Source organism: Anomaloglossus baeobatrachus, chromosome 4 (genome assembly GCF_048569485.1).
Source record: "Anomaloglossus baeobatrachus isolate aAnoBae1 chromosome 4, aAnoBae1.hap1, whole genome shotgun sequence".
Taxonomy (NCBI): Eukaryota; Metazoa; Chordata; class Amphibia; order Anura; family Aromobatidae; genus Anomaloglossus; species Anomaloglossus baeobatrachus.
The window spans coordinates 434,868,736-434,940,824 of NC_134356.1; the positions used below are offsets into that span (position 1 = coordinate 434,868,736).

General features: G+C 47.9%; 1 long non-coding RNA gene across 1 annotated transcript; it reads right to left on the reverse strand.

The window, feature by feature from the left end:
* Nucleotides 1-35,780: 35,780 nt before the first annotated feature.
* Nucleotides 35,781-41,341, reverse strand: LOC142301624 (uncharacterized). Its single transcript, XR_012752851.1, has 3 exons — nt 41,194-41,341; nt 38,940-39,053; nt 35,781-35,870 (listed from the first exon to the last, which is right to left on the reverse strand). It is a non-coding gene; the product is annotated as an uncharacterized LOC142301624 (long non-coding RNA).
* Between the last annotated feature and the right edge of the window lie 30,748 nt (nt 41,342-72,089).

Sequence of the window (72,089 nt, forward strand, 5' to 3'; positions counted from 1 at the left end):
ACAGATACACACACAAACACACACAGAGACACACAGACAGACACGCACAAACATACAGAGACAGACAAACACACACACACACAGAGAAAGACAGACACACACAGACACACACACATACAGAGACAGAGAGACACACACAGTCACACACAGACACACAAACACACACAGACAGACACAGAGACAGATACACACACAGAGACAGACACACACAGACAAATACAGAGACAGACATACAGAGAGACAGACACAGACACACAAACACACAGACACACACACACACGCACACACACACACACACTGAAAGACACACACAGTAAAACACACATATATACACACATAGACAGAAACCCAGACACACACACACACACACACACACACACAGACACACAGACACACACACACAGACACACACACAGACACACACACACAGACAAATACACACACAAAGACAGACACACACAAAGACAGACACACACAGACAGACACACAGACAAACACACACAAACACAAAAACATACAGAGAAAAACACACACTCACACAGAGAAAGACAGACAGACATACACACAGAGACACACACACACACACACACACACATATGCAGAGACAGAGAGATACACAGTCACACACACACACACAGACACACACAGACACACACAGAGACACACACACACACACACACAGAGACAGATACACACACACACAGACAGACACTCACAGAGACACACACACAGAGACACACAGAGAGACAGAGAGAAATAGAGAGACACACACACAAAGAGACAGGAAGACCGGAGCTTGAAAGTTCAGACGGAGCCGGAGCTGGAGCATTCAGGTGGACATTCACTGACCGTATGAAGCACAGAGAGTATCCAGGCTTACCTTTTACTGGGAAGGGCTTGAGTAAGCGTCCAACATGAGGCAGATGCCAGGTGCCACTCACAAAGCAGTGACTGGGACTGTGGCACCTGACCCGCAGGGCAAAGGCGGACACATGTGAGGACAAGCAGAGCCTAACAGCCGGACGGACGGTGTGCATATTTTAAAGCTGTTTGTGTATCTAGGAGAGCTGTGTTTTTGTCAGTAGGAGAGCTGTATGTGTATGTATGGCATAAAGTGTACATCAACGCCAGGTTTCTTTGCAGCGATCCCAGTCTGCAACCCAGGGAGTGAGTCCAATTCTTAAAAAAAGACAGGTCGTGGGGTTACTATTTACTTTCCATAAATTATCAGCAAATTGATAAAATTACACCTATCAAAAAAAAATTAACAGCCTCCTCCGTAACCCCTCTAGCTGTCCAATCCATCGCCAAGATAAGTGTATCTTCTACCATTCCAGGTAGAGGTAGTCTTCAATCAACTTGCTCCTAATTTAGACAAAGTAGCTGGAAGGTTTATCAAGCAAACTGTACATGTGAGAGGTCTACCTATTTTATATGAGGTGTAACATGTACCGTATTTTTCGGACCATAAGACACACTTTTTTTCCCCCAAATGTTGGGGGAAAGTTGGGGGTGCATCTTATGGTCTGACTATAGGGCTGCGGCCGGGAATGAGGGTGCTGCGGGTCATCGGGGGCACGAGCAGGCTGTAGCAGCGCCTGCTCGTGACCACGTGGGCCCGCTCATTACATATGCACGCCCATCCTCCCGCCCATCTCTCAGCGCAGAAGCCGGCGCTGACAGGTGGGCGGGAGGACGAGCGGGGACGAGCGGGGACGCGCGCATAGCAAAGAGCCGGCCGCATGATCACCCCTGGCAATTACAGCCTGGAGTGATCATGTGCGGCTGTATTCACTGCCCCCAGCGCGTCATCATCAGCGCGGGGTGCAGTGAATCAGTGTACTCACCCGTCCCAGTGTGTGGAGCCGTCTCCCTGCAGCACGCGATGTCTTCCTGTCTGTGCCGGTCAGCTGATCTGTGCTGGTCAGCTGATCGGCACAGACAGGAAGACATCGCGTGCTGCAGGGGAACGGCTCCACACACACAGGTCAGCGTGCCAGAGAGGAAGATATGATCGGTGCTGCAGGGAGTGAGGAAAAGGTGAGTATAAACGTTTGTTTTTTTCTCTGTGCTATAGGATACAGGCCATATACCAGGATGGTATATGAGCACGATGGGGGCATATAGCAGGATGGGAGTATATGAGCAGGATGGATGGGGGGTATATGAACAGGATGGGGGTATATGAACAGGATGGATGGGGGGTATATGAACAGGATGGATGGGGGGTATATGAACAGGATGGGGGCATATAGCAGGATGGGAGTATATGAGCAGGATGGATGGGGGAATATGAGCAGGATGGATGGGGGGTATACCAATAGGATGGGGGTATATGAACAGGATGGGGTATATGAACAGGATGGGGGTATATGAGCAGGATGGGGGTTTATAGCAGGATCATATACAAGGCAGGAGGATCATTACCAGGATGGGGTACCTTAGTAGAGAATTTGGGGACATTACCCCATAGCAGTGTCAGCAGCAGATCCTCGCCCCATATCAGTGTGTCATGACCACATTTTTTTGCTTAAAGTTTTATTTTCCCATTTTCCTCCTCTAAAACCAGGGTGCGTCTTATAGTCCGGTGCGTCTTATAGTCCGAAAAATACGGTGTTTATTAAACGTCAATTTTGTTTATCTGTCTGAACTATACTACTTCTTTATTTTAGTAGGTAATAGTACATAATGAGGTGGTCTTCACCTATAAGATCCATCCATCTCCTGTACTGGGTACCATTAATGGTATTTATTGGGCCCAAGATACTTAAATACAACTCAATATTCCTTCTAAAAAGGCAGTCAGGCACATAACGTTTACTGGAAGAATGTTAAAAAGCAAAAGTGTGACAACTACAACTACTTATCAGTGCTAAAGGCACCACAAAAGAACCCAGCATGGTTAACCTCTTGGAATTTACCCATAACATACATGGCAAAAAGGCATTATAAACAAATGTACTTTTTAGCTCCAGTATCTTTAACCCCTTTAGGACGAAGCCAGTTTTGTACTTAATGCCCAGGCCATTTTTTGCAATTCTGACCAGTGTCACTTTATGAGGTCATAACTCTGGAACGCTTCAACGGATCCCAATGATTCTGACATTGTTTTTTCGTGACATATTGTACTTCATGATAGTTATAAATTTAGAACGATATTTTTTGCTTTTATTTGTGAAAAAATCGGAAATTTGATGAAAATTTTGCAATTTTCAAACTTTTAATTTTTATGCCCTTAACCCAGAGAGTTATGTCACACAAAACAGTTAATAAATAACATTTCCCACATGTCTACTTTACATTAGCGCAATTTCTGAAACAAAATGTTTTGGGGTTAGGAAGTTAGAAGGGGTCAAAGTTCATCTGCAATTTCCCATTTTTTCAACAAAATTCACAAAACCATTTTTTTAGGGACCACATCACATTTGAAGTGACTTTGAGAGGCCTGGGTGACAGAAAATACCTAAAAGTGACACCATTATAAAAACTGCACCCCCCAAAGTACTCAAAACCACATCCAAGAAGTTTATTAACCCTTCAGGTGCTTCACAGGAACTAAAGCAAAGTGGAATGAAAAAAAGCAAAAAATAAAATTTTACCTAAAATGTTGCTCTACCCCAAATTTATTCACTTTTAGAAGAAATAACACAACAAAATGAACCCCAAAACTTGTTACCCACTTTCTTATGAACGCGCCAATACCCCACATGTGGTCAGAAACCTTTGTTTGGACAAATGGGAGGGCTCGGAACAGAAGGAGCAATATTTGAATTTTGGAAAGCAAATTTGGCTGAAATAGATTGCGGGCACCATGTTGCAATTACATGTCCGCTAAGGTACCTAAACAGCAGAAACCCCTTACAAGTGACACCATTTTGGAAACTAGACCCCTTAAGGCTTCTATCTAGGGGTATAGTGAGCATTTTGGATCCACAGGTACTTCACAGATTTTGATAACGTTACGTTGTCACATTGAAAATTTTCATTTTTTTCTCAAAAATGTTGCTTTAGCATCAATTTTTTCACTTTTTCAAGAGGTAATTCCAAAAATTTGACCCCAATGTTTGTTACCCACTTTTTTATGAGCGCGGTGATACCTCACTTGTGGTCTGAAACCTTTGTTTGGAGAAATGGGAGGGCTTGGAACGGAAGGAGCAATATTTGAATTTTGGAAAGGAAATTTGGCTGAAAAAGATTGCGGGCACCATGTCGCATTTGGAGGACCCCTAAGGTACGTAAACAGCAAAAAAACACCACAAGTGACCCCATATTGGAAACTAGGCCCCTCAAGGAATTTATCTTGATGTTTGGTGAGTACCCTGAACCCCCAGGTGCTTTACAGAAGTTTATAACGTTGAGCCATGAAAATAAAAAAATAAAATTTTACCACAAAATTGTTACTTCAACCAGGTAGCTTTTTTTTTCACAAGGGTAACAGGAAAAAAATCACCATGAAATTTATTGCGCAATTTCTCCTGAGTTTGTTGATATCTTGTATGTGGTGGAAATCAACTGTTTGGGCACACTACAGGGCTCAGAAGAGAAGGAGTGTAATTTGACTGCAAAATTGGCTGGAATCAATAGCGGACGCCATGTTGCATTAGGAGAACCCCTGAGGTGCCTAAGCAGTGGAGGTCCCCCACAAGTGACCCCATTCTGGAAATAAGACCCCTCAAGGCTTTAATCTAGGTGCATATTGAGCATTTTGAATCCACGAATACTTCACAGAATTTGATAAGCTTAGGTTGCCATATTGAAATTTTCATTTTTTTCACAAAAATGTTGATTTAGCGACACATTTTTCACTTTTTCAAGAGGCAACAACAAAACGTGTACCCCACAGGTTGTTATCTAATTTCTTGTGAGCGCAGGGATACCCCACATGTGGCCAAAAACCTTTGTTTGGATAAATGGGAGGGCTTGGAATGGAAGGAGCACCATTTGAATTTTGGAAAAGTTGAAGTAAATTGCGCGCACCATGTCACATTAGCAGGGCCCCTTGGGCACCTATACATCAGAAACCCCCCACAAGTGACCTCATTTTGGAAACTGGACCCCTCAAGGATTTTATTCAGGAGTATAGTAAACATTTTGAATCCACAGGTACTTCACAAAACTGTTGCTGTAGCAACAAATTTCTCACTGTTAAGGGGGCTTTACACGCTGCGACATCGCTAATGCGGAGTCGTTAGGGTCACGGAATTGGTGACGCACATCCGGCCGCATTAGCGATGTTGCTGCGTGTGACACCGATGAGCGATTTTGCATCGTTGCAAAAACGTGCAAAATCGCTCATCGGTGACATGGGGGTCCATTCTCGATTATCGTTACAGCAGCAGTAACGATGTAGTTCATCGCTCCTGCGGCAGCACACATCGCTATGTGTGACGCCGCAGGAACGAGGAACCTCTCCTTACCTGCCTCCCGGCCGCTATGAGGAAGGAAGGAGGTGGGCGGGATGTTCCGGCCACTCATCTCCGCCTCTCCGCTTCTATTGGGCGGCCGCTCAGTGACGTCACTGTGACGGGAGAACGCAGCTGCCCATGCCCACGATTTGGGTTCAGGCTGCTGTGGACTTTAGTTCTATTCTACCTGCAGAAAGCACTCATCTCCGCAGCATAAATTGACATGCTGAGGCTCGGGAAGCTGCGCCACAGGTCGATTTATGCTGCGGAGAAAAGAAACACAGTGGGCATGAGATTTCTAAAAATCCTGCCACTGTGCTTCTACTGCACAACGCAGCGTTATGGACGCAGGGAAAACACTCTGCGTCCAAAACGTTGCAAACCCTGATTGTGGGCACACAGCGTAAAATGCTACAATGGATGAATGGATAGATGTCAAACATATATAACGTGCCACCCCCCTGCATATTCTAAGCTGGCGCCCTTTAGTGCCTTTCATGTGACACTAAAGGATGCCTAGCCTTGTATTTAGCCCAAAAAAAAAAAAAAGAATTAAAATAAATGACGTGGGGTCCCCCCTATTTTTGATAGCCAGCTAGGGTAAAGCAGACAGCTGTAGCCTGCAAACCACAGCTGACAGCTTCATCTTGTCTGGTGATCAATTTGGAGGGCTCCCCAAGCTGTTTTTTTTTTTTAATTATTTATAAATAAATAATTAAAAAAAAAAAAACAAACGTGGGGTCCCCCCAAATTAGATCACCAGCCAAGGTGAAGCTGACAGCTGGGGTCTGGTATTTTCAGGATGGGAAGAGCCACGGTTATTGGACTCTTCCCAGCCTAAAAATAGCAGGCCGCAGCCGCCCCAGAAGTGGCGCATCCATTAGATGCGCCAATTCTGGCGCTTCGCCCCAGCTCATCCCGCACCCTGGTGCGTTGGCTAACGGGGTAATGAATGGGGTTGATACCAGGTGTGTAATGTCACCTGGCATCAAGCCCAGCAATTAGTTATGTCACGGCGTCTATCAGATACCCGACATAACTAATTGACAGTAATAAAAAAAAATTGACAACAAAAAAAAATTTATTTGAAAAAACACTCCCCCAAACATTCCCTGATTGACCAATTTATTGAAAAGAAAAAAAAAAAATCCACAATAATCCATTTGGACGTCCCACGTCGCCTCTGGACCTTCTAGAATATGGGGGGCACGTTCAGGGAACGTATCCCCCATTTTCTAGGAGGGCAGACCCTCCATTTGAGGAGAGTGGGTGCAAAGAATCTGCACCCACCCTCCCTGGGTCACAGCTGCAGAGTGCGAGCAGCCAGCACAGCTCTCTGAACACAGGAAGCTGTCAGCCGCACTCGGCACATGTGACCGGCAACTGCTGTGAAGGAGCCGGAGGAAGGGGCCACGGGGGATCAGAGCTGCGACAGGTATGTATGACACCGGGGGACACCGGGGAACACCAGGGGGGGTGTAGGGGGGGACCCGGCAGGGCCTAGGGAGCAGGTTTCTGTTGTATGTGTTATGGCACATACGACAGAAACCATAGGAACACTGTAAATGCGGCCGGCGCGCTGCTGTGATCGCCGGTGCGCGCGGCCATCTTGGATTTTCGGGAGGGGGTTGGGGGTCGGGGGGGGCACTTTGGGGACACCGGGGGACCGGAGGGAACCGGGAAAAAGATTTATCTCCCATCTGGCATGTTTGATCATGCCAGATGGGAGATAAATCATTTTTTACCGGCGCGGTCATTTACTATAACTTGATGATCGGTATACGGTGTATACCGGTCATCACGTGACTTGGGACCGGAAAAACCGGCCCGAATCATGATCTCCAGGGTCTCAGCTACCCCCGGCAGCTGAGACCCCGGAAATTTTCTGACTCTGGGGGGCGCTAGACCCTTTTTTCCGACCGCCGTTAAAAAGCGGCGGATCGGAAAAAGTACCCTAATATGCCGCCGTTAAAAGGCGTATCGGCGGTCGTAAAGGGGTTAAGATAACAATAAATGTTGGTAAAAGAAGGGAATTTTGTTTACTTACCGTAAATTCCTTTTCTTCTAGCTCCTATTGGGAGACCCAGACAATTGGGTGTATAGCTTCTGCCTCCGGAGGCCACACAAAGTATTACACTTTAAAAAGTGTAACCCCTCCCCTCTGCTATACACCCTCCCGTGCATCACGGGCTCATCAGTTTTGGTGCCAAAGCAGGAAGAAGGAAACTTATAAATTGGTCTAAGGTAAATTCAATCCGAAGGATGTTCGGAGAACTGAAACCATGAACCAAAAGAACAATTCAACATGAACAACATGTGTACACAAAAGAACAACAGCCCGAAGGGAACAGGGGCGGGTGCTGGGTCTCCCAATAGGAGCTAGAAGAAAAGGAATTTACGGTAAGTAAACAAAATTCCCTTCTTCTTTGTCGCTCCATTGGGAGACCCAGACAATTGGGATGTCCAAAAGCAATCCCTGGGTGGGTAAAAGAATACCTCGATAAAAAGAGCCGAAAAACGGCCCCCTCTTACAGGTGGAGTCGCCTACCTAGGCTGGCATCTGCCGAATCATCGGCATGCACCTGATAGTGTTTCGTGAAAGTGTGCAGACTCGACCAGGTAGCCGCCTGACACACCTGCCGAGCCGTAGCCTGGTGTCGCAATGCCCAGGACACCGACGGCTCTGGTAGAATGGGCCTTCAGCCCTGCAGGAATCGGAAGCCTAAAAGAACGGTAGGCTTCAAGAATCGGTTCCTTGATCCACCGAGCCAAGGTTGACTTGAAAACCTGAAATCCCTTACTCTGGCCCGCGATAAGGACAAAGAGCGCATCAGACCGGCGCAGGGGCGCCGTGCGAGAAATGTAGAGCCGGAGTGCTCTCACCAGATCTAATAAATGCAAATCCTTTTCACATTGGTGAACTGGATGCGGACCCAAAGAGGGTAAGACGATATCCTGATTGAAATGAAACGGGGATACCTTAGGGAGAAAGTCCGGGACCGGACGTAGAACCACCCTATCCTGGTGAAACACCAGGAAGGGCGCTTTGCATGACAGCGCTGCTAGCTGAGACACTCTTCTGAGTGATGTGACTGCCACTAGGAAGGCCACCCTTTGCGAAAGGCGAGATAGAGAGATCCCGCATCGGCTCGAAAAGTGGCTTCTGAAGAGTCGTCAGCACCCTGTTAAGATCCGAGGGTGTTAACGGACGCTTGTAAGGTGGGACCGGAAAGCGCCGATACTTGTCCCTTGAGAGAGCCGAGAGACAAGCCCTTGTCCATTCCGGATTGAAGGAAAGAAAGAAAAGTGGGCAAGGCAAACGGCCAGGGAGTAAAACCCTGATCAGAGCACCAGGATAAGAAGATCCTCCAAGTCCTGTGATAGATCTTGGCGGACGTTGGTTTCCTGGCCTGTCTCATGGTGGCAATGACATCTGGAGATATCCCTGATGACGCTAGGAGCCAGGACTCAATGGCCACACAGTCAGGTTTAGAGCCGTAAAATTCAGAAGGAAATATGGCCCTTAAGGCAGCAAGTCTGGTCGGTCTGGGAGAGTCCACGGTTGACCCACCGTGAGGTGCCACAGATCCGGGTACCACGATCACCTCGGCCAGTCTGGAGCAACGAGGATGGCGCGGCGACAGTCTGACCTGATCTTGCGTAACACTCTGGGCAGTAGTGCCAGAGGAGGAAATACATAAGGCAGTCGAAACTGCGACCAGTCGTGAACTAGCGCGTCTGCCGCCAGAGCTCTGTGATCCTTGGACCGAGCCATGAATGCCGGGACTTTGTTGTAGTGCCGAGACGCCATTAGATCGACGTCCGGCGTTCCCCAGCGGCAACAGATCTCTAGAAACACGTGCGGGTGAAGAGACCATTCCCCTGCGTCCATGCCCTGGCGACTGAGAAAATCTGCTTCCCAGTTTTCTACGCCCGGGATGTGAACTGCGGAGATGTTGGAGGCTGTGGCTTCCGCCCACAGCCGAATCCGCCGAACTGCTCGGAAGGCTTGACGACTGCGTGTGCCGCCCTGGTGGTTGATGTACGCAACCGCCTTGGCGTTGTCCGACTGAATTCGGATCTGCCTGCCCTCCAGCCACCGCTGGAACACCTTTAGGGCTAGATCCACTGCCCTTATCTCCAGAACATTGATCTGAAGGGAGGACTCTGTCGGAGTCCAGGTTCCCTGAGCCGAGTGGTGGAGGAAGACCGCTCCCCACCCTGACAGACTCGCGTCCGTCGTGACCACAGCCCCGGCTGGGGGCCGGAAGGATTTTTCCTTCGCCCAGGAAGTGGAAAGAAGACACCACTGAAGAGAGGTTTTGCTGCAAGGGAAAGAGAGACGTTCTTGTCTAGGGACGTCGACCTCCTGTCCCATTTGCGGTGTCCGATAGAATCGGACGCAGACGAAACTGCGCAAGGGAACTGCCTCCCTTGCTGCCACCATCTTCCTGAGAAAGTGCATGAGGCGCCTCAAGGGGTGACTGGGCCCGAAGGAGAGGTTGCACCCCTGTCTGTAGTGAACGCTGACTATGCAGCGGAAGCTTCACTATCGCTGAGAGAGTATGAAACTACATCCCGAGGTAAGTCAGTGATTGGGTCGGTGTCAGTTTTGACCTTGGAATTTTGATGATCCACCGGAACCCCTGGAGAGTCTGCAGAGCAATGGTCAGGTTGTGTTGACATGCCACCCAGGAGGGTGTCTTGACTAGAAGATCGTCTAGGTAAGTGATCACCGAGTGGCCCTGAGAGTGTAGGACCGCCACCACTGCTGCCATGACCTTGGTGAAGACCCTTGGGGCTGTCGCCAGGCCGAATGTCAGTGCCACGAACTGAAGGTGTTCGTCCCTGATGGCGAAACGCAGAAAGCGTTGAAGCTCGGGTGCGATCGGCACATGGAGATAAGCATCCTTGATGTCAATTGATGCTAGGAAGTCTCCTTGTGACATCGAGGCTTCAGAGTGTTCACCGCCTGAAAAAGTGCATCGGCTCGCTCGGGGGGCGGAGATGTTTTGAAGAAACGAGTCGGAGGACGAGAGCAGAGCTCTATCCTGTAACCGTGAGACAGAATGTCTCTCACCCATCGGTCTTGGACATGTGGCCACCAGGCGTCGCAAAAGCGGGAGAGCCTGCCACCGACCGAGGACGCGGTTTTGGTGAGGCCGAAGTCATGAGGAAGCCACCTTGTGACTTAGACCGCCATGCAGAAGAGTTCCTCTAGCCCTCCTCTGACCTGTTGGACGTGGAGGAACGGAACTTTGCTGAGGACCGAAATGACCGAAACCTTTGGACTGGGGCAAGGACGAGACCTTTCCCTTGGACTGTCTAGTAACTTCATCCAATTGCTCGCCAAACAAACGGTCGCCAGAAAATGGCAAACCGGTTAAGAACTTCTTGGAAGCAGAGCCTGCCTTCCATTCACGTAGCCACATGGCCCTGCAGACTGCCACCGAATTGGTGGATGCTACCGCTGTACGGCTCGCAGAGTCCAGGAACGGCGTTCATGGCGTAGAACGAAAAAACCTACGCCTGAGAAGTGAAGGACACAACCTGCGTGGCAGAGGTATGTGCAACCGCAATAATCTCAGCCAGAGAAGCTGAGATAGCTTGGAGTGCCCTCACGGCTGCGAAGGCTGGAGCAAAAGATGCGACTATGGCTTCATAGATGGATTTCATCATAAGCTTTATTTGCCTGTCAGTGGCATTCGTGAGAAATGGACATCTGCCACTAATACTACGGATCTAGCCGCCAGCCTAGAGACTGGAGGATCCACCCTGTGACACTGAGCCCAACCCTTAACCACGTCAGGGGGGAAAAGGGTAACGCGTGTCAATAAGGCGCTTAGTAAGCGCTTGTCCGTCAAGTTCTGTGCTACTGGACGGCCCCTCTGGAGTAAGGCGGGCTTTGCACACTGCGACATCGCAGGTGCGATGTCGGTGGGGTCAAATTGAAAATGACGCACTTCCGGCATCGCATGCGACATCGCTGTGTGTAAAGTCTCGATGATACGATTAACGAGCGCAAAATCGTCGTAATCGTATCATCGGTGCAGCGTCGGCGTAATTCATAATTACGCTGACGCGACAGTCCGATGTTGTTCCTCGCTCCTGCAGCAGCACACATCGCTGTGTGTGAAGCCGCAGGAGCGAGGAACATCTCCTACCGGCGTCACTGCGGCTTCCGTAGGATATGCGGAAGGAAGGAGATGGGCAGGATGTTTACATCCTGCTCATCTCCGCCCCTCCGCTCCGATTGGCCGCCTGCCGTGTGACGTCGCAGTGACGCCGCACGACCCGCCCCCTTAACAAGGAGGCGGGTCGCCGGCCACAGGGACGTCGCACGGCAGGTGAGTGTGTGTGTGAAGCTGGCGTAGCGATAATTTTCGCTACGCCAGCTATCACCACATATCGCTGCTGCGACGGGGGCGGGCACTATCGCACTCGGCATCGCAGCATCGGCCTGCGATGTCGTAGTGTGCAAAGCCCGCCTTAGAGTGATCGAAACACGCACTCCTGATGAAGTCGGGGAAGGTTCCCAGCGGGCCCGCTTAGCCTATCATAGGCCGCGGTCCGTGACGGAGTTCTCACCGTGGGATCTGGGTGTTACCCCAGGAGCCCCTTGTTGTACCGACCCAGAGGGACCCGGGAGCGATGAACTCACAGCTCCCTGGCCCTGTGTTATCGGTCTGGACTGCAAGGCTTCCAGTATCTTAGCAGACCCTCTGTCCATAGACTGAGTCCTGGAATGTGAAAGCTACTCAGAGATTTGCTGATTCCAACATGCAAACTCTGTCCCTGTCATCTGTGCAGTGCCTGAAAAACTGGTGCCCCACAGTGCTCAGTGAGGGGGAAGGAGGATACCAACGTATGCTCCAGCCCTCCCTGCCGACGTCCAGTCGGCCGTCCCGTCGTTACCCCTGACTGGCAGACCCGAGAACGGGAGTATATGGTACTAGGCCGTAAGAGCCGGGGACTAAATTTAAAAACGCGGCCGGCAAACATGGCGCGGTCGGCGCGGTAGTCCCAGTCTCACAAACCACTCAGCAACCGCTGCGGCGTTTGTAACACAGATGCTGCATGCACCGTCCCTCAGGGGACACAGAGTACCTTATGATGCAGGGCTCTGTCCCTGATGATGTCCAGTCTCCTGTCCGTCAGAATCCCCCAGGGGCTGCGGATGGAGCCCGGTCCCAGTGCATGGCGACCGGTTAGGATCCCCCTCTCCCAGAGCAGTGGAGCAGATTCTGAGATCCACCACCGGCAGAATTATAACAATGGCTGCCGGCGTTCCGAGGGGAGGAGAGAGCCGTGGGCGGAACCGCAAAAGTGCGGGAACCTGGTGGCCCATAGTGATCAGTGAGGGGGGCGGAGGACAGCGAAGTGTGCTCCAGCCCTCACTGTCGGCATCATACCGACCGTCCCGCCTTTCTCCCTGACTGGCAGGCTCAGGGGCGGGAGTTTAACACACTAGGCCGCAAAAGCCGGGGACTAAAGTAAAAACCGCGGCCGGCAAACAGGCACGGTCGGCGCGGTAGTCCCAGACAAAAAATCCACACCGCAGTCGCAGCTGCGTCTGAGGCCAAGGTGCTTCATGCACCGTCCCAACGGGGACACAGAGTACCTGTAGATGCAGGGCCATGTCCCTGACGATACTCCGTCTCCTGTCCGGCAGATTCCCCCAGGGGCTGCGAAGGGAGCCCGGTCCCAGTGGCTGGATGACCGGTTAGGATCCCACTTCCCCAGAGCCCCTAAGGGATGGGGAAGGAAAACGGCATGTGGCTCCTGCCTGTGTACCCGCAATGGGTACCTCAACCTTAACAGCACCGCCGACTCAGTGGGGTGAGAAGGGAGCATGCCGGGGGCCCTGTTAGGGGCCCTCTTTTCTTCCATCCGATATAATCAGCAGCTGCTGCTGACTAAAATGTGGAGCATTGTGTGCATGTGTGCCTCCTTCAACACAAAGCATAAAACTGATGAGCCCGTGATGCACGGGAGGGTGTATAGCAGAGGGGAGGGGTTACACTTTTTAAAGTGTAATACTTTGTGTGGCCTCCGGAGGCAGAAGCTATACACCCAATTGTCTGGGTCTCCCAATGGAGCGACAAAGAAAAAAGTGTGTCTTATAGTTAAAAAAAAATAGTTTAAAAGAACTGAAGTCCTCAGTGGTTGATACCTTTTAATGGCTAACTGAAAAGATGGTAATAATTGCAAGCTTTCGAGACTACTCAGGTCTCTTCATCAGGCATGGTATAACACAAAATCTGAAGAGTCACATATTTATACACAACAGGACATAGAATGGGGCAGTAAAAAAAAAAAAAAAAAACAACAACCAAGTTATATAAAACAGAACTATCACTATGACAGGGGGGCAAACTGTTGTAGCCATAAATTTTGCTGCAGTTCAGTGTGAAAGTTTTATTGTCCTTTGATAAGGATCTGGTCTGCACAGCCCAGACCAGATCCTTATCAAGGGACAATAAAACTTTCACACTGAACTGCAGCAAAATTTATGGCCACAACAGTTTGCCCCCCTGTCATAGTGATAGTTCTGTTTTATATAACTTGGTTGTTGTTGTTTTTTGTTTTGTTTTTTTTCCTGCCCCATTATAAGTCCTGTTGTGTATAAATATGTGACTCTTCAGATTTTGTGTTATACCATGCCTGATGAAGAGACCTGAGTATTCTCGAAAGCTTGCAATTATTACCATCTTTTCAGTTAGCCATTAAAAGGTATCAACCACTGAGGACTTCAGTTCTTTTAAACTATTTTTTTTTATCTCTACTGGCTAACACGGTACAAATATATATTTTACTTGTGTCTTATAGTGTCAGAGAAGCTTATTTTCATGGTGGAGAATGCTGATAGCAAGCTTTCTGGTGACTGAAACAACTATTCTCTTCCTCCTGCCCTACATGTAGTCAGTAATTGTTGGTGCACAGTGTACCTGTGCCTCTTACCACTATCTTGTGGTTTCATTATTGCTACATACTATGGTAGGAATTTTATCTTGTATATTTATTGTTTACAAATGATAGTACTACCTCCTTGCACGTGACAATTTATTTTGTTGTTGGCAATCTTAACAAATATTTAGAGTACCTGGTTGTTGTATGCCCCCCCCCCCCCCATTGAGACGCCTTGCTTATTTTAACTCACATATTAATATTTCTTCAGCGCTCTATTGGGAGACCCAGACGATTGACGATTGGGGTATAGCTACTGCCCTCCGGAGGCCACACAAAGCACTACACTAAAAAGTGCAAGGCCCCTCCCCTTCTGGCTATACCCCCCCGTGGTATCACGGGTTCTCCAGTTTTCAAGCTTTGTGCGAAGGAGGTCAGACATCCACGCATAGCTCCACAGATTTTAGTCAGCAGTAGCTGCTGACTATTTCGGATGGAAGAAAAGAGGGCCCATATAGGGCCCCCAGCATGCTCCCTTCTCACCCGTGGATGGTGTTGTAAGGTTGAGGTACCTATTGCTGGTACGGCGGCTGGAGCCCACATGCTGCTTTCCTTCCACATCCCCCTGAGGGGCTCTGAGGAAGTGGGATCCTGCCGGCCTCAAAGCTCTGACGCCGGGCTCCATCCACAGACCCATTTGAACCTGCTGGATACGGAGCTGGAGTACCGTTCAGGGACATGGCCCTGCACCATTACAGGTACTCTGTGTCCCCGTACACACAGGCACAGCACACTCCAGACTTGCTGGGTGTGCTAGTGCGCCGGGGACAGTAAAGGGTTACAGTCACTGCAGCTTTGCTGAGTGACTTTGTGTTTTGGGAACTACCGCGCCGGACGCTCCGGGAGCGGCGGCGCGGCTGGGACTTGTAGTTCGCCGGGGACTGGGCGCCGACCGCGCTTTTACGGCGGCGGCGCTTATAAATCCAGTCCCCGGCTTCTGCGGCCTAGTGCCGCTTCGTTCCCGCCCCCTCCCTGTCACTCAGGGAAGGGGACAGGCGCTGAGCAATCAGCAGCGCCGAGGGCTGGAGCCTTTTTACATGCTCCAGCCCTCTCACTGCACACTGTCGGACGCCGGATTCCCGCTCTGCCTTGGGGGCACGCCCACGGCCCGCCCCTCCTCACACGAGCTGGGGAAGAAGCCGGCAGCCATTACTGCAGTCCGAGCTCGGACTTTCGGCACCAAGGCAGGACGGTGGCGATCATACACCCGCTTATAGGCGGGCGGTAAGAGGCACACATAGTGCTGACCACGATATAACTGCAGTGTGTACATGTGTTGTTTTTTACTGCATAGGTCGCTATATGCCCGCTGGGGGAGCGACACATCAGCAGCAGGAAAGCAGGTGTGCTAAGGCACAGGCTTTCTGGGCTGCTTGTATTGCACGACTGAGGTGTTCATTTGTGTTTATGCTTATATGCTATACATTGCACTGTACAGTCGCTAGTCTTAGCTATATTCTCCTGGAATGGCTAGACTACAGCAGCAGAAAACCAAGGGTGCTGGGGCACAGGTTTTTTTCTATGCTGCTTGTATTGCATGGGCTGCAGTGTGCATTTGTACTTGTGCTTGTATGCTATACATAGCACTGTATGGTCACTCTTCTGGGCCATATTCCCCGAGATGACTAGTCTACAGCAGCAGAAGAGCTGGGGTGCCAGGGCACAGGCTTCTATGCTGCTTGTATTGCATGTGCTGCAGTGTTCATTTGTACTTGTGCTTGTATGCTATACATTGCACTGTAGGGTCACTCTTCTGGGCTATATTCCCCTAAATGACTAGTATACAGCAGCAGAAGAGCAGGGGTGCCAGGGCACAGGCTTCTATGCTGCTTGTATTGCTTGTGCTGCAGTGGTCTTTTGTACTTTATGCCTGTATGCTATACATTGCAATGTACGGTCACCAATCTTGGCTATATACTTCTAGATAGCTAGTCGGCAGCGGCAAAAAAGCAACACAGATTTCAGTGCTGTTTTTACTACATGGGATGCTGTTCATGACACCGTCCCATTGTGTGCATGCTCCCCTGTAGCACGTCGTCTGCCGGGGTCTCTAGCACTTCGTCTGCCGGGGCTCTACTAGTTGTGGCCAAAGAAACCTCCTGTCAACCCTGTCCATGGACAGGGACGGAGTAGTCATAATATAGAGACTTGCACCCATGGGCAATCTACTTGACCAAAAGGCAGCTCTTCAGGGCTTTGTTACTGACATCGCTCTCAATCCGGATACACCGGGTGGTAACGCCATACGGAATGATCCTATACCGTCCATCAATGGAAGGTTGGATCTTTCTCCCTCAGCTCCCCCAGTGGAGATAGGAGACGAACAGGAGAAGTTCCTTTTCAGTATCTCACGCAGATATTGAGTATTTTTCTGGCCACGCTGACTTCAGAGAAGCAGTCCAGGAACACCACGCTTACCAGATAAGCGTCTTCTCCAAACGTTTTTAGGATACACGTTATCCCTTTTTCCCTGACGTGGTCAGCGCTGGACCCAGGGTCCAAAGGTGCATTCTCCAATCTCCAGGCTTGCATATAGAGCCATAGTTGCACTGGAGATGGGGCTTCACTTAAAGATGCCGTTCACAGACAGATGGACTCTGGTTGAAATCTGTCTAGGAGGCTATCGGCGTGTCGGTTGCTCCGGCATCCACAGCCGTATTGGCAACCTAACCTTTTCAGCTGTTCTTGCGCAGCTGACCTTGAGCAGGGACATCTGTACCGCAGAGGCGTCCGTAACCCCGCAATGTCTGCACTGCGACTTACCCTGTTAATACTGTCCTAAAAGTACAGTCGAGGTTTCGGTCCTTCCCAAGCTCCGGCAGGTCCCAATTGTCCTCGTGCAAAAGGGCTACAAAACCTCAGACGGGCTCAGATTCCGGCCGGGCTCAATCTCGCCCAAGGAAGGCAGTCGGAGGAACCGCTACCAAGGCGGTCTCCTCAGGACTCTCAGCTCTCTCTCTCTATCTCTCCGCATCCGCGGTTGATGGCAGACTCCCCCGCCTTTGGCGACATTTAGCTGCCACAGGTCACAGACCGGTGGGTGACGGACATTGTGCTCACGTGCACAGGACAGTGTTCTGTTCTCGTCCTCCGACTCCATTCTTCAGAACGGCCCCACCTCTCCACCGAGCAGATGCCCTGCTGCAGGCGGTGGACGCTCTAAGAGCAGAAGGAGTGGTGATCCCTGTCCCCCCTCAGGAACGAGGGCGAGGGTTTGTACTCCAATCTCTTTGTGGCTCCAAAAATGGACGGTTCCTTCCGTCCTGTTCTGGTCCTGAAACTGCTCAACGAGCATGCGAACGCCAGGCGGTTCCGGATGGGATCCCTCCGATCCGTCATTGCCTCAATGTCTCGAGGAGACTTCCTTGCCTCAACAGACATCAAAGATGCCTATCTCCACGTGCCAATTGCTACGGAGCACCAACGTTTTCTACGTTTTGTGATAGGAGACGAACATCTTCAGTTCGTAGCTCTGCCATTCAGTCTGGCGACAGCCCCACGGGTGTTCACCAAGGTCATGGCAGCAGTGGTAGCAGTCTTGCACTCTCAGGGACACCCGGTGATCCCGTACTTGGACGATCTACTCGTCAAAGCACCCTCCCTCGAGGCATGCCAACGCAGCCTGAATGTTACGCTGGAGACTCTCCAGACTTTCGGGTGGATCATCAATTTGGCAAGGTCAAATCTGTCTCCGACTCAATCACTAACGTATCTCGGCATGGAGTTTCATACTCTATCAGCCATAGTGAAGCTTCCGCTGAACCAGCAGCGTTCACTGCAGACAGAGGTGCAGTCTCTCCTTCAAGGCCAGTCGCACCCCTTAAGGCGCGTCATGCACTTCCTAAGGAAGATGGTGGCAGCCATCGAGGCAGTTCTCTTTGCGCAGTTTCATCTGCGCCAACGGCAATGGGACATTCTCCGCCAATGGGATGGGCAGTCAACCTCCCTGGACGGGAAGTCTCCCTTTCCCTGACGGCCGAGGACTCTCTGCAATAGTGGCTTATTCCCACCTCATTGTCATAGCCCCCATCCTGGGCAGTGGTCACGACAGATACGAGTCTGTCAGGGTGGGGAGCAGTTTGTCTCCGCCACATGGCTCAGGGGACGTGGACTCAGCAGGAGTCCACCCTTCAGATCGATGTTCTGGAAATCGGGGCAGGGTATCTTACCCTATTAGCTTTCCAGAAGTGGCTAGAAAGAGAGCAGATCCGAATCCAGTCGGACATCTCCACAGCGGTGGCATACATCAACCACCAAGGAGGGACACGCAGTCAGCAGCCTTCCAGGAAGTCCGGCGAATCCTCATGTGGGTGGAGGACACAGCATCCACCATATCCGCAGTTCACATCCCGGGCGTAGAAGACTGGGAAGCAGACTTCCTCAGTCGCCAGGGCATGGACGCGGGGGAATGGTCCCTTCACCCGGACGTGTTTCAGGAAATCTGTTGCCGCTGGGGGGTGCCGGACGTCGACCTAATGGCGTCTCGGCACACCAACAAGGTCCCGGCATTTATGGCACGATCGCGCGATCACACTGGCGGCAGACGCCTTAGTGCAAGATTGGTCGCAGTTCCGGCTCACATATGTGTTTCCACCTCTGGCACTCTTGCCCAGAGTACTGCGCAAAAATCAGATCCGATTGCAGCCGCGTCATACTCGTCGCACCAGACTGGCCGAGGAGATCGTGGTACCCGGATCTGTGGCATCTCACGGTCGGCCGACCGGGGTCACTACCAGACCGACCAGACTTACTGTCTCAAGGGCCGTTTTCTCCATCGGAATTCTGCGGCCCTGAACCTGACTGTGTGGCCTTTGTGTCCTGGATCCTAGCGTCTTCAGGATTATCCCAAGGGGTCGTTGCCACCATGAGACAGGCTAGGAAGCCCACGTCTGCTAAGATCTACCACAGAACGTGGAAGATTTTCTTAATCTGGTGCTCTACTCAGGGAGTGTCTCCCTGGCCATTTGCATTGCCTACTTTTCTTTCCTTCCTACAATAGGAGTTAGAAAAGGGCTTGTCGCTAGACTCCCTCAAAGGGCAAGTCTCAGCACTATCCGTGTTTTTTTCAGAAGCGTCTAGCACGTCTTTCTAAGGTGCGCACGTTTCCGCAGGGGGTTTGTCATATCGTACCCCCGTACAAGCGGCCGTTAGATCCATGGGATCTGAACAGGGTTCTAGTTGCTCTCCAGAAGCCGCCTTTCGAGCCTCTGAAGGAAGTTTCCTTTTCTCGCCTGTCACAGAAGGTGGCGTTTCTCGTTGCGATCACTTCGCTTCGGCGAGTGTCTGAGCTGGCAGCTCTGTCATCCAAGGCTCCCTTCCTGGTGTTTTCACCAGGACAAGGTAGTGCTGCGCATCATTCCGGAGTTTCTCCCTAAGGTCGTATCCTCGTTTCATCTTAATCAGGATATCTCCTTACCGTCCTTTTGCACTCATCCGGTTCACCGGTATGAGAATGTTTACGTTTGCTAGATCTGGTGAGAGCACTCAGAATCTACATTTCCCGCACGGCGCCCATACGCCGTTCCGATGCCCTTGTCGCTGGTACGCGCAAGAGGTTGCAGGCTTCTAAAGCCACCCTGGCTCGATGGATCAAAGAACCAATTCTGGAAGCCTACCGTTCTGCAGGGCTTCCGGTTCTTTCAGGGCTGAAAGCCCATTCAACCAGAGCCGTGGGTGCGTCCTGGGCGCTACGACACCAGGCTTCGGCTCAACAGGTGTGCCAGGCAGCTACCTGGTCGAGTCTGCACACTTTCACCAAACATTATCAGGTGCATACCTATGCTTCGGCGGATGCCAGCTTAGGTAGAAGAGTCCTGCAGGCGGCAGTGACATCCCCGTAGGGGAGGGCTGTTTTGCAGCTCTAACATGAGGTATCTCTTTACCCACCCAGGGACAGCTTTTGGACGTCCCAATCGTCTGGGTCTCCCAATAGAGCGCTGAAGAAGAAGGGAATTTTGTTACTTACCGTAAATTCCTTTTCTTCTAGCTCTTATTGGGAGACCCAGCACCCGCCCTGTTGTCCTTCGGGATTTCTTGGTTGTTTGCGGGTACACATGTTGTTCATGTTGAACGGTTTTTCGGTTCTCCGACGTTATTCGGAGTTAATTTGTTTAAACCAGTTATTGGCTTCCTCCTTCTTGCTTTGGCACTAAAACTGGAGAACCCGTGATACCACGGGGGGGTATAGCCAGAAGGGGAGGGGCCTTGCACTTTTTAGTGTAGTGCTTTGTGTGGCCTCCGGAGGGCAGTAGCTATACCCCAATCGTCTGGGTCTCCCAATAAGAGCTAGAAGAAAAGGAATTTACGGTAAGTAACAAAATTCCCTTCTTTACATATCTTAATAAAATATTATTTTTAACCATTTTTGGGTAATTGGTAAATTCTATTTATCCCTAGTGCATACTTGAGTCTAACATGTAAAAACATTTTTGGTGCTGTGCTTCCCAAGTATGTAACACCAATTGGTTATTATATAGAGAATAATTGTATATTACATGCACTGTGTATACTCTATATATACACTATACAGGTGATACACTATACTGACACGCAAACAAATCTACCTTATATACACTACAGTTGCACACACACATACATATTATATATTTTATATATATGTATATATATATATATATATATATATATATATATATATATATATACACCGTATTTTTCAGACCATAAGACGCACTTTTTTCCCCCCAAATGATGGGGGAAAGTGGGGGGTGCGTCTAATGGTCTGAATGTAGGGCTGTGGGGAATGAGGGTGCTGCGGTGGAGCGGGTCATCGGGGACACGAGCAGGCTGCAGCAGCGCCTGCCGTGACCCCGTGGGCCCGCTCATTACATATGCACGCCCATCCTCCCACCCATCTCTCAGCGCTGAAGCTGGCACTGACAGGTGGGCGGGGTGATGGGCGGGACGTGCGCATAAGTAACAGCCGGCCGTGATCACCCCTGGCAACTGCAGCCTGGAGTGATCATGTGCGGCTGTATTCACTGCCCCGCTCGCATCATCATCAGCGCGGGGTGCAGTGAATCAATGTACTCACTGTTCCCCTGAAGCATCGCGATGTCCTCCAGTCTGCCGGCCGCTCTGTGTGGACTGTAGACTAGCAGTGCTCACAGCGATGACGTCATCGCTGTGCGCACGTGTGTCCACACAGCCACGCCGGCAGACTGGAGGACATCGCAGTGCTGCAGGGAACGTGGCCGGCTCAACACAGCGCTGCCGGCACAGACAGGAGGAGGAGCGACGCTGCGTGGAACGAGGAAAGGTGAGTGGAAACGTTTATTTATTTTTTGTGTGTGCCGCAGGATGGGGGTATATGAGCAGGATGATGGGGGTATATGAGCAGGATAATGGGGGTATATGAGCAGGATGATGGGGTATATGAGCAGGATGGGGGTATATGAGCAGGATGATGGGGGTATATGAGCAGGATGATGGGGGTATATGAGCAGGATGTTGGGGTTTATATGAGCAGGATGATGGGGGTACATGAGCAGGATGACGGGGGTACATGAGCAGGATGACGGGGGTATATGAGCAGGATGAAGGGGGTATATGAGCAGGATGATGGCGTATATGAGCAGGATGATGGCGTATATGAGCAGGATGATGGCGTACAGTTAGGTCCAGAAATATTTGGACAGTGACACAATTTTCGCGAGTTGGGCTCTGCATGCCACCACATTGGATTTGAAATGAAATCTCTACAACAGAATTCAAGTGCAGATTGTAACGTTTAATTTGAAGGTTTGAACAAAAATATCTGATAGAAATTGTAGGAATTGTACACATTTCTTTACAAACACTCCACATTTTAGGAGGTCAAGAGTAATTGGACAAATAAACCAAACCCAAACAAAATATTTTTATTTTCAATATTTTGTTGCGAATCCTTTGGAGGCAATCACTGCCTTAAGTCTGGAACCCATGGACATCACCAAACTCTGGGTTTCCTCCTTCTTAATGCTTTGCCAGGCCTTTACAGCCGCAGCTTTCAGGTCTTGCTTGTTTGTGGGTCTTTCTGTCTTAAGTCTGGATTTGAGCAAGTGAAATGCATGCTCAATTGGGTTAAGATCTGGTGATTGACTTGGCCATTGCAGAATGTTCCACTTTTTTGCACTCATGAACTCCTGGGTAGCTTTGGCTGTATGCTTGGGGTCATTGTCCATCTGTACTATGAAGCGCCGTCCGATCAACTTTGCGGCATTTGGCTGAATCTGGGCTGAAAGTATATCCCGGTACACTTCAGAATTCATCCGGCTACTCTTGTCTGCTGTTATGTCATCAATAAAAACAAGTGACCCAGTGCCATTGAGAGCCATGCATGCCCATGCCATCACGTTGCCTCCACCATGTTTTACAGAGGATGTGGTGTGCCTTGGATCATGTGCCGTTCCCTTTCTTCTCCAAACTTTTTTCTTCCCATCATTCTGGTACAGGTTGATCTTTGTCTCATCTGTCCATAGAATACTTTTCCAGAACTGAGCTGGCTTCATGAGGTGTTTTTCAGCAAATTTAACTCTGGCCTGTCTATTTTTGGAATTGATGAATGGTTTGCATCTAGATGTGAACCCTTTGTATTTACTTTCATGGAGTCTTCTCTTTACTGTTGACTTAGAGACAGATACACCTACTTCACTGAGACGTGTTCTGGACTTCAGTTGATGTTGTGAACGGGTTCTTCTTCACCAAAGAAAGTATGCGGCGATCATCCACCACTGTTGTCATCCGTGGACGCCCAGGCCTTTTTGAGTTCCCAAGCTCACCAGTCAATTCCTTTTTTCTCAGAATGTACCCGACTGTTGATTTTGCTACTCCAAGCATGTCTGCTATCTCTCTGATGGATTTTTTCTTTTTATCCAGCCTCAGGATGTTCTGCTTCACCTCAATTGAGAGTTCCTTAGACCGCATGTTGTCTGGTCACAGCAACAACTTCCAAATGCAAAACCACACACCTGTAATCAACCCCAGACCTTTTAACTACTTCATTGATTACAGGTTAACGAGGGAGACGCCTTCAGAGTTAATTGCAGCCCTTAGAGTCCCTTGTCCAATTACTTTTGGTCCCTTGAAAAAGAGGTGGCTATGCATTACAGAGCTATGATTCCTAAACCCTTTCTCCGATTTGGATGTGAAAACTCTCATATTGCAGCTGGGAGTGTGCACTTTCAGCCCATATTATATATATAATTGTATTTCTGAACATGTTTTTGTAAACAGCTAAAATAACAAAACTTGTGTCATTGTCCAAATATTTCTGGACCTAACTGTATATAGCAGGATGGGAGCACATACCAGGATAGCAGTATATAGCAAGATGGGGCTATACCAGGATGAGGGACATAAATATATACACAAGGCAGGAGGATCTTTACCAGGATGGAGTACCTTAGTAGAGAATTTGGGGACATTACCCCCATAATAGTGTCAGCAGCAGATCCTCGCCCCATAACAGTGAGTCATGACCACATTTTTTGCTTAATATTTTATTTTCCTATATTCCTTCTCTAAAACCAGGGTGAGTCTTATAGTCCGAAAAACAGTAGTAACTGTCTCTCTCCTAGTCTCTGTCTGTGTGTCGCTGTGTGGCTGTCTGTCTGTCTCTCTGTCTGTGTCTTTGCCTGTCTGTTTCTATATCTCTGTCTATATTTGTATCAGTCTATCTGTCTCCATCTCTGTGTCTGTCTGTTTCTCTCTATCTCTGTGTCTCTCTTTGTGTGTGTGTCTGTCTGTCTCTCTCTTTCCCCGTCTGTCTCTTTTCCAGTCTGTCTCTTTCCCCGTCTGTCTCTTTCTAGGTCTGTCTCTTTCCAGGTCTGTCTCTTTCCAGGTCTGTCTCTTTCCAGGTCTGTCTCTTTCTAGATCTGTCTCTTTGCCAGTCTGTCTCTTTGCCCGTCTGTCTCTTTGCCCGTCTGTCTCTTTGCCCGTCTGTCTCTTTCCAGCGTTGTCTCTTTGCCCAGCTGTCTCTCTCCAGGGCTGTCTCTCTTTCCAGGGCTGTCTCTTTGCCCGTCTGTGTCTCTCCAGGGCTGTCTCCTTTCCAAGGATGTCTCCTTTCCAGGGCTGTCTCTTTGCCCGGCTGTCTCTGTGACCAGCTGTCTCTCTCCAGGGCTGTCTCTCTCCAGGGCTGTCTCCTTTCCAGGGCTGTCTCCTTTCCAGGGCTGTCTCTTTGCCCGTTTGTCTCTTTGCCCAGCTATCTCTTTGCCCGGCTGTCTCTTTGCCCAGCTGTCTCTTTGCCCGGCTGTCTCTCTCCAGGGCTGTCGCTTTCTGTCTCTTTCCATGTCTGTCTCTCTGTCTTGTCTCTCTCTGTCTCTCTCTATCCGTCTCACCACCGACATCATATTATCTCACACATAAGCTTCATATAGTAACAGATTATTTTGTTCCTATAGCAACGACTGACAGTTGCTATTTATAGCCAGTAGCTCCCACCTCCATTCAGTTAAATGGAGGCAGGATTTTGGTTATTTTGTTCCTATAGCAACGACTGACAGTTGCTATTTATAGCCAGTAGCTCCCACCTCCATTCAGTTAAATGGAGGCAGGATTTTGGTGAATAACAGGAAAGTGCCGGGTAAAATTTTCCCGTCAAAATATAGTCTATGACGTTTCCTGGGTCACATGGGGCGTCTGTGCAAAATTTCGTGATTGTAAATGCGATGGTGCGGATTCCTTTAGCGGACATACACACACACACATATATATACACACATACACACACACATACACTGAGGTTTATATATTAGATTTAATGTTCCAACTACAGTACCTCTATGTAATGTTCTGTCGCCACCTGCTGACCACTATTTGTATTGTTCATATTTTACTTATTTGTTCCAATAAAGATACAACAATGTTTAATGATTCCTTTGCTGTGGGACAGAATTTTTTTCTCTTTTGATTTCATTTTCTGTATTAAGCAATTGTCCATGAGTTTAAGTACATAGTTATATTCTTTTTACTTGAAATGTACTTTTTGCTTGCTCATTTATTAATATGCATATAAGTATGTACACGTACATATGGGTAGTATGTGCTGCACAGACTGGATATCCACAGGTCACATACAGTTAGGTCCAGAAATATTTGGACAGTGACACAAGTTTTGTTACTTTAGCTGTTTACAAAAACATGTTCAGAAATACAATTACATATATAATATGGGCTGAAAGTGCACACTCCCAGCTGCAATATGAGAGTTTTCACATCCAAATCGGAGAAAGGGTTTAGGAATCATAGCTCTGTAATGCATAGCCTCCTCTTTTTCAAGGGACCAAAAGTAATTGGACAAGGGACTCTAAGGGCTGCAATTAACTCTGAAGGCGTCTCCCTCGTTAACCTGTAATCAATGAAGTAGTTAAAAGGTCTGGGGTTGATTACAGGTGTGTGGTTTTGCATTTGGAAGCTGTTGCTGTGAGCAGACAACATGCGGTCTAAGGAACTCTCAATTGAGGTGAAGCAGAACATCCTGAGGATGAAAAAAAAGAAAAAATCCATCAGAGAGATAGCAGACATGCTTGGAGTAGCAAAATCAACAGTCGGGTACAGTCTGAGAAAAAAGGAACTGACTGGTGAGCTTGGGAACTCAAAAAGGCCTGGGCGTCCACGGATGACAACAGTGGTGGATGATCGCCGCATACTTTCTTTGGTGAAGAAGAACCCGTTCACAACATCAACTGAAGTCCAGAACACTCTCAGTGAAGTAGGTGTATCTGTCTCTAAGTCAACAGTAAAGAGAAGACTCCATGAAAGTAAATACAAAGGGTTCACATCTAGATGCAAACCATTCATCAATTCCAAAAATAGACAGGCCAGAGTTAAATTTGCTGAAAAACACCTCATGAAGCCAGCTCAGTTCTGGAAAAGTATTCTATGGACAGATGAGACAAAGATCAACCTGTACCAGAATGATGTGAAGAAAAAAGTTTGGAGAAGAAAGGGAACGGCACATGATCCAAGGCACACCACATCCTCTGTAAAACATGGTGGAGGCAACGTGATGGCATGGGCATGCATGGCTTTCAATGGCACTGGGTCACTTGTGTTTATTGATGACTGTGAGGTAAATCCGGAGATATGACGATAAATCATGATATTCAAGTATGTCAGGAAGCCCTCTCCTGGTGTCACCCCCCCTTTCCTTCACACAACTGGTTTAGCAACAAATCCCATGGCCATGTCCTGTGATATGGAGATGAGTGTGGGACAATGGACACAGGATGACTCCCTGCTGTCACCCTGTAGTAGGAGCTGCTATCTAATTAGCAAGGCTATGGAAATAGCCAGACAGAACGACTCCAGTAAAAAATGGTTCATATCTCGCAAGCCATATTTCCGATAAATATGGCAACCATAAAAATGGTGTCTCCGCATGTGGACGATGCCGGCACCCCCTTTTTATGGGAGCAGGACATTGGGAAATGCCCCAGGCGTGATATCAGCCAATGGGGAACTGGCAGACAGGTCATGAGTCCCCTCGTTCTGTAGCTAAATTCATAACTGTCACAATGAGAGCATTGGCGTCCGCCTACGACGCTCCCAGGCAAAGTTATGGCCAATATCCCCTTTGCTGGATAATTCTGATCTATGCAGGGGGAGTGGCAGTGCTTCCCTGTGAGGTCACTAAGGTAGGAGGGGACCTGGATCTGCCCAGGTTGATAACCCTACTTCGGCCATTTTCCAGCGTTCTTTCGCTGGGGGCACGTGTAGGAAACATCTGTGGGAGTTCCTGGAAACCTGGTCTACAGCGCCCCCCTGTGGCCAGACGCAACAAGGTAACTGCTGGAACTGTGTATGCCTGTTTGTAACCCATGCTTTGATTGTAACTGTACTCTGACATATGTATATTCTGTAGATTCCCTATTGTATATATTGTAGTTCTAGTGTGCTTTAGGCTGATTAAATTATATAATTAATCTTGGGCTGTTCTGTTATCTCGATCTTGAATCCCACGTCTGTGTGTTCGGCTAATAGTTACCGTGAAGCGGTTGGTGGCAGCGAGTTGTGCCAAGGATTATTGTGGGGAGGCCAGTGAGATTCGGGAAGATATTATATATTCCGCCCGCGGAGGTCGGGGGAATATATACCCTACTCTCACCGGGGACCCTTCAATAATCGGCATAAGTAGTATAGCGGCCTCCTTGCTTATTGTCGGGCAATTCCATAATTGGCCTGACTATAAGAGGGGCGCTAGAGAGCGCGTCACGTGCTCTGTCTGTCGGTCGGGAGGTATAAAGGAGGGGTGACCCCACTTGTTACCCCCCGATTGTGACGTACTGGTAGCCAGCGCGGGGGATTTCTGAGTGACCCCCCCGGTGGTTTGTGACATATTGGTGGCATAGCGGTGGGATCGAGATAATAGTGTGTGTGAGTGTGAGACCCATACTCCCAGACACTAAAGACTGCCTGCAGCAGCTGTGGCTGCTGGGGTCTTCAGACTAGCTCAACACTAGAGTGTCAGAGTGCAGATACTGTAAGGTGTGTGGAGGCATCAGGTGTCAGTTCTGTGTCAGTGACCAAAAGTCTGCAAGAATGGCTGATGGCACCAGGAGCAGAGCTATGCAACTGGCCAATGCTAAGGCAGGAGCCGAAGAGAGGGAGGACGGTGCTGTGGACAGCAATGAGGAGGTTGCCCACGAGTCCTCCAGGAGCTCGACGCCAGAAAACCGTTCTGCCGAGGACATTGCGCAACCTGGCACTGCTGGACAAGATGAGGAGGAGCTCACCCAAGGTTCCTCAACGAGCCAGATGCCAGCCCTCCGCTCTGAAAGGGACAGTGAATCGCCTAGCTCTGCAGCGTGCCGCAGATCACCACGTGCCATTCCACCGAGCCTGGGAGGCTCGGATAGCCTTCTTCAAATGGCTATGGCCCTTCTCCAGGCTGGAGACCAGGAGGGCTACAAGGAACTCCTGGCAGAGCGCAGGGCAGAGCGGCAGGCAGCGCGTGAAGAGCGCCAGGCAGAGCGTGAGGCTGCGGAGCGACGGCAACAGGCAGACCGTGACCACCAGCTGCAGCTAGCTCAGCTCCGGCCCTCATCAGCCACATGTGACCTTCGAGACACCAAACTTCCAAAGGTCCGTGTTGAGGACTTCCCAGTGCTGGAGAAGGATGGAGACTTGGACTCTTTCTTGACTGCTTTTGAACGGACTTGCTTGCAGCACCATCTGGACAAGGACCAGTGGGCCAAATACCTGACCCCCCGTTTAAGGGGTAAGGCCCTGGATGTCCTTGGGGACTTGCCTGCTGAGGCAGATCAGGGCTACGACACCATCAAGCGGGCCCTGATCCAACAGTACAACCTCACTCCAGAGTCCTACCGCAAGAAGTTCCGGAGCCTACAGAAGGGACCAAAGGACTCCTGGGCTGACCACCGGCGGGCACTTGCCCGAGCTGCCGACCACTGGACCCAAGGCCTGCAGCTTTCCACCGGACCGGAGATCCTGGACTTGTTCATCACGGAGCAACTCTTGTGGAACTGCCCTGAGGATCTCCGCCAGTTCATCCGAGACCAGAAGCCAAAGGGGTCCACGGCTACAGCTGCCCTTGCCGATGACTACACCAACAACCGGGCCCCTGAGGCCAGGAGAGCGGCCACCAGCAGCACCTGGAGAGGGGGTAAGATGAATTCTGCAACTGCCCCACCTGCCCCTAGACTGCAGGGGGTGTCCCCCTCAACTCCCCTCTCCAGGCCCGTGGCGGAACCAAGACGGTGCCACCAGTGCAACCTACCGGGACACTTCAAGGCCATGTGCCCTCAGCGTCCCAAGGCCCCGGCTCCGTCCCCGTCCCAAGGGCCGCCCAAGGTGTATTGTGTGGGTGGGGGTGGTGGTAGGTCCCTGGACAGCTTCCAACCTGTCACCGTCGGCCGGTCTGTGACCATAGGACTGCGAGACAGCGCCTCGGAGGTGACTCTGGTGCGGCCTGAGATGGTGTCCCCCCAAGACTTGATCCCTGGAAAAACCCTCGCTGTCTCCGGGATTGGAGGCATTGACCCGGCGCTGCCTGTTGCTGACATTTATGTGGACTGGGGCGCAGGGCGAGGGGTGAGGGAGGTGGGGGTAACTGATCGGATCCCTGCAAACGTGCTACTTGGGACAGATTTGGGGCAGATAACCTCCCAGTTTGGGCCCCAACCAAGGGCTGAACCTTCAGCCCGTACTGACATGACTCCTAACAATGTTAATGTGTTATCTATGAATGATGTAAGGGAGGAGGGAGTGAACTCTGATATTTCTGCTTGCATAGACACCATAGACACACACTCAGCTGCAGCTGTGACAGGGGAGGGGGTCAGAGAAAGGTGTGACAATGCCTCTACAAGTAACCAGCCTGTGAGCTGGGATCTGTTGCCCTCTGCAGGGATAAGCAGAGAGCAGGGTGCTGCAGGGGGAGGACCAGTGTGTGGGGTGGGGGCTACCACAGCAAATGTGGGGTCCCCAGAGATTTCACAGCGGGGTTCTGTTGCTGCAGGAGGGGAACAGGCAGGTGAGATTGGGGCCGGTCCAGGAGCGGAAGTGCTCCCGGGTAAGATCTCGGTGCATGGTTCCCCCACAACCGGGGTGTCAGGAAGCCAGGTAGGTCTGCCTGAACCGGCGACTTGGTCAGGAACGGAGGAGGAGCAGGCACGACCCACGGTCGCAGCGGCTGTGGCCGCTGTCACCCGCAGTGGGAGTGCTGGAAGCCAAGGGGCCTCCCGGAGGTCCGATAGCTCTTCCCCTTCTGACCAAGTGGCAGCCGAGTCAGGTGGAGGCCAGGACACAGGTCCCGGGGTACTGACTGAAGATGTGACAGTCTCGTCGATTCTGGCCACATCTAGTCAGGGGTTTCAGGCAGCGTTAGAAGCTGACGACAGCCTGAAAGCTCTTAAGGAGCAGGCGGCACAGCCTCCCTCGGACTCGGACCCGGAGCGAGTGGTCTGGGACCAAGGACGGCTGTACCGGGCCACGGTCCAGCAGGGTTCACCGGAGGCGTGGCCCAGGGACCGACAGTTGGTGGTACCCTATCCGTTCCGGACGGAGTTGTTGCGGATCGCACATGAGATTCCGATGGCCGGACACCTAGGGATCGCTAAGACCAAGGCCAGGTTAAACCAGCATTTCTACTGGCCAAAAATGGGGGCCGATGTGGCTGCCTACTGCCGTTCGTGTGAAACCTGTCAGAGAGTGGGGAAGGCGGGGCCACGCCCCAAAGCCCCACTAGTATCTCTGCCAATCATCGATGAGCCTTTCAGGAGGGTGGCTGTGGATCTGGTCGGCCCGCTGGCCATCCCCAGCAGCTCCGGGAAACGCTTCATACTGACGGTAGTGGACTATGCCACCCGGTACCCAGAAGCAGTGGCCTTGTCGTCCATTCGGGCTGACAAGGTGGCCACCGCATTGCTGGAGATTTTCTCCCGAGTGGGTTTTCCCCAGGAAATGCTCACTGACCGGGGGACCCAATTCATGTCCCAGCTGATGGAGGCCCTCTGTAAGCAAGTCCAGGTGCGACATCTGGTGGCCAGCCCGTACCATCCACAGACTAATGGCCTGTGCGAGCGGTTCAATGGCACCTTAAAGCAGATGCTTAAGATGTTGGTCGACTCCCATGGGCGTGACTGGGAGCGGTATCTCCCACACCTGTTATTTGCTTACCGGGAGGTACCACAGGCCTCAACAGGATTCTCACCGTTTGAGCTCCTGTACGGGCGACGTGTGCGGGGCCCCCTGGCTCTGGTGAAAGAGGCTTGGGAAGGGGATTTGGCCACCCCTGGAGTGTCGGTTATCGAGTATGTCATGCGCTTCCGGGACAAAATGCAGGCCTTGACGCAACTGGTACACGACAATATGGCTCAAGCCCAGGCCGATCAGAAGCGTTGGTACGACCAGAACGCTTGTGAGAGGACCTACCAAGTGGGTCAAGAGGTGTGGGTACTGGTCCCCGTACCACAGGACAAGCTTCAGGCAGCCTGGGAAGGCCCATACCTCGTGTACCAGCAGCTCAACCCTGTGACGTACCTGGTCACCCTGGACCCTGCCCGTGGAAGGCGGAAGCCCTTCCATGTGAACATGATGAAGGCACATCATGAGCGGGAGGCATGTGCGCTCCCCGTGTGCAACCTGCCCGAGGAGGGAGAAGCGGAAACCCTCTTGGATATGCTAGCCCAGGTTAGGGCAGGCGGATCCATTGAGGATGTGGAGGTTGGCCACCAGCTCTTGGAAGACCAACGGTCCCAGCTGTGGGCCACCCTCCTCCCCTTCCGGGGGTTGTTTACCAACCAGCCCGGAAGGACTGACTTGGCTGTCCATCACGTGGACACTGGGGATCATCCCCCGATCCGGCGTTCAGCATATCGGGTCTCCCTGGAGGTGCAGCAACACATGCGCCAGGAGATTGACGAGATGCTGAAGCTGGGGGTGATCCAGGCATCCAACAGCGCTTGGGCTTCGCCTGTAGTCCTCGTCCCTAAGAAGGACCGAACCACTCGGTTCTGCGTGGACTACAGGGGGCTCAATGCGGTCACGGTCGCCGATGCGTACCCAATGCCACGCATCGATGACCTGCTCGATCAGTTGGCCGGGGCTCAGTACCTGACCATCATGGATCTGAGCCGGGGATATTGGCAGATCCCCCTGACTCGCAAGGCCAGGGAACGCTCTGCCTTTATTACCCCATTTGGACTATACGAGTCCACGGTGATGCCATTCGGGATGAGGAATGCCCCTGCCACTTTCCAGCGGATGGTCAACACCCTGCTCAAGGGACTTGAAGGGTACGCGGCCGCGTACCTAGATGACATTGCCGTCTTCAGTCCCACCTGGGAGGACCACCTAGAGCATCTAGCACAGGTGCTCAGGCGGATCCACCGGGCAGGTTTGACCATCAAGCCGGGAAAGTGTCAGCTGGCCATGAGCGAGGTCCAGTACCTCGGTCACCGGGTAGGTGGGAGAACACTGAAGCCCGAGCCTGAGAAAGTGGAAGCCATCGCATCCTGGCCCACCCCCAGGACCAAGAAGCAGGTGATGTCCTTCTTGGGGACCGCTGGGTACTATAGGAGGTTTGTTCCATGCTATAGTAGCCTGGCAAAGCCCTTGACGGACCTCACCAAGAAGAAGCTGCCCTCTGCAGTCGATTGGACAATGGACTGCGAGACAGCCTTCCGGGCCCTAAAGGACGCCCTGTCCAGCCCGCCCGTGCTACAGGCAGCCGACTTCACGCGGCCGTTTGTAGTACAGACCGACGCCAGTGACTTCGGCCTCGGTGCGGTGCTCAGCCAGGTGGACTCTGCGAGCCAAGAGCACCCAGTCTTGTACCTGAGCAGGAAGCTGTTACCAAGGGAAGTGGCCTATTCCACGATGGAGAAGGAGTGCCTGGCCATAGTGTGGGCCCTGCAGCGTCTGCAACCCTATCTATACGGGCGCCACTTCATCGTGGAGACGGACCACAATCCCCTCAGCTGGTTGCACACCGTCTCTGGGACGAATGGGCGATTGTTGCGATGGAGCCTTGCGCTCCAGCAATACAACTTCACCATTCGCCACAAAAGGGGCCGTGACCACGGTAACGCAGACGGGCTGTCCCGACAAGGAGAGGTCGCGGACGGGCGCACGGGGGAACACCGGAGTGTGCTGCCCCCTAGCGCCCTCAAAAGGGGGGAGGTGTGAGGTAAATCCGGAGATATGACGATAAATCATGATATTCAAGTATGTCAGGAAGCCCTCTCCTGGTGTCACCCCCCCTTTCCTTCACACAACTGGTTTAGCAACAAATCCCATGGCCATGTCCTGTGATATGGAGATGAGTGTGGGACAATGGACACAGGATGACTCCCTGCCGTCACCCTGTAGTAGGAGCTGCTATCTAATTAGCAAGGCTATGGAAATAGCCAGACAGAACGACTCCAGTAAAAAATGGTTCATATCTCGCAAGCCATATTTCCGATAAATATGGCAACCATAAAAATGGTGTCTCCGCATGTGGACGATGCCGGCACCCCCTTTTTATGGGAGCAGGACATTGCCCCAGGCGTGATATCAGCCAATGGGGAACTGGCAGACAGGTCATGAGTCCCCTCGTTCTGTAGCTAAATTCATAACTGTCACAATGAGAGCATTGGCGTCCGCCTACGACGCTCCCAGGCAAAGTTATGGCCAATATCCCCTTTGCTGGATAATTCTGATCCATGCAGGGGGAGTGGCAGTGCTTCCCTGTGGGGTCACTAAGGTAGGAGGGGACCTGGATCTGCCCAGGTTGATAACCCTACTTCGGCCATTTTCCAGCGTTCTTTCGCTGGGGGCACGTGTAGGAAACATCTGTGGGAGTTCCTGGAAACCTGGTCTACAGCGCCCCCCTGTGGCCAGACGCAACAAGGTAACTGCTGGAACTGTGTATGCCTGTTTGTAACCCATGCTTTGATTGTAACTGTACTCTGACATATGTATATTCTGTAGATTCCCTATTGTATATATTGTAGTTCTAGTGTGCTTTAGGCTGATTAAATTATATAATTAATCTTGGGCTGTTCTGTTATCTCGATCTTGAATCCCACGTCTGTGTGTTCGGCTAATAGTTACCGTGAAGCGGTTGGTGGCAGCGAGTTGTGCCAAGGATTATTGTGGGGAGGCCAGTGAGATTCGGGAAGATATTATATATTCCGCCCGCGGAGGTCGGGGGAATATTTACCCTACTCTCACCGGGGACCCTTCAATAATCGGCATAAGTAGTATAGCGGCCTCCTTGCTTATTGTCGGGCAATTCCATAATTGGCCTGACTATAAGAGGGGCGCTAGAGAGCGCGTCACGTGCTCTGTCTGTCGGTCGGGAGGTATAAAGGAGGGGTGACCCCACTTGTTACCCCCCGATTGTGACGTACTGGTAGCCAGCGCGGGGGATTTCTGAGTGACCCCCCCGGTGGTTTGTGACAATGACATAACAGCAGACAAGAGTAGCCGGATGAATTCTGAAGTGTACCGGGATATACTTTCAGCCCAGATTCAGCCAAATGCCGCAAAGTTGATCGGACGGCGCTTCATAGTACAGATGGACAATGACCCCAAGCATACAGCCAAAGCTACCCAGGAGTTCATGAGTGCAAAAAAGTGGAACATTCTGCAATGGCCAAGTCAATCACCAGATCTTAACCCAATTGAGCATGCATTTCACTTGCTCAAATCCAGACTTAAGACGGAAAGACCCACAAACAAGCAAGACCTGAAGGCTGTGGCTGTAAAGGCCTGGCAAAGCATTAAGAAGGAGGAAACCCAGCGTTTGGTGATGTCCATGGGTTCCAGACTTAAGGCAGTAATTGCCTCCAAAGGATTCGCAACAAAATATTGAAAATAAAAATTTGTTTGGGTTTGGTTTATTTGTCCAATTACTTTTGACTTCCTAAAATGTGGAGTGTTTGTAAAGAAATGTGTACAATTCCTACAATTTCTATCAGATATTTTTGTTCAAACCTTCAAATTAAACGTTACAATCTGCACTTGAATTCTGTTGTAGAGGTTTCATTTCAAATCCAATGTGGTGGCATGCAGAGCCCAACTCGCGAAAATTGTGTCACTGTCCAAATATTTCTGGACCTAACTGTATATACACTACACCATATGCACATGCACCTACTATAAACAGCATACATATTAAATACACATATCTATACACACTTATACAGGCATTACACACTGTATGTACATGTATAGTACACACATAGATCCACCACATGTACACTATTACTTACATCAGTATTTGTAAGCAATAGTGTACAGGAAAGAAACATAAACAGATAAAATCTATTATGGAAAGATCTGCACCTCTTTTGTGTTTTGTACCAACTTCTTGTTTTGGCTTACAAATTCCAAGCCCAAATCCAGGCCAAAATATGTGTGCGTGAATGTGTCCTTACAGTGTTACTATCCAAGGCCTGAAGAACGACTCCTCTGTAAAGTACATGGGTCACAGCAGCAATTGTCATACCCCCCCACCTTCTCGTATGTGTAGTGCTATTGACTGAAGCTGCCCAGATGGGAGCGCAAAAGGCCAATTCCTATGGAAAGGATTTATTTTTATACCCCCAGGATGGCAGCAGTAATATGGGATAGTGTTTTTAGGATTTCTCCAACAGTTCCTGCAACTTCAGCCGCTCAATAAAGAGATGTGATACAGGGGCGAGGTGTGACCACTGCTGCAATCCTTCTATCCTGCACTACTGCGGCCATTGCACTGGGGTCCTGGAGAGTTACACTACAGGGAGCACGGCGGAGGGGAGAAACAGGCAGGAGAGAGAAAGTCTGAATTTAACTCCATGAATTGTGAAAAACATATAGAATTCCATTATCGATACTTATCCGTGACTTTGTGATGAGCTTTTCCTGCAGAGTCTGAGATGATTAAATCACAATCTTCCATCTCTGACATGGAGGAAACGCTTGTCTTGTCCGGCATCTAAGGGGTCACAACTGCTGGGAAGAAGACTGCGCTGCTCAAGTGATCGCCTGCAGCTGGTGCGAGTGAGGATCCAACTGTGTCATCAGAGAGAAGATGATGATGTTATAAAGGAGAATGTGATGATGTCATAGAGAAGCCCACAACTAGCATAGCACTATCTCCTACAATTCATTTTTTGCAGTAGATTAAATACAGTAATAAGTTGTATGCATAAATATGTAAAGGAGTCATACTGGTGCTAATATACAGCAAAAGCTCATTTTATCTGTGCACAGATCTGACTCCTCTATATAGAAATTGGTTTAAAGGGAACCTGTCAGGTCTCTTCTTCCCTCCAACCAAGTATCATTCATATCTGTATGCCAAATCCCCCCCTAACCAGCCCTGTGTAATGCTATTTACTAACATCAATGCTTAAAAAATAAAGCTTTATAAAGTGCGCTGTTCCTGTGCTAATAAGGCTTCTGACTAGTGGACGGAGCGTCAGTTCCTCAGATTAGTGGCCCTCTTTCCCTGTGGGTGTGATAACATGATTTCCACACATTGGCGTCTCCGCAGCTCCTGAAAGTCTCGCTCATGGAGATCAGGTTATCACATCGGCTTTTTTTAAACATTGATTTTAGGAACTAGCATTACACAGGGCTGGTTAGGAAGGGGATTTTGGCATCCACATGTGACTGCTGCTGGGTTGGAGGGCATAGGTGACCTGACAGGTATTGATGACTACCTGCTGCAACCACTAGAGGGAGCATGGACGCTAATAGAATAAAGCCATACATTATATGTACTGTGTATACTCTATATACTGTATATACTATATAGACAAATGCACACACACTGCATACTGTATACTCTATACCTACAGATACTATATTTACACAAACCTGCCATATATACACCACATACAGATACACATAGACTTTATAGACGCCATACTTTACATATCTGAATATCTACACATCCACCTTATAAACACTGCATGTATATACAGTGGCTACATATGCTGAATACATATATATATATACAGTGCCTACAAGTAGTATTCAACCCCCTGCAGATTTAGCAGGTTTGATAAGATGCAAATAAGTTAGAGCCTGCAAACTTCAAACAAGAGCAGGATTTATTAACAGATGTATAAATCTTACAAACCAACAAGTTATGTTGCTCAGTTAAATTTTAATAAATTTTCAACATAAAAGTGTGGGTCAATTATTATTCAACCCCTAGGTTTAATATTTTGTGGAATAACCCTTGTTTGCAATTACAGCTAATTATCGTCTTTTATAAGACCTGATCAGGCCGGCACAGGTCTCTGGAGTTATCTTGGCCCACTCCTCCATGCAGATCTTCTCCAAGTTATCTAGGTTCTTTGGGTGTCTCATGTGGACTTTAATCTTGAGCTCCTTCCACAAGTTTTCAATTGGGTTAAGGTCAGGAGACTGACTAGGCCACTGCAACACCTTGATTTTTTCCCTCTTGAACCAGGCCTTGGTTTTCTTGGCTGTGTGCTTTGGGTCGTTGTCTTGTTGGAAGATGAAATGACGACCCATCTTAAGATCCTTGATGGAGGAGCGGAGGTTCTTGGCCAAAATCTCCAGGTAGGCCGTGCTATCCATCTTCCCATGGATGCGGACCAGATGGCCAGACCCTTTAGCTGAGAAATAGCTCCACAGCATGATGCTGCCACCACCATGCTTGACTGTAGGGATGGTATTCTTGGGGTCGTATGCAGTGCCATCCAGTCTCCAAACGTCATGTGTGTGGTTGGCACCAAAGATCTCGATCTTGGTCTCATCAGACCAGAGAACCTTGAACCAGACTGTCTCAGTCCTCCAAGTGATCATGAGCAAACTGTAGACGAGCCTTGACATGACGCTTTGAAAGTAAAGGTACCTTACGGGCTCGTCTGGAACGGAGACCATTGCGGTGGAGTACGTTACTTATGGTATTGACTGAAACCAATGTCCCCACTGCCATGAGATCTTCCTGGAGCTCCTTCCTTGTTGTCCTTGGGTTAGCCTTGACTCTTCGGACAAGCCTGGCCTCGGCACGGGTGGAAACGTTCAAAGGCTGTCCAGGCCGTGGAAGGCTAACAGTAGTTCCATAAGCCTTCCACTTCCGGATGATGCTCCCAACAGTGGAGACAGGTAGGCCCAACTCCTTGGAAAGGGTTTTGTACCCCTTGCCAGCCTTGTGACCCTCCACGATCTTGTCTCTGATGGCCTTGGAATGCTCCTTTGTCTTTCCCATGTTGACCAAGTATGAGTGCTGTTCACAAGTTTGGGGAGGGTCTTAATTAGTCAAAAAAGGCTGGAAAAAGAGATAATTAATCCAAACATGTGAAGCTCATTGTTCTTTGTGCCTGAAATACTTAAAACTTTAGGGGAACCAAACAGAATTCTGGTGGTTTGAGGGGTTGAATAATAAATGACCCTCTGAATAAACTTTTCACAATTTAAAAAAAAAAAAAAAAGAAATAACGTTCTTTTTTGCTGCAGTGCATTTCGCACTTCCAGGCTGATCTACAGTCCAAATGTCACAATGCCAAGTTAATTCCGAATGTGTAAACCTGCTAAATCTGCAGGGTGTTGAATACTACTTGTAGGCACTGTATATACACAGTATAATCAAACACATCATATATCTAAGTACATATATGTATGTTTAAAGGGAATCTGTCACCAGGTTTTTGCCACTTAATCAGAGCATCATAACATAGGGGCAGAGATCCTGATTCCAGCAATGTGTCAATTACTGTGCTGCTCAGTGTAGCTTTGATAAAATCACTGTTTAATCAGCAGTAGATTATCATTACAGGACTACTTGGCGTGCGTCAGGTAGTCCAGCATATCCATGAGCTCTGTATAACTGCTAGATCTGCAGCAGAGAAAGCAGTGATTTTATTAAAATTACAGTAAACAGCTCAGTAGGTGACATATCGCTGGAATCAGGGTCTCTGTCTCTACATTATGCTGCTCTCAGATGGGGAGCAAAAACCTGGTGACAGATTCCTTTTAAAATACACACATTACACATACAAGCTACGATGGAAGTATATACAGTATACATACACCACATACTATATATATACACAAATATGAGCTTTTCTTGCAGAGTCTGAGATAATTAAATCCCAACCTTACATCTGTGACATGGAGGAAACGCTTGTCTTGTTCAGCATCTAAGGAGACGCAACTGGTGGGAAAAGACTGCGCTGCTCAAGTGATCGCCTGCAGCTGGTGCGAGTGAGGATCCAGCTGTGTCATCAGAGAAAAGACATTGATGCCATAAGGGAAAAATGATGATGTCATAATGAAGAAGACGATGATATAAAAAAGAGAGAAATGAAAAAAATATTGGAATCCGGCTCCACAAATGTTAAACTTCTTTGTTCCTTACAGTGTGATACAAACCAAATGCAAAACCAATGCACCAAAAAAACGCATCAAAAAAGCAGCGTGCGCACAAGGTCTTACAGTGTGAGGCTATGTGCGCACGTGTGCGCTCTGCACCGCACCTAAAAGGTGCGCTTCAGAGCGCAGCTGAAAAGCTGCGTTCTGAAGCGCATGGTGCCGGCAGAGAACGTGCGCTCTGCATGCTGCCTCTCCCTATAGACAGCATGCAAACCTCACGGAAGAAGTGACATGTCACTTCTTAGAACGCAGCGATTCGGGCAGCAGCCGAATCGCTGCGTTCTAATAGGCCACGTGCGCACGGCTCCTGCACAATCTCCATAGACTGTGCAGGGGACGCAGGACGCATGCAGTTACGCTGTGCTGCAGATAGCAGCGTAACTGCATGTAATACGCACACGTGCGCACATAGCCTTATACAAACTGCAGCAAAAACGCATCACAAAAAGCAGAGTGCGCACAAGGCCTTACAGTATTATACAAACTGCAGCAAAAACGCATCACAAAAAGCAGCGTGCGCACAAGGCCTTACAGTATTATACAAACTGCAGCAAAAACGCATCACAAAAAGCAGCGTGCGCACAAGGCTGCGCACGTTGCGTAATTACATGCAGTTACGCTGCACTTTGTAGCGCAGCGTAACTGCATGCGTCCTGGGTCCTCAGCACAATCTATGGAGATTGTGCAGGAGCCGTGCGCACGTGGCGTCTTAGAGCGCAGCGCTTCGGCTGCTGCCCGAAGCGCGCGTTCTAAGAAGTGACATGTCACTTCTTCCGTGCGCTTTGCCGGCAGCCACTGCTCTGTCTATGGGAGGAGCTGCATGCAGAGCGCACGTTCTCTTCCGGCACCATGCGCTTCAGAACGGAGCTTTTCAGCTGCGCTCTGAAGCGCACCCTTTAGGTGCGGTGCAGAGCGCACACGTGCGCACATAGCCTACAGTGTTATACAAACTGCACCAAAAACGCATCACAAAAAGCAACGAGCACACAAGGCCTTAGGCTATCTGCGCACGTTGCGTACTTCACTGCAGAAATTTCTGCAGCAATCTGAAGAGCACACGTGCGCTTCAAATCGCTGCCGAAAATGTCCGTAGTGAAAAAAAAAGAAAGCCGATTCCATGCGCTCTGCCTGCTGCTCCTCCCATAGACAGAGCAGGAGCTGCCGGCAAAGCGCACGGAAGAAGTGACATGTCACTTCTTAGAACGCGCGCTTCGGACAGCAGCCGAAGCGCTGCGCACTAAGACACCACGTGCGCACGGCCCCTGCACAATCTCCATAGATTTTGCAGGGGATGCAGGACGCATGGTTATGCTGCGCTACAAAGCCTTACAGGTTATACAAACTGCACGAAAAACGCATCACAAAAAACAACGTGCGCACAAGGCCTTACAACGTTATACAAACTGCACCAAAAACGCATCACAAAAAGCAGCGTGCGCACAAGGCCTTATAGTGTTATACAAACTGCACACGACAATTTCCCTTCTGACCCAAACAACGCGTTTCAGATGTGAAGCCTCCTTAGCCATGTCCTTTGTTCCTATAGAGACTCCCAGGACTGGGAGTGACAGCAATATCTCTGCAGTTCATTATTTTCAGTACAGTATCTTTTTTGTAATCTGGAATTCATATTTATTTAGGTTTCTCTCTGTTACCTGTCACCGCCCCTCCCCCCAGCTCACACCAAACAGTATTTACCCAGCAATCTCTACTATTGTGCCTATGCTAAATGCCATAAATATGACCCTCCTGATACAAACATGGAGCCTAATTTTGGCCAGTTTTAGCCTGAAGCTATGAACGCTCTATTTGTTGCACATATCTGCAGCACACAGGTGGAATATTCGGGGCTCTGTCATTTCTTTATACCGGGTGACTTAGCTCAGAGATCTGAATCCTCTATAGATGATGACACGACACTACCTGCAGCCGCCAGCAGAGGGAGCACGGGCGCTGACTGCATAAGGCCATACACTCCATGTACCGTGTGACTGCTGCGCCCCTGCGGGCTCCTCCTTCCGGCCTCGGTCACCGCCCTCTTCCTGCTCCCGGCTGTCGTCCTTCTCTAGTGCTCCGGGCCGCCGGGGACAGGAGCGGAGGAGCGGTATGAGTTCCTGGGACCTCCGGTTACTGCAGCAGGACCGTTGGGGGCTCGCGCCATGCAGAGGACGTCGCGCAGCGTGATGACATCACATCGCGCGACCCTGCGTCTACATCGCGCGACCCTGCGTCCACTGTGAGACGTGATGTAGATGAGGAGATGGAGACTGCGGTGGACAGGAGCCTGGATTATTGTGAGTGTAAGCTTTTTATATTCTTATATTATTAGGCTACGGAATGGGGGACTGTAGGGGAGACTTCATAGTTATGGGGACATTATACTGGGTGCTGTAGAGGATATGCTACTGGGTGCTGTGGGGACATTATACTATATTGGGGTGTGTGGAGCATATTATACTGGGGGCTGTAGAGGATATGCTACTGGGTGCTGTGGGGACATTATACTATATTGGGGTGTGTGGAGCATATTATACTGGGGGCTGTAGAGGATATGCTACTGGGTGCTGTGGGGACATTATACTATATTGGGGTGTGTGGAGCATATTATACTGGGGGCTGTAGAGGATATGCTACTGGGTGCTGTGGGGACATTATACTATATTGGGGTGTGTGGAGCATATTATACTGGGGGCTGTAGAGGATATGCTACTGGGTGCTGTGGGGACATTATACTATATTGGGGTGTGTGGAGCATATTATACTGGGGGCTGTAGAGAATATGCTACTAGGTGCTGTAGAGGATATGCTACTGGGTGCTGTGGGGACATTATACTATATTGGGGTGTGTGGAGTATATTATACTGGGGGCTGTAGAGGATATTCTACTGGGTGCTGTGGGGACATTATACTATATTGGGGTGTGTGGAGTATATTATACTGGGGGCTGTAGAGGATGTTCTACTGGGTGCTGTGGGGACATTATACTATATTGGGGTGTGTGGAGCATATTATACTGGGGGCTGTAGAGGATATGCTACTGGGTGCTGTGGGGACATTATACTATATTGGGGTGTGTGGAGCATATTATACTGGGGGCTGTAGAGGATATGATACTGGGTGCTGTGGGGACATTATGCTATATTGGGGTGTGTGGAGCATATTATACTGGGGGTTGTAGAGGATATGCTACTGGGTGCTGTGGGGACATTATACTATATTGGGGTGTGTGGAGCATATTATACTGGGGGTTGTAGAGGATATGCTACTGGGTGCTGTGGGGACATTATACTATATTGGGTGTGTGGAGAATATTATACTGGGGGCTGTAGAGGATATGCTACTGGGTGCTGTGGGGACATTATACTATATTGGGTGTGTGGAGAATATTATACTGGGGGCTGTAGAGGATATGCTACTGGGTGCTGTGGGGACATTATACTATATTGGGGTGTGTGGAGCATATTATACTGGGGGATGTAGAGGATACGATACTGGGTGCTGTGGGGACATTATACTATATTGGGGTGTGTGGAGCATATTATACTGGGGGCTGTAGAGGATATGCTACTGGGTTCTGTGGGGACATTATACTATATTGGGGTGTGTGGAGCATATTGTATTGGGGGCTGTAGAGGATATGCTACTGGGTGCTGTGGGGACATTATACTATATTGGGGTGTGTGGAGCATATTGTATTGGGGGCTGTAGAGGATATGCTACTGGGTGCTGTGGGGACATTATACTATATTTGGGTGTGTGGAGCATATTGTATTGGGGGCTGTAGAGGATATGCTACTGGGTGCTGTGGGGACATTATACTATATTTGGGTGTGTGGAGCATATTGTATTGGGGGCTGTAGAGGATATGCTACTGGGTGCTGTGGGGACATTATACTATATTGGGGTGTGTGGAGCATATTGTATTGGGGGCTGTAGAGGATATGCTACTGGGTGCTGTGGGGACATTATACTATATTGGGGTGTGTGGAGCATATTATACTGGGAGCTGTGGGGGATATTATATTTCGACATCATATGATGTGGGGGATATACTGGGTTCTGTGGGGAAATCATATTATACTGGGGCTGTGGGGATTATTATACTGGAGCTGTGAGGACATATTATACTGGGGCTGTGGGGACATCGTATTATATGGAGGCTGTGTGCACAGCGTCGGACTGGCCCAGCGGAGCATCAGAGGATCCTCCGGTGGGCCCCCATGCTTTATATGGGGCTTGTTACCGCGGGCTGGGCAGGGGTGTTTAGCGGGCAGACTGGGCCCCCATGCTCTGATGGGCCCCCAGCCTTTCCATCATAAACTGCAGTGATCGCATAGAATAATCTGTGCTATCTCTGCAGTTTCCGTGGTTGTAGCAGGACCTGTGGTGACACAGTCATGTGACTCACCACAGGTCCTTGCAGGTGCGGACGTCCTTGTGCCTGAACCCTGCACAAAATGAGGTGCGCACAGGAGCTAGACTGCGCCTCTCATACTCAAATGTACGAGTGTCTTTTTCATGCTCGCGTACATTTGCACCGCACTGACATCCATCAACCCCGGGGCCACATGGAAGAAGAGGATGTGCAGGCACCAGGTAAGTGCTTCTGCCTCCCCCTTGGTGTGAGCCTCCCCCTTGCTGTGAGCCTCCTGCCTCCCGCTGCTGTGAGCCTCCCCCCTCCCGCTGCTGTGAGCCTCCCCCCTCCCGCTGCTGTGAGCCTCCCCCCTCCCGCTGCTGTGAGCCTCCCCCCTCCCGCTGCTGTGAGCCTCCCCCCTCCCGCTGCTGTGAGCCTCCCCCCTCCCGCTGCTGTGAGCCTCCCCCCTCCCGCTGCTGTGAGCCTCCTGCCTCCCGCTCTCATTATCTCTCTATCTCCCTGTGTCAGTCTGCACTGCACCTCTCAGATTTTCTCTCTTCCCCCTCCCCCAACCTAAATAACCTTTCAGAGAGGAGAGAAAAAAAAAACGGATGAGTTTTTTTTCTCAGGATCAGTTAGACCACAAACTGCAACACATCAGTCTGCATCAGTCACAAATCTGATTACAACTGATGGAAAAAAACTGAAGTGTAAAAGCAGCCTAACATATTATTATGACTTTACGCCCAACAACAAAATGGCTCCGCACTGTGATACTACATTTCATCATCCCTTATCCTGTTGGAAACGCCCAGATTGGGAGGGGGAGGTGGCATCACACACAGGGGAGCAGATTCTGCTCACTTTACTGCAGCTGTAATGTGAGCTGTTTCTACAATAGGATTCTGTAGGATTTCAGCAGCTGCTCCCCCTAGTGTTTAAGAGTGGAAAATATTTTTTTTTAAATTTTTCTGAATTAAAAAAAAAATATTATTTAAACATAACATTAATACTTTATATTTTTCAGTTATAATTTTTTTTTACGACACCTTCCCTTTAAGGATACAGTGCTGGCCAAAAGTATTGGCACCCCTGCAATTCTGTCAGAGAATACTCAGTTTCTTCCTGAAAATGATTGCAATCACAAATTCTTTGGTATTATTATCTTCATTTATTTTGCTTGCAATGAAAAAACACAAAAGAGAATGAAACAAAAATCAAATCATTGCTCATTTCACACAAAACTCCAAAAATGGGCCAGACAAAAGTATTGGCACCCTTAGCCTAATACTTGGTTGCACAACCTTTAGCCAAAATAACGGCGAACAACCGCTTCCGGTAACCATCAATGAGTTTCTTACAATGCTCTGCTGGAATTTTAGAGCATTCTTCTTTGGCAAACTGCTCCAGGTCCCTGAGATTTGCCTTCTCCAAACTGCCATTTTGAGATCTCTCCACAGGTGTTCTATGGGATTCAGGTCTGGACTCATTGCTGGCCACTTTAGTAGTCTCCAGTGCTTTCTCTCAAACCATTTTCTAGTGCTTTTTGAAGTGTGTTTTGGGTCATTGTCCTGCTGGAAGACCCATGACCTCTGAGGGAGACCCAGCTTTCTCACACTGGGCCCTACATTATGCTGCAAAATTTGTTGGTAGTCTTCAGACTTCATAATGCCATGCACACGGTCAAGCAGTCCAGTGCTAGAGGCAGCAAAGCAACCCCAAAACATCAGGGAACCTCCGCCATGTTTGACTGTAGGGACCGTGTTCTTTTCTTTGAATGCTTCTTTTTTTTTTTTTTCCTGTAAACTCTGTTGATGGCTTTTCCCAAAAAGCTCTACTTTTGTCTCATCTGACCAGAGAACATTCTTCCAAAACGTTTTAGGCTTTATCAGGTAAGTTTTGGCAAACTCCAGCCTGGCTTTTTTTATGTCTCAGGGTAAGAATTGGGGTCTTCCTGGGTATCCTAACATACAGTCCCTTTTCATTCAGACGCCGACGGATAGTATGGGTTGACACTGTTGCACCCTCGGACTGCAGGGCAACTTGAACTTGTTTGGATGTTAGTCGAGGTTCTTTATCCACCATCCACACAATCTTGCGTTGAAATCTCTGGTCAATTTTTCTTTTCCTTCCACATCTAGGGAGGTTAGCCACAGTGCCATGGGCTTTAAACTTCTTGATGACACTGTGCACCGTAGACACAGGAACTTTCAGGTGTTTGGAGATGGACTTGTAGGCTTGAGATTGCTCATGCTTCCTCACAATTTGGAATCTCCAGTCCTCAGACAGGTCTTTGGTCTTCTTTCTTTTCTCCATGCTCAATGTGGTACACACAAGGACACAGGACAGACGCTGAGTCAACTTTAATCCATGTCAATTGGCTGCAAGTGTGATTTAGTTATTGCCAACACCTGTTAGGCTATGTGTCCACGTTGCTTTTTACCTGCTTTTTACCTGCTTTTTTGCTGCTTTTTCAACTGCAGCGTTTAATGGCAAAATAGATGTGTTCTGCTTTTCAAGCAAAGTCTATGGGAATTTGGGTTTCTTGTGCCCACTATGCAGTTCAAACTGCAGCCTTTTTCTGGCAGAAATTTGGACAAAAACTCAGCTTTGCAGTGCAAAACCCAAATGGCAAAAACAATTGACATGCAATTGTTTTTGCCATTTGCGTTTTGAACTGCAAAGCAGAGTTTTTGACCAAATTTCTGCCAGAAAAAGGCTGCAGTTTGAACTGCATAGTGGGCACAAGAAACCCAAATTCCCATAGACTTTGCTTGAAAAGAACAGTGCCAATACTTTTGTCCACCCCTTTTTATGTTTGGTGTGGAATTATATCCAATTTGGCTTTATGACAAATTTATTTATTTTTTTCATTGAAGACAAATGAAATGAAGATAATAATACCAAAGAATTTGTGATTGCAATCATTTTCAAGAAGAAACGGAGTATCATAGTATCATAGTTTTTAAGGTTGAAGGGAGACTCTAAGTCCATCTAGTTCAACCTGTAGCCTAACATGTTGATCCAGAGGAAAGCAAAAAACCCCCCAATGTGGCAAACAAGTTCCAATGGGGAAAAAATTTCCTTCCTGACTCCACATCCGGCAATCAGACTAGTTCCCTGGATCAATACCCTGTCATAAAATCTAATATACATAACTGGTAATATTAAATTTTTCAAGAAAGGCATCCAGGCTCTGCTTAAATGTTAGTAGTGAATCACTCATTACAACATCATGCGGCAGAGAGTTCCATAGTCTCACTGCTCGTACAGTAAAGAATCCTCGTCTGTGATTATGATTAAATCTTCTTTCCTCAAGACGTAGCGGATGCCCCCGTGTTCCAGTCGCAGGCCTAGGTGTAAAAAGATCTTTGGAAAGGTCTCTGTACTGTCCCCTCATATATTTATACATTGTGATTAGATCCCCCCTAAGCCTTCGTTTTTCCAAACTAAATAACCCCAAGTTTAATAACCTGTCTTGGTATTGCAGCCCACCCATTCCTCTAATAATCTTGGTCGCTCTTCTCTGCACCCTCTCCAGTTCAGCTATGTCCTTCTTATATATCGGTGACCAGAATTGTACACAGTATTCTAAGTGCGGTCGCACTAGTGACTTGTACAGAGGTAGAACTATATTTTTTTCATGAACACTTATACCTCTTTTAATACATCCCATTATTTTATTAGCCCTGGCAGCAGTTGCCTGACACTGTCCACTAAAGTGAAGTTTACCATCCACCCATACACCCAAGTCTTTTTCTGTGTCTGTTTTACCCAGTGTTCTACAATTAAGTACATAATCATAAATGTTATTTCCTCTACCCAAGTGCATGACCTTACATTTATCTACATTAAACTTCAATTGCCACTTCTCAGCCCAATCCTCCAATTTACATAAATCTCCCTGTAATATAAAATTATCCTCCTCTGTATTGATTACCCTGCAGAGTTTAGTATCATCTGCAAATATTGAAATTCTACTCCGCATGCCCCCAACAAGGTCATTTATAAATATGTTGAAAAGAAGCGGGCCCAATACTGACCCCTGCGGTACCCCACTATGAACTGAGACCCAGTCCGAGTACGTACCATTAACCCCTTAACGACCGCGGGCCGTAAAATTACGTCCTAAATGACATAATCTTACTGCCCGCGGTCCTCCGGCGGCAGCATGCCGCGATCGGCACACATCTCAGCTGATTTTCACAGCTGAGATGTGTGCCTGCTAGGCACGAGCAGAATCGTTATCTGCTCGTGCCGATTAACCCCTTATATGGCGCTGTCAATACATGACAGCGCCATTATAAGCGCAATCGCGGTAAAGTTTTACTTACCGCCGAAACCGGAAGTCACGTGACGCGATCACGTGACTCCCGATAGTTGTCATGGTAGTACAGGGTCATGTGATGACTCCTGTACTACACATGAATTGGTTTCACTTTCGCTGTGCCCGGGGCACAGCAAAAGAGAAAGACAGCGTATCTGCTGTTTACAGCCTTCCAGCTGTGATCAGCAGATACTGCAGAGCGATCGGAATGCTGATCGCAATAGCCCCCTAGGGGGACTAGTAAAATAAAAAAAAAAAGTAAAAAAATAAGTTTTAAAAAATTAAAAAAAAACAAAAAAACCTAAAAGTTCAAATCACCCCCCATTCGCCCCATTGAAAATTAAAGGGTTAAAAAAATAAAAAATATACACACATTTGGTATCGCCGCGTTCAGAAACGCCCGATCTATCAAAATATAAAATCAATTAATCTGATCAGTAAACGGCGTAGCGGCAAAAAAATTCCAAACGCCAAAACGACGTTTTTTTTGTCGCCACAACTTTTGCGCAAAATGCAATAAGAGGCGATCAAAACGTAGCATCTGCGCAAAAATGGTACCGTTAAAAACGTCAGCTCGAGACGCAAAAAATAAGCCGTCATTGAGCCTAAGATCCCGAAAAATGAGAACGCTACGGGTCACGGAATATGGCGTAAAACGTGCGCCACCTTTTTCGGACAAACTTCCGATTTTTTTTTAACCCCTTATATAAAAGTAAACCTATACATGTTTGGTGTCTACGAACTCGCACTGACCTGAGGCATCACACCCACACATCAGTTTTACCATATAGTGAACACAGTGAATAAAATATCTCAAAAACCATAGTGCTATCGCACTTTTTTTGCAATTTTTCAGCATTTGGAATTTTTTTGCCATTTTCTAGTACACAATATGGTAAAACTGATGGTTTCATTTAAAAGTACAGCTCGTTCCGCAAAAAATGAGCACTCACATGACCATATTGACTGAAAAATAAAAAAGTTACGTCTCTCAGAAAAAGAATGGCGAAAAAAAAAAACGGAAAGCAAAAAATCGGCCGGTCGTGAAAGGGTTAATAACCACCCTTTGTTTCCTATCACTTAGCCAGTTTTTAACCCAGTTACACATATTTTCCCCTATCCCCATTATTCTCATTTTATGTACCAACCTTTTGTGTGGCACCGTATCAAAAGCTTTTGAAAAGTCCATATACACAACATCCACTGCATTTCCCTGGTCCAGGCTTGAACTTACTTCTTCATAGAAGCTGATCAAATTAGTTTGACAGGATCGATCCCTCATAAACCCATGTTGATACTCTGTCATAAGGTTATTTTTCTTGAGATACTCCAGTATAGCATCTCTCAAGAAACCCTCAAGGATTTTACCAACCGTAGAGGTTAAACTTACCGGCCTATAATTTCCCGGCTCAGTTTTTGTCCCCTTTTTGAATATTGGCACCACATTTGCTATGCGCCAGTCCTGCGGTACCGACCCTGTTATTAAGGAATCTGAGAAGATTAAAAATAATGGTCTATCTATCACAGAACTCAATTCCTGTAGTACTCTGGGGTGTATGCCATCCGGGCCCGGAGATTTGTCAACCTTAGTGATTTCGAGGCGGCGGCGTACTTCCTGCTGGGTTAAGCAGGTAATATTCAAGGGTGAATTTATGGTATCACTGGTCATGTCATCTGCCATGGCATTTTCTTGTATAAAAACCGTAGAAAAAAAGTCATTCAGCAGGTTGGCTTTACCCTCATCCCCTTCCACCATTTCACCAAGACTATTTTTAAGGGGGCCAACACTATCGCTTTTCAGTTTTTTACTGTTTATGTAGTTAAAGAATATTTTAGGATTATTTTTACTTTCTCTCGCAATGAGTCTCTCTGTCTCAAACTTAGCTAACTTAATTTGCTTTTTACATATTTTATTTAATTTTCTATAATTATATAATGCCTCATCACTACCTACCCTCTTTAATTCTTTTAAGGCTTTCTGTTTTTCTTTTATTGCTTCCCTTACAGCTCTATTTAGCCATAGGGGTTTCCTCCTATTTCTAGCATGTTTGTTCCCATAGGGTATATTTTCTGCACAAGCCCTATTCAGGATGCTCATAAAAGTCTCCCATTTGCTTTGTGTACTTTTATTACTTAGTACATCATCCCAGTTTATTGCACTAAGATCATCTCTCAACCGTTTAAAATTTGCTTTCCTGAAGTTTAGTGTCCTTGTAGCCCCTCTACTAGACATCTTACTAAAGAATACATGAAAACTTATTATTTTGTGATCACTATTCCCCAAGTAACCGCCAACTTGTATATTTGATATGCGGTCTGGCCTATTGGTTAGTACAAGGTCTAGTAGTGCTCCCCCTCTTGTGGGGTCCTGTACCATTTGTGAAAGGTAATTATCTTTCATTGTTATCAAAAATCTATTTCCTTTGCTGGAACTGCAAGTTTCTGTTCCCCAATTTATATCAGGATAGTTAAAGTCCCCCATAATAATTACCTCTCCGAGACTCGCTGCTTTATCAATTTGCTTTATGAGGAGATTCTCTACCTCTTCCATAATATTCGGCGTCTTATAACACACCCCTATCAGTATTTTATTATTCATTCTCCCCCCCCTTATCTCCACCCATAGGGACTCTACATTCTCAGTACCCTCACATATGTTGTCACGCAGGATGGGTTTTAAGGATGATTTTACATATAGACACACACCTCCCCCTCGCTTATTTGTACGGTCATTCCTGAATAGGCTATAACCCTGTAAATTAACAGCCCAGTCATAGCTCTCATCCAGCCATGTCTCTGATATCCCCACTATATCATAATTTTCTTCCAACAATATTAATTCTAATTCCTCCACCTTATTTGTGAGGCTTCGGGCATTAGTGTACATGCACGTTACGTATGACTCTGTACCTGTATTCCTGCTTACTGTATTAACTGTCCTAACCCTTCCCCCCGTACCACCCCCAATTTCATTACTTGTGCCCTGGTCACTATCTGCACTACATTCCCCTTCTATAAAGTGAATACCCTCGCCCCCCATTCTCTGAGAGAATTGCAGGGGTGCCAATACTTTTGGCCAGCACTGTATGTGCACACGTTGTAGATTTGGTGCAGACAATCTGCATGTTGCGTATTTGCTACATTTTTTGCTGCATTTTAATGCTTTTTTTCATTATTTTCAATGGTAAAAACGCAGAAAGAATTTTTCTGCAACAAAATCTGCAAGGGCAAAATCCTGAACGTGTGCACAACAAATCAGGATTCTCATAGACTTTGCTGGCGTCAGGATTTCCTTGCAGATTTCTGAAAATCTGCAAGAAAAAAACATGGCAAAAACGCACCATGTGCACACAGCTTAGGCTAGTTTCACACTTGCGTCGTTTGGCAGCCGTCGCAATCCGCCGCTTTGGGAAACAGCGCAATCCGTTAACGGGTGTGTGCTGTTTCTCATAGACTTTTATTGACGACGCATTGCGACGGATGGCCTTGCGTTGTATCCGCCTTCCGACGTTGCGTTGCGTCCGCCGGGCAGAAAGAATGCAGCATGTAGCGTTTTTCTGCGCTTCCCAGAGCGTCAAAAAAACGCAATGTGCAGGATTCCGTTGGCGTCCGTCGTTTTTATAATGGAAGCCTATGGTGACGGAATCTGTCATTTGACGGATTCCTGTGACTGATCTGTCTTTACACAACTGAGCATGAGTTGAGTAAATCGCTGAAAAAAAAGCTACAACGGATTGCGTTGTTTTGCAGGATCCGTCGCATCAGTTGTGCCACTATATGCAACGCATCCGTTACATCCGTCACACAACGCAATGTGTCGGATGCCGCACAACGCAAGTGTGAAACTAGCCTTAAACGGAATCTGTCAGCAGGTTTTTGCTATGTATTCTGAGAGTACCATAAAGTAGGAGCAGAGACTCTGATTACAGTGATGTCACCTTTTCAGCTGTGTTTTGCTGCTTTAATACAATCAGTGTTTTATCAGCAGGAGATTATCACTACAGGACAAGTGGTCTTGTGAATCCTAGTCCAGCTGCCCCCAGTCCGAATTATCAGCTCTCTGTCACTATACATTGTACACAGAAGGCTGTGATGTGTGCAGGGTTATACACAGCTCAGAAACTGAGCTCTGCTAGATCTGCAGCAGAAAAAGCTGTGACTCTCATAACTGCTGCATCCAGTAGACTAAGGGCAGCAATACACGAGACGATATATCGTACGATCACATGAGCGTTCGCACCCGCCCCGTCGTTTGTGCGTCACGGGCAATTTATTGCCTGTGTCGCACAAAGTCGTCAAATCCCCGTCACACGTACTTACCTCCCTAACGACGTCGCTGTTGGTAGCGAACATCCTCTTCCCGAAGGGGGAGGGACGTTCGGCGTCACAACGACGTCACACAGCGGCCGCCCAATAGAAGCGGAGGGGCGGAGATGAGCGGGACGTAACATCCCACCCACCTCCTTCGTTCCTCATTGCCGGCAGCCGCAGGTAAGTTGTGTACGTCGTTCCCGGGGTGTCACACGGTACGACATCTCTAACGATGCCAGATGTGCGTCACGAATTCCGTGACCCCGCTGACATATCGTTAGATATATCGTACCATGTAACGCCGCCCTAAGGCTACATTCACATGACTGATCCGTTTTTTGCGGGCCGCAAAAAATTAACCTTTTTTTTCACGGATGCATCCGTTCCATGTACGGTCCGTGAGTCATCCGTGTGCCTTCCAATTTTTTTGCGGACCGCAAAAAACGGAAGCAGCTAGAAAGATTAATAGATGAGTAGATGTAGAGATGCATAGATAGAGATAGAGGGATGAATGAATGAATGAAAAAATGAATGAATAGAGGGAGAGATAGATGAGAAAGACATAATGTCCTACGCCCCTGCATATTCTAAGCTGGCACCCTTTAGTGACTTTCATGTGGCACTAAAGGGTGCTTAGCATTGTATTTAGGCAAAAAAATAAATAATTAAAAAAAAACAACGTGGGGTCCCCCCTATCTTTTGTAGCCAGGTAAAGCAGACGGCTGCAGCCTGCAGACCACAGTTGGCAGCTTCAACTTGGCTGGTAATCCAAAACAGAGGGCACCCCACACTGTTATTTTACATTAACTAAATAATTAAAAACAAAAAACGTGGGGTGCCCCCCAAATTGGATCACCAGCCAAGGTAAAGCGGACAGTTGTGGTCTGGTATTCTCAGACTAGGGAGGTCCATCGCTATTGGCCCTTCCCAGCCTAAAAATAGCAGGCCACAGCCGCCCCAGAAGTGGCGCATCCATTAGATGTGCCAATCCTGGTGCTTCGCCCGACTTATCCCGTTGCCCTGGTGCTGTGGCAAACGGGGTAATATATGGGGTTGATGCCAGATGTGTAATGTCACCTGGCATCAGGCCCTGGGGTTTGTGATGTCATGGCGTCTATCAGATACCCGACATCACAAACCCAGTCAGTAATTAAAAAAAATAGACAACAAAAAGTTTTATTTGAAAAAACACTCCCCAAAACATTCCCTCTTTCACCAATTTGTTGAACAGAACAATCAAATCTGGGTCAGGCAAAATCCAATAAGGGGGACCCACGACGATCAATACCATAGTCAATGTCCCGGTAAATGAAGAACAGAACGTTCCCCATTGGCTGGGAGAGTAGTGCAGTGACCTGAACTAACATCATGAGGTCATCCCAGGTCACTGCAGGGGATGACGAGCGCTGCCATCAGGAGGTTAGATGAGATCATTACCTGCTGTGACGATCTCCTGCGCTCCTGACGTCAGCGCTGTCACTGACTTCCATTGGCTGCCGCATTCACAGCAGTATTGCGGGAGCCCGTGATGTCACCGCTAGTGACAGTCTCGGGCCGCCCGCGAGACGTGATATGAGAACGCGGTGGGCATAGAAGGCAGTGACAGCGCTGACGTCAGTAGTGCAGGAGATCGTCACAGCAGGTAATGATCTGACCTAACCTCCTGACAGCAGCGCTCGCCATCCCCGCGGCTGCCCCGCACTGCAGGGTGAGAAGCTGCTGATACTGCACTGCGGGCAGACACTGACACTGCTGTGCAGGCAGCCGCGGGGTTGGAGCGGGACACAGACTGCACAGGCACCCGACGGAGGTCACACAGAAGTGCTTCCATGCGGCTTCCGGGGATTTTGCAGTCCCATTGACTTCTATTGAGTCACGGTCCGTTATCACGGGACAGAATAGGATATGTTCCATATTAACGGAACGGACATACGGCATCCGATGTGTTTTTCTGTAGGATCGGATGCTCACGGAAGTGCTTCCGTGTGCCATCTGATCCTACACAAAAGACATTGAAAAGATGCTCCTGTCCGTGGGTCCGCAAAAAACAGGAACTCACCAGGACAAACGGAACGGTCATGTGAATGAGCCCTTAGTGATACATCGCTGGAATCGGGGTCTCTGTCCCCACATCATGGTGCTGTCAGATTCCGTAGCAAACCCTGCTGACAGATTCTCTTTAAGCATTGGCATAGTCTAAACAGAACACAAGCAATTTAGCAGTTATTTTCTGGAAGGTCTGAAAAAGCAAAGTCCTGTGTGTAACTTGTGTGCGGAGAATCCCAGTATATGTGGTGAGATGCTGAGAACATCTTATATAATGCACGGAAATCTCCCATATGCTGAAAAAGCTTTCTCAGATAGAAGCCTTGCTGGTTTTTGGGGGGATTCTTTTCAGACGTCCTGCAAATCATGGGTCTGACAGCCAGGAGAATTTTTCCCTTTTAATAACTTAAAAGCACTAGTTGTGTAATGGAAGCAGCGGCAGCTTTGGTGACTTAGAAGCAGTGACCGGGGGAAATATTCGCCGTAGTCGTCCATTCTGCAGCATCTGCAGCAGCTGTTACCCGGTTATCTGTGCGGTGACCAAAAGCTTGTAATGTTACAGAGCAGCATTACTGGTCGGCTGGTTGCTCCAACCGCGCCATGCGTGGAGACATGACAGTGCCCTCTATCCTTGTATGGATCAAAAATGTAATGTTAAAGAGATTTTTTTCAAAACATGACCTGTTTATTAACCCCTTAGTGATGGAGCTAATTTTCACCTTAATGACCATAGCAAATTTTGCAATTCTGACCAGTGTCACTTTATGAGGTTATAACTCTGGAACACTTCACCTGATCCCAGTGATTCTGAGATTGTTTTTTCATTACATATTGTACTTCATGTTAGTACTAAATTTTGGACAATATTTTTTGCGTTTATTTATGAAAAAATTGAATTATGGCGAAAATGTTAAAATTGTTGCAATTTTTAACTTTTGAATTTTTATACCGTTAAAACAGAAAATTCTCTGACACAAAATAGTTAATAAATAACATTTCCCACATAGCCCCGCCCCCACGCCTGGTCTGCCGCCCCCTCTATCCTGCTGCTACCATCACTCAAGGCATTGTGCTGTGGTTATAGTTCAGCCGCTTTTGGGGAAGTGTCTTGGGCTAATATTGATCCCTTTACATTGTCCCTTATACTCTCCCTCTGGCTGCGGATATTTACCATTTATCTTATATTTACTATATGTCTATATATCCACACATACCGTATTAGCAGGCTCTACTGCCATCTACTGGCCATTTCCAGGTACTTTTGTGGGTCATGTTTCTGGGCAAGGATTTTTTCTATTCTTTCCTTGCTAACATTGTGCCCCTGTTCACTTTTTTTGTATTAATAAAAGATCTTGGTATTTTACTATATACTTCTTGTGGTCCTCGTGCTTTGTGTATGCCTCATTTTTTACCATCTTACACTGTCATAGAGTATCACAGAATGTAGGTGGTATATGTCATTATTGACCAGTTCCTTTGGGAGTATGTTTTGTAGGTTTATATAACATTTCCCACATGTCTACTTTACATCAGCGCAATTTTTGAAACAAACTTTTTTGGGGTAAGGAAGTTAGAAGGGTTCAACGTTCATCAGCATTTTCCCAGATTTTCAACAAAATTTACAAAATCTTTTTATTAGGGACATCACATTTGAAGTGACTTTGGGGGACCAAAGTGACAGAAAATACCCAAAAGTGAAACCATTCTAAAAACTGCACCCCTCAAGGTACTCAAAACCAGATCCAACAAGTTTATTAACCCTTCAGGTGCTTCCCAGGAACTAAAGCAATGTGGAATGAAAAAAAAATATATACCGTATTTTTCGGATCATAAGACGCACTTTTGCTCCCAAAAATTTGTGAGGAAAATGAGGGGTGCGTCTTAAAATTTGAATATAGCTTTACCGGGGGGGCCTGTTTGTGTGGCGACCGGGTGCCTGTGGCTGTGTACGAACGGCAGCCGGGTGCCTGTGCTTGCGTGCGGGCAGTAGCCAGGTGCCTGTCGGTGCCGGTTGCCTCTCTGTGCGGGTGGGCGGGTGGCCTGCTGGCTGCCACTCTGTGCGTGGCGCAGACGGCTGTGCGGCAGGTTTCCCAGTGTGTCCGCGGTCCCAGTTTCAAATGATGGCGCAAGGAGTCAGTGCGTGCGCAGATGGAGCTCTTGGATGAGAGCTCCATCTGCGCATGCACCGCTCCAGGCGCCATCATTTGAACCGGGACCGCGGACAGATTGGGACACTCACCAAACCAGCCTGCTGCACCACTCATCCACCGCTGCTGCTGACACTACTGACCCGTCACGCCTGCCACCACGGACCTCCGCTGCCACCACAGACCTGCCGCGGCTGCCAGCACAACCTCTGCCTCCTGTGACCCTGCTTCACCACCACTGCTGCCCCCCTCCGGTAAGACAACACAGGAGAATAAGACAGACCCCATTTTTATTTTTTTTACCTTTTTTATCTCTAAATTTGGGGTGCGTCTTATAATCCGGAGCGTCTTATAAAGCGAAAAATACGGTATATACATTTTACCTAAAATTGTTGCTCTAGCGCCAATTTATTTACTTTTAGAATATGTAACACAACAAAATGGAGTACAAGATTTGTTCCCCAGTTTCTACTGAGCACGCTGATACCCCACATGTGGTCATAGACCTCTGTTTGGACAAATGGGAGGACCTGGAACAGAAAAAGCAATATTTGAATTTTGGAAAGCAAATTTGGCTGAAATACATTGCGGGTACCATGTTCCATTTGCAGGGCCCCTAAGGCACCTAAACAGCAGAAACCCCCACTAGTGACTGCATTCTGGAAACTAGACCTCTCAAGGATTTCATCCAGGGGTATTGTGAGCATTTTGAACCCACAGATACTTCACAGAATTTGATAACATTAGGCCATCATATTGAAAATTTTCATTTTTTTTCACAAAAATGTTGCTTTAGCACCAAATTTCTCACTTTTTCAAGTGGTAACGCCAAAAAGTAGACCCCACAGTTTGTTACCCAATTTCTTATGAGTGCAAGGATACCCCACATGTGGCCAAAAACCTCTGTTTCGACAAACACTAGGGCTCGGAATGGAAGGAGCACCATTTGAATTTTGCAAAAACCTGAAATTAATTGCGGGCACCATGTCGAACTTGCAGGGCCCCTAGGGTGCCTACACAGCAGAAATCCCTCACAAGTGACTCCAATTTGGAAACCAGATCCCTCAAGGATTTTATTCAGGGGTATAGTGAGCATTTTGAATCCCCAGGGGCATGACAAAAATGTTGCTCTAACAGCAAATTTCTCACTTTTAGGCTATGTGCCCACGATCCAGCGACACTGAGTCTGCAAGAGTTGTGAGTGTTGTCCATGGAAGAACGTAGCTGGCCGTGACCACGATCCAGGTTCGGGCTGCTGCTGACTTTAGCTCTATTCTCTCGTCTCCGCAGCATAAATTGACATGCTGCAGCGCCAGATGTCAGTTTATGCTGTGGAGAAAATATGCACAGTGGGCACGGGATTTCTAAAAATCCGTCCACTGTGCTTGTACTGCACAATGCAGCGTTATGGATGCAGCGAAAACACAGCGTCCAAAACACTTGAAACCCTAATCGTGGGCACACAGCTAGGAAGCTAGCAAAAGCTAGGAAGGATGGAAGGATAGATAGACAGATGTCAAACGCATATAATGTTCCACCCCCTGGATATTCTAAGCTAGCACCCTTTATTGACTTTCATGTGGCACTAAAGGGTGCCTAGCCTTTTATTTTGCCAAAAAATAAATAATTTAAAAAAAAAATCGACGTGGGGTCCCCATTTTTGATAGCCAGCTAAGGTAAAGCAGATGGCTGCAGCCTGTAAACCACAGCTGGCAGCTTTACCTTGGTTGGTAATCCAATTTAGAGGGCACCCCAGGCTCTATTTTATAATTATTTATAAATAAATAATCAAAAAAAAAGTGGTGTCCCCCCAAATTGGTTCACCAGCTAAGGTAAAGCGGAGAGCTGTGGTCTGGTATTCTCAGGGTGAAAAGGTCCATAGTCATTGGCCCTTCTCAGCCTAAAAATAGCAGGCCGCAGCCGCCCCAGAAGCGGCGCATCCATTAGATGCGCCAATCCTAGTTCTTCGCCCCGACTCATCCCGTTGCCCTGATGCGGTGGCAAACGGGGTAATAAATGGGGTTGATACCAGATGTGTAATGTCACCTGGCATCAAGCCCAGCAGTTTGTCATGGCGTCTATCAGATACCAGACATCACCAACTGTCAGTAATAAAGAAAAAAAATAGGCTACAAAAAAAAAAATTATTTGGGAAAAAAACACTCCCCAAAACATCCCCTCTTTCAGAGAAGGGCACCACGGTGGCTCAGTGGTTAGCACTGCAGTCTTGCAGCACTGGGGTCCTGGGTTCAAATCCCACCAAGGACAACATCTGCAAGGAGTTTGTATGTTCTCCCCGTGTTTGCGTGGGTTTCCTCCGGGTACTCCGGTTTCCCCCCACACTCCAAAAACATATGCATAGGGAACCTAGATTGTGAGCGCCAATGGGGACAGTGCTGCCATTGTATGTAAAGCGCTGTGGAATTAACAGCGCTATAAAAATGAATAAATATTATTATTATTATTATTTCACCAATTTATTGTAAAAAAAAACCCCCCAAAAACTGGTTTCCTGTAATCCATTTTGGATGAGGAGTTAGAGAAAGAAGCCGACGTTCTTCAGAAGAGGTTTGTACAGAGGGGATATAAATATGACTGTATCCACAAGGGATGTAATCGGGCTAAGAGCAGTAAGAGGAGAGATCTTGTAATCCCCCAAAATAAATCAATAGAACAAGGAACTGTTCATCTTATTACAAACTATCATGGGAGATGGAATGATATGATTAAGATATTTCAGAAATATTGGCCGATATTACATCAGGATCAGGATATCAAGAAATTCATATCAGACACTCCAACTATAACGGCCAGAAGGAATAAAACCATTAGAGAGTGTATTGTACGGAGCCACTATGTACCATCTAAGTCTAAATATCTTTTTCAATCCTCAGGTCCAAAGTGGGGATCATGGATATGTGGTGGTTGTTCCATCTGTCCTGTTATTTTGAAGACGAAAACCTGGAACTCTGCAAAAACTCAGGAATATGAGATCGTTCATCATATCAACTGCAGGACAGAAGCAGTGGTGTATCTTGCGATGTGCCCTTGTGGATTGTCCTATGTGGGTATGACCTCAAGAGAATTGAGGGTTCGTGTACAAGAACATATTCGAGACATCAAATCTGCGTATGAAATTAAACCCGAGGATCATGAGCAATCAAAAGGTTAAAACCGTTGGCAAGACACTTTCGAGATAAACATCCAAATTCATGGAAAGGTTTGAGAGTTCAAGGAATTGATAAGATCCATTTGGGATCAAGAGGTGGTGATATTAAGACACGTCTACTACAGAAGGAATGTCATTGGATTACGATTCTGCGGACAATGTCACCTTTTGGCCTCAATGAACAATGGGATTTTGGTAGTTTCCTCTAATATGTGAAGTTTTCTTATGATTTGTGGTTTGTGATTAAAGTCTTAAATTAAAGGGATGGGATTATTGTATATAATGGTAATTGTTATGAATTTTAATATATTTTGTATGATTAAAGATCGTTGTTTTTATGAGTAGTGAGTATATAGTGTGTCCACCGCCATTAACTTGAGAACGGCTGCAGCTATAGGCATTGAAGTGGTGTCTAGGTATAGTAAAGTAGCCATGCGCTACGCAATGAAACCACCTATAGCGCAACCTGGTGGAAAACAACGGAGTTAGCGTGTTTATTTCGAAAACGGAACGAGAGAGAAAAAGGAATTACAAAGTTGTAGGGCATCATCAATTCAATATGAATCGACACCTTGCATACAGAAATGCTACGATTAGAATGTGTAAAACTCACAAGGCTGAAGGTTTTAGAGGAGGAAAAAAGGGAAAATAAAATTTTTAAGGAAAAAATGTGGTCATGACACACTGTTAAGGGGCGAGGATCTGCTGCTGACACTGTATGGGGGTAATTTAACAAAAAAATGGCGTGCGGTTCCGCCAATTTTGATAACCAGCCAAACTAAAGTCTCACAGCTGGGGGCTGGTATTCTCAGGCTGGGGAGACCCACGTTATTGGAACCCCACAAGGCTAAAAATATCAGCCAGCAGCCACCCAGAATTGCCGCATCCATTAGATGCGACAGTCCTGGGACTTTTCCCAGCTCATCCCGATTGCCCTGATGCGGTGGCAATCGGGGTAATAAGGAGTTAATGGCAGCAGCCCATAGCTGCCACTAAGTCCTAGCTTAGTGATGGTAGGTGTCTGAGACCCCCCTTTATTTGAAATAAAAGACAAAAAAACACCCTCTTTCACCACTTTATTAACCCCTAAAACACCCAGGTCCGATGTAATCCACACGATGTCCCACGACGCATCCAGCTCTGCTACATCTGACAATCACAGAGAGCAGCCATAGAACACGACCGCTCTCTGTGAGGGTCAGGCTGCAAGTGAAGTGAGCTGCGTGGGATCAGCGGTGACTCCAGCTGTCACCGCACATCACCTGACTGAAGTCACCGCGGATCTTGGGGTCACTTCAGTCACGGACAGATTTGCGGCAACAGCTGGAGGAGTCCCTCTGTATATTCGCCTCTCCTCAGTCCACACAGCATCGCTCGCTTCCTGTCTGTGTGCCAGCTGACTTGTGTGGAGCCGTGTGTACAGTGATGACGTCATCGCTGTGCTCACCGCTTTCCACACACATTAGCGAGCCGGCAGACAAGAGGAAACCGCAATGCTGCAGGGGAGCAGTGCGTATACTGTACTTATTCACTGCCACCCGCGCTGATGATGGTGCACGGGGGGCAGTGAATACAGCCACACATGATCACTCCAGGCTGTAGTTGCCTGGGGTGATCACACTGGCTGGCTCTTTAGTATGCGCGCATCCCCCGCCCATGATGAGATGATGGGCATGCATATCAGATGAGCAGGCCCACGTGGTCAGGGTAGCGCTGCTACACCCTGCTCCACCACCACCGCACCCTCCTTCACCCGCTCCACCACCACCGCAGCCGTCGGACTATAAGACGCACCCCCCACTTTCCCCCAAAATTTGGGGGGAAAAAAAGTGAGTCTTCTAGTCCGAAAAATACAGTATATATTATACAAATCCACTAAGGGGATCCGCATGTATAATAATCATGGCTGCAATTGATGTATATAGGTTAAAGATTTTTTGTATGAATGTTTTTTTTGGGGTTGTTATATTCATATATGTGCATAACAAATATATAAAAAATATTATTGTTCGGATGGGTTGTGTGGTTACATATGTGAGTATACATGTTGGTATATATGGTTATAGGTTGCACTCTTGTACATGTATGTGGTAATAAATTAAATTATATATTATATCATATGTTTTTTCACAATGTTATGGTTATTTTTATTTTCACTTTTCATTTTTAATTTTATTTTATATAAAATAAATATTTCACATTATTAGTATTTTATAATCAACTGGGTATTATGTGTGATGTGAATACAGATCTGGTGGGGGGTTGGGGGCATATAGATCTGGTGGGGGGGGTTGGGGGCATACATATTTGGTGGGGAGGCTGGGGGCATACAGATCTTGTGGGGGGCCAGGGGCACACAGATCTAGTGTGGGGGAGCTGGGTGCATACAGATCTGGTAGGGGGGAGCTGGGGGCATACAGATCTGGTGGGTGGAGCTGGGGGCATACAGATCTGGTGGGTGGAGCTGGGGGCATACAGATCTGGTGGGGGGGGGGGGCTGGGGGCATACAGATCTGCGGGGGGCTGGTGGCATACAGATCTGGTGGGGATGTTGATGTCCTCTGCAGTAATGAGCAGATTGTGCTCCTGCTGGTTCCCTTCTGTCCCCTATTATGCGTGTCTCACCTGTCCTCCGTGCCTGCGGAGCCTCCAGCTGCAGCACACAGACTCCTCCGTGATAGCGTCACGTATAGGAAGCGGCCGCTGCAGGTTGATGTCATGGCTGTACTGCATTTTAATGCTTTATGGCGCCACAAAGCATTCAACTGCAGTAAAGTGCTGACCGCAGAAGCGGCGGTGGCGGCCCCGGACAGGCGAGTATACAGCAGAGTGTGTGTCTATGTTCAGTGTATACATGTATGTACGCTATGTGTGTGTACGTGTTCAGTGTCTGCTGTGTGTGTCTGCTGTGTGTGCAATGAGGACCCGGAAGCCGGAGCATTGTTCAAACTGCGGCTGCGCAACGGACAATGCCGCGGTGCATGACGGAATAGGGGAACAGACAAAACTGGGGATTATGTAAGTAGATAGTTCATAAGACATTCGTTATTTCAATTAATATGGGTGCATGTGATTTTTTTTATTTTTATTTTTCATTGTATGGTTGGGCATATGTGTGTATAATTAATATTAATATTTCACAATTTTTGTTTAATTTAAATGTATGGGTACATAGTACAATCAGTGTTGGATATGTGGTGTGAGTTATGTATGAGGACGTGGGAGGTGGTGTTCAATTGTGGAGTGTTTGATGGACAATTTTTGTACACACTTGTATTTTTTGCACAATTTTTGTATATATGAAGAATAAAAATTAATAAATATTAATCACGCCACTTATTCTAGTATATCATTGTATTTTTTCACCATTCATTGCACAATTATGAGTTTTACACTGTACACTGTATATTTCTTTGATGGATTTACACTATACATATATTACGCATATATTTGTATATACGTATATGTGTATTTACACTGTATGTTATATATGTTGCACTATAATTGTGTATTGATATAATGGATGTATTGTGGATGTATTTTTATGATTGTAAGAAATTTTCCACATATATGGTTGGCTATTAAATATCATGCTATTTTGTTATTAATATACTTTTTTACAGCATTGTTTTTATTGAGTAATGAAAAATAAAATGGTAATAATGTAAAAAGTGTTATACTATATGGTTATATTGATTACCACCATCTTTAAATAGTTATAACCCACATATGTATATTTGAGTATAATTCCATGGTTAATTGGAGTATGACTTGCGCTCTATGCCCAGTGTTTTTATAATGTTTTTTAATATTGTCCTTTGTGATTTTTGTTTTTATTTTTAATCTGTCATTAATAAAGACTCATGAATTGATGAGGTATTTATTGGGATATTGAGTTTGGAAATATCTGTGGTGTATCCTGATAGTTTTCTGAATAGAACTAAAAAATGTTTTTGCCATTTTCTTCTAATTTTTGAGTTAAAATAATGTCTCACCCCCCTGCATATTCTAAGCTGGCACCCTTTAGTGACTTTCATGGATTATGGGCGGGGAGAGCAGTGCATATGCATTTTGTTAAGTAGCTGACACTTGTGCTAGCCCCAGAGCTGGTTGCTGCATCCTGGGCCATTTTCCGCGGCAGTATGCAACGCAGGAAGCAGACTGGGCTCAGTGCTGCAACACATTTCAGCTGGATGTTTGCACTCCGTTTGACATCAAGCTGAAGCAAGTGCTGAGGGCCACGGGCCCCTGAACCCCCGTGCCCGGTCACAGTGGCGACCACTGTGACCGTGATTGTTCCGCCCCTGGTGGAACTTTTTTGAAGGTAGTCCACTAGCAGCATGCCCTCCTTATCCCAGAACACAGACGCTATTACGCTATTACCCTAGTGGCTGATTTTACCACCCTGAACTTCTTTGGATGAGGAGAACCACTGTGCCTCCACTCTTTTGACTGCTTCTTGTTTTCAGGGTCAAATAAATAAATCCAGGTCTCATCCATAGTTACCAGTCAATCCAGGAGGATCTTATCAGTCCGGAAACACTGACAAATGGACCAGGAAATTTTTACTCGCATGCTTTTCTGATCTGTAGGCAAACATTTGGAGACCCACTTTGCAGATAGCTTCCTGATGTCCAAGTGTTCATGGCTAATGACACAAACACGTTCACGGGAAATCCCCATGATGTCTTTATTGCTTTAGCTGAAATTCATGGATTCTCCAGTATGAGGTTGTGCGCAGCATCGATGATCTCCGGAACAACAACCACTCTCGGTCATCCAGGACGTTCCTTATCATTTGTGTTGAAGTGGCCAGTTTAAAATTTGGTAACCCAGTTCTTAACTGTGGGATATGAAGGGCATTGATCCCCCAATATCTGCGACATATCACCATGAATATACTTTGCGGACTTTCCTTGCAGAAACAAGAAGTTTATAACTCCTCTGCTCTAAGTTGCTGTGAATATCGCATTAGACTCCACCACTTTGTTTTCCTGTGTGCGTAGAACACTGTTGCCATAAGATTCAAACACAAAATTTTGAAAACATATTAGACACATAAGGCTTTCATGTGATGTAACATTCGTTACCATAGAAACAAAAAAAGAACACAAAGCGAAAGACTTATCAGCAGCCCCTCGTATTACATACCAGGTTGCCTTTTGCAGTGGAGCAACACCTTCGATCATTATATGTACGGGGTGTATATCACATGCATATTATGCAAATGAGTAGTGCTGAAAAAAAATTTGTTGCAGTTTTGACACTGTTTCTGTGTGGTTTTCTGCCAGGAGATGCATAATTGGTGCTGAAATATCTGTACCAGATTTCTGCATCAAATTTGCATCTCCTGGCAGAAAATGGCACCAAAACGGCGTCAGAACCGTTTTTGTGCATTTATTTTGCCAGATTGGGTGCAGTAATATGGTGTATAAATTTCAGCACCAAATCTCCATCTCGTGGCAAAAAAATGTGGTTTTCTGCCAGGAGAGATGGAGGTCTGTGAAGTCCGTGACCTCACCTGATGGGAGGTCACTGAGTTCAATGAAGTCACCTGAGGACAGTTTAGCTGTGGTCACAGGTGAGGTACCGTGGAAACCTCCAGCGGTGACTGCAAATAAACTGAGTGAAGTCACCACTCATTGCAGTAGCTCAGTCAGTCTCTGCCTGAAGCCACAGCGTGAGGACGTGTTCTGTGCCTGCACGCTGTGACTTCAGTATGGATGTAGTCGAAATTGTTGTGGGACCTCTTGTGGATCACATCGAAACTGGGTGTTTGGGGGGAAAAAGGTGATTTTTTTTTGTATTTTAATTCAAATAAAGGATTTTTATTCGGTGTTTATTTCTTTTCACTTACGGATTAGTTATGGGAGGCGTCTAAAAGACACCCCCCCATTACTAATTTAGGGATTAGTGGCAGCTGTAAACTGTCATTAGCCCCTGATATTACCTCCAGGGCAATCGGGATGAGCCGGGTGAAGTGCCCGGATGGTCAAATCTAATGGATGCGACAATTCTGGTCGCTACAGACTGCTGTTTTTCGCCTGGCAGGGCCAATACCCATGGGCCTTCTCAGCCTGAGAATACCAGCACCCAGCTGTTGGCTTTATTATGGCTAGAAGGAAGAAAAATTCAGCTCACCCGTATATGTATCCACTCAGTTCAGATGCGATGCAGGATGTCCACCGGACAGGCAGGTACGTAGAGGCAATAGCAAGGAGAAAGGACGGGACTCAGCACCAATTCCAGGATATGGCTAGGTATCAAAATTGGGGGGGATTGTACGTCGTTTTTTTTTTTTAAAAAAAAGCTGCATGTTGTTATACATATTTATACACAGCCAAGATAAGCACATGGCTGGGGGCTGCAGCCTGTAGTCATATACTTTATATGCTCTGGGTATGAATAATATGGGGGGGACCCTGACCCAATTTTTATTTATTTATTTTTACACCACTATAGAGGCACACACAGCGCATGTGATTCCAAGCAGTGATTCCAAACGTCTGTGATTCCCCACAGGATGGGGGTCGCAGTCTGACTGCAACCAATCACAAACGCCGGTGGGCGGGGAAAACAATGCATATGCATTAGGGTAATGAACAGACCCAGAAGTAGTGGTACAGCTGCGCTGAGACTGGCAAGTATAATGCTGCTGCTCTAATCCCCCTAGCCCTTTTACAGCTCATGATTCGGACCCCCATAGACTTATTTGGGGATCAGCGTCTGGCGAGACATCCGGAATTAATTCCGAGCCCAAACCAGATTTTTAAATAAAAAATCCGGTTGGACCTACTGATTCCGTATATCTGCTGGTTCGCCCATTACTAATTAGGCATATTCACATGGATAGTCACTACACTAGCTATTGAAGTACTATATTCATCTTGCTTCTCCATCATATTTCCCCACACTAGCATCATCAGGTGAAAGAGCCTTAGTGGCTTAGGCCAATGGTATTTAGGCAGTATAAAAGGCACGATAGGCAGGGTATTTAGTAATAAATATATAAAAGCTGGTGGGTGCGAAGTTCCCTTTAATCAATGATGCCTGATCTGCGGAACTGTTGAATAATGCCAAAAATACTAAGTATAGGGATCAAAGCATGAACAACTGTTCCTCCCGACTCCTCCTCTTCTCTAGGAAAGGGGGAATAAGGACCACTAGACCTTTCTAGCAGTGGCTTATAATATCCCAGGAATACATGATCAGGTATCTTGAAATCCAACTTTTTCCTTAGGGGTAATTTGGATGCTGTGACATCGCTAGCTGATGATAGCGATGCCGAGCACGATAGTACCTGCCCCCGTCACACATGCAATATATTATGATCGCTCCCATAGCGAACATTATCGCTACGGCAGCTTCACACGCACTTACCTGCCCTGCGACGTCGCTCTGGCCGGCGTCCCGCCTCCTTCTTAAGGCGTCACATCGAGGTCACACGGCAGGCGGCCAATAGAAGCGGAGGGGGCGGAGATGAGCGGGACTTAACATCCTGCCCACCTCTTCCTTCCGCATAGCCGGTGGAGGCAGGTAAGGAGATGTTCCTCACTCCTGCGGCTTCACACACAGTGATGTGTGCTGCCGCAGGAATGAGGAACAACATCATACCTGTCGCTGCAGCGATATTATGAAAAAGACCGACACTACACAGATCACCGATTTACGATGCTTTTCCGATCGTTTATCGGCGCATCTAGGATTTACACGTTGCGACGTCGTTACCGGCGCCGGATGTGCGTTACTTTCGATTTGACCCCGGCGATATCGCAGTAGCGATGTCGCAACATGCAAAGTACCCCTTAGTTTCTCCCAAAATCTGTCATTGGCGTAGAATCAGGAGACTCTGATCCGCATGTACTGTGGGGTGCATAACATTTTTTTAAGGTGTAAATCCACCTTTACTCAATAGTCATCTTCTTTTGGACGATGTATCAGTCATAATGAAAATATCCTTGTTTTAATACAGGGGGAGCTCGGAATTTAATGAAGAAGCGGATAGAGGATTTTATCTTAACCTGGAATAATTTGCGTATTTCGCTCCAGACTAACGGTAAGGTTTTATGTTGAGAACAATTATTTTTTTGTTTTCAGGATCTATTACGGTCAGCCCAAAGCATTTTGAACTGTCACCTGTGTCCTGTAAGCTGCAGCTGATCAGGTAGGAGTATAGCTATAGAATTAGCTGACTGCCCAAATAAACAACAGAGGAGCTGTCATCAGATGGCTCTTTTATTAAAGGGCATTTGTTTGCACAAAATGACTGTCCAAGCCAAGCACAAGTGCACTGTTGGTATGGCTGAACAAGTCAGTGCACCTTTCCACCTATTTGTTTTTCATCTCTGTCTGCTGTGGTACCTGTAACGCCAGAGTTGTAAGTCAAAGAGGAGGATAGAAAGCGGCAGTGAACTGTTTCACCACGCCATGAGTGCACTGTGCACCTGTGCTTGGTTTGGACAGTCATTTTATGCTGCCTGTTTTACTTTATTAGAGCAGCTTTCAGATGACGGCTCCTGTTCTCTGGGCAGCGAGATCATTATATAGTCAGCGGTATCTATGTACATGTACCGCCCCTGAGCTACTCATGGCACCACAGAGAACTGCATCCTCTCGGGAATTAAGGGCCTAACCCATGGGACCTGGAACACCAGTGCCAGCAACAACAACACCACACACTAAAATCCTAGTTACCATTCCACATCAGGGGGCACTGCCTGGTCACACAAGGGGATGGCCACCTAGAGGGCAGAGCCTGACCAGGGAACTAGACAACCTGGTAGGAGGGGACAGCACTCAGTTCAGTAGAAGTGAAAGTAGGCAGACGTGCCTGAGAGCTAGGTCGTGTAACTGTACCGCCCCCGTGGAAGCAGCCGAGCTGCTCGGATCCGGGTTCACTGTGGCTCGAGGGTCTCCGGACCCAGGGGTCGTGCGGCCACTCAAATGAAAAGGGGGAAGTATTTACAGGGGAGTTATAGTTCGTGACGCCACCCGTGGTGTGTGGTCATTAGGAGTACCACCGCTGCTGTTTAGAGTACCCGGGGATGTTGGAACGGGGCAGCAAGGTGTTGGAACCCTCCACGGGTAGGGGATGCCCCGGGACTCGGTGAAAGGGGAAGTGCCGTGGGTATGAAGGGGTCACTCTCATACTCACTCAGTTCATAAGCAGACACCGACAACCGGGTAAACCAAGTCTCTGTGTACCGCTGCCGCTGAGGGGAGCTTGTCCGGGTCCCGTACCCAAGTGGTGATGCCTGGTGGTCTGTGACCTGCCTCCTGGCATTTAGTTTAGACTTCAACTTTATGGCCCGGTAGCTTAGAACTAGCCGGGCCTCGCTCCCTACTATGGCTAAGTAAGGTAGCCTGCTCTGAGGGCTCACTCTTTAGATTTTCAGGACCATTTTGGTTGGAAAGTCCTATCCCCCTTGTTGCGCTAATGCCCCGATTTTGGAGCGGGTGGGAACGGATCGTGAAGGCTCCTTTCTCCTCAGGTGAATTGTCAGGTTGCCTGAAGCTACTCCCTGACCCAGGGTCCGTGTACCCCGTCGTACCTTCGGCTCCGGACCGATGATAGGGCTAGGCTGCCGGCCATCCTCCTCGACGGGTCCGAGCACCTCGCCACGATCCTCTGGGACCGGGGGTCCTACTCCTCTAGGCCCAGACCACCATTTGAACCTAGGCAGTTAGTTCGGGAGCCACCACTCCCGACTTCCTCTGAGCTCCTCTCAGCTCGAGGGCTACCTTCAACCTCCTTCTCCACTCACTGACTCTACTGGACTCTCCACACACCTCACCTCCCCTCCCTGACCCCCCATGTGGGCGACTCTATTCCTCTCACGCCATTCACTGGTGTGTCAGGTGGGTGTGATGCAGGGTGTCTCTAGGATTTTGATTTGCTGGTAGAGGCAACACCACTTAAGTGGAGACCCAGGACCAAGAGGGAGGCGGAATACTGCACGGAAGGGCAGCTTGTACAGTACCCTGTGATGACCTGATAGTCCAGGGGCGACACATAACAATGACCCGGGGGCACAGGAGAGTGGTCGCCAAGGCAGGTACACACGGGTACCGCTGGGACCAGAGCATGCACGGGGCACATGGCCTTAGATCAGGCGACATTTTCATACGGCCTGGCAAATATCTGCACAGTGAGGGGACCTCCACGGACCTCACTGACCCACAAATCCGGGGGGCATCAGCAGTACCACAAACAAGTGAGAAATACTGCAACACTGTGATCAGACCACATAGTGACCAAATAATACCGCAAACAAGAGAGAAATACCACCATACTATGACCAGACCACATATTACAATGACATAGTGTCCGAATACAACCACATGCAAGGGTCAAATACCAACACCCCATGTCCAGACCACATAGTGACTGAATAATACTACAATAATGATCATGAACAAAACCACAATACTAATAAAACTATTATTACCATCAGTGCCATTATACACAGGAGCTCTGTATATAGTGTCAGTGTACTAGTAATACAGTGATCACCGGTGACATTATGGACAGGAATTCTATATATAGTGTACAGGTAATACAGTCATCTGCATTGGCATTACACAAAGGAGCTCTGTATATAGTGTATAGTGTGTGTGTGTGTGTGTGTGTGTGTGTGTACACGTAATACAATGAATTACCAGTGACTTCTGTAGCTGAGGTTATTCATCTTCGCTTTTCCACTTCATCCGGCACTGACCGCTATAATTTCTTCCTGCCATGACGCGACTCTGCAGAAAATATTCAAATTGTCCCTCCAGTGAGGAAGGAAACAAACTCTAGCGCCACCTATTGGAAATAGCAATCCTAAAAGTCAAATGTGGCTTTTTAAACAAGCCTTTTCATAAGACTTAGGATTTATTTGTCAGATCAGAATCCCAATTTGCAGACACAGTGTTTTGGGGTGATTGCCCCTCGTCAGTGCAAAATGTGGGTATCTGATCTGGCTTATAAGAAGCTTTATGGAGAATAATCTTCCCATGGTCTGCAGAGAATAACACACAGTCACCTACAGCTGATCACTCTCAGATCACATTCCCCACTTTTTCACCAAATTTTACACCACGTCAGACTTTTGATCCCCCATGGAAGACAGTATCCTCATCTGCGATGCCGATACATTTGAAAATGCGATCCTGGGGGTGTGCCCAATGCTGGAGCTGACATCGCAGGCCCCCGGGCCCCTCCAGCTCACGGGCCCCATAGCAGTGACTTGGCCTGCCTCTATTGACAGTACGCCACTGGCAGAAATACAGCTCTGTAAAATTGTCACAGTCGCCTCTGGGTGAGGTTAGTGATAGGCTCAGGGCCTCTTTTATCATCTAAGGCTATGTCCGCATGTCAATTGTTTTTGCCATTTGGGTTTTGCACTGCAAAGCTGAGTTTTTGACCAAAGTTCTGCAACAAAAAGGCTGCAGTTTGAACTGCATAGTGCGGACAAGAAACCCAAATTCCCATAGACTTTCCTTGAAAAGCAGAACACAACCATTTTGGCATTAAACGCTGCAGTTGAAAAAGCAGCAAAAAAGCAGGTAAAAAGCAGGTAAAAAGCAACGTGCGGACCATAGCCTTAGGCCGGTTTCAGACGTCTGTGTTTTATCAGGTACAAGCCAAATGCATGGTTATGGTCATACGTGTGTTACACGTCTGTTACGTGTGTCACACGTGTGAAATCTGTGTTTGCATACGTGTGACATGTACCGGAGAAAACACAAGTCTTTGAAATAAACAGATGTTCTATACTCACCTGCATCCAGTGATGCTCTCTTCGGCTCTGCTGCCTCCCGCTCCTGATCGCCGCTCATTGTATTCATTGATAATTCACTGCCACTGAGGAGCAGGAAGCCGGAGCATCGCGGAGACAGTTCCGGGACAGCATCGCCGAGGACATCACCGGTGACAGGTGAGTATCCAGTGTGTGTGCAGTGATGTCCAGCAGGTCATCGGAGTTCCCAATGAACTCGCATGAACGCATGGAAGTCACCGTCGTGACACCCGCTGTAGCATGGGTGTCGCGGGGGGTGTCATCAGGAGGTCATTAGAGTTCATTTGGAACTCGATGACCTTCTGGATGTCACTGCGCACACACACTGTTTGCAGGATACTCACCTGTCCCCAGCAATGATGTCCCTGGCGATGCTGTCCTTGGCGGTGCTGTCTCCAGCGCTGTCCCTGGCGATGCTCCTCAGTGCAGTGAATAATTAATGAATATAATGAGCGGGGGTCAGAAGCAGGAGACAGCAGAGCCGAAGACAACAGCGCTAGATACAGGTGAATATGGAACATCTTTTTATTTCACAGACAGTGTTTTCTCCGGTATGTGTCACACTGATGTCACACAGATCACATCAGTGTGTGATCCATGTGACACCTGTGCGGCCAGAGAAAAAACTGACATGTCTGCGTGTGTGCATGTGGGCAATAGCGGGCCCACAAGGTCCGTGTGAAAACACGGCCGTGTGAGTAGCACAATAGGATAACATGGTTACGTGTGGCATCACTACAGTT